Here is a 72,089-nt window from a genome sequence, read left to right as displayed (position 1 = left end):
GATACAGGTCTGATCATCTCACTCTTCTCAAAAATCTACCAGGATGATAGAATTATAGCTAGTGGGGGATTTACCCAAAGCTATCCAACTCCTTTATTTTCCAAATAGGGAAAAAGAGGCAAAAACAAGAATTAAATGATTTGCCCAGGATCACAGCTAGTAGATATCTGAGGTAGGATTTGAACTTGGGTCTTTCTGACACCAACCCTAGCATTGTATCTATTATGCCACCCTAGCTGCCTTTACTGGCTCACTATTGCAACATGAATAAAATCTAAGCCTCTTAGCCTGATGTTTAAAATGCTTCACTTATGGCTCACCCCCCCCCCCAACCCCTATCATACTATCATACCTGTCCCCTTTCCAGATTTAACATTAGCACCTTTTAAACATGCTTTGTTCTAGGCAAATCTGTCAATTCACTCTTCCTCGAATATTCCATCTTTCTCCATCATACCTTCAATAGGCTGTTCCCAATGCCTGGAATGTTCTCTCTCTTTCCCTCTGCCTCATAGAATTCCTAGCTTCCTTCAAGGGTCATCTCAAAGACAACTTTCTGGACAGAGCCTTCCCTCGTCCTCTTAGTTATTAGTACTTGTTCCCTGCTCCTATTTGCTTGTGTTTACTTATCTGTATATCTATGTATTCTCTCTTGGTAGAATGGAAGTTCATTAATAAAAGCTTTTTGTTTTACTCTTTGCTTTCCTAGTCCCTAGTTTTGTCTTGTACAAAGTATACAAAGTAGGTGTTTAAATATTTATTCCATTGTATTGAATCTCCATTTTACAGATGAAGAAACTGAGGCTCATTCATAATGACTTGCTCATGGCCCCACAATTAGTAATGTTAGAGACAGGATTTTAATACAGATCCTTCCTGATTCCATGTTTAGCATTCTTTACAATTTACCATGCTTCCCCTCCTTTTACTGCATTAGTCTCATCTCTCCTGCTAAATCATAAGCTCCTTGAGGTCCTAGACTGGTGATGGTGAACTTTTTAGAGACAGAGTGCCAGGCCCTGCCCCAATCCCACTCCCTTCAGACAGAGTGCCATGCTCCTCCTCACCACCAAGTGCTGAGTACATCCTAGTTCCCCCCATTACCCCACACAGGGGAGGGAGAAAGTGCTCCCATTGGGCTGCTAGGTGGAGGGGCAGGTGAAATGAGGTATGTCCTCAGCAAGTGTAGCGAGGAGGAGGGGTGTGACTCAAGAGCTCTGCTCCCCTCCGGCTCTGCCACCTGTGAGTTGCCCACCTTCCCCCCTGTGCATTCCCTTTGGACTGCTGGGCAGAGGGATAAGGCATGTGAAAGAATGTGATCAGGCTTGGTGGAGGGGGGAAGGGAGCAGCTCTGCCTGCATCCCTCTGCCTGTCTAGTAACCAACTCTGGGTGGGGGAAGGGTAGCCACATGCTCACAGAGAGTACTCTGTGTGCCATCTTTGGCACTTGTGCCATAGGTTTGCCATCACTGTCCTAGACTGTGCCTTTCTCATCTTTGGAGTTCACAGTGTCTAATACAGTTCATTGCACATAGTAGATGCTTCATGTGGTAGGCACATACCAAAATGAGTCATCTAAGCCCTTTGAAACCATTTTGTTCTTATAGTGACATTGAGTCAAAGAGGACAAAGTCCTGAGTTGCAAGGACTATACATATGCATGTGGATAGTGTGAGAGATGATTTTGAACTTTCTGCTTAGGTATGAGGCTTTTCTTTGAGTAGTGGGAGAGTTTTCTTGACTCTGTATGGGTTTGAATAAAAGTAATTTCCATTTCTGTTCTGTAAGTAAAATGATTTCTGGGTTTAAATATCTTTTTTAACCTTAGTAATTACAGGGGAATGGAGAACCTTTTCTTGTTAAGAGAACAGACCAGTTTTTGAAGTTTCCAAGTTTTCTTTCTGTGTGTGTGTGTGTGTGTAGATCTTTTCCTGGAGAAATTTTGAGAGGCAGTCTCTAAATGTATAGCTAGATCTGTCAGTAGAAGTACTCCAATTCAAGGATTCTGTGGATATTCGTCACATGAGTGACTAGATTACTGAATTGCGTTTCCTGTGAGTCTGCATGAGCAGAATCAAGCATAACGGAGATCGTTGTTCAGTCATTTCAGTTATGTCTGACTCTTCGCGATCTCATTTGGGGTTTTCTTGGCAAAGATACTAGAGTGGTTTGCCAATTCCTTCTCCAGGTCATTTGACAGAGGAGGAAACTGATTTCTGAGGTAAACAGGGTTAAGCAACTTGCCTAGGGTCACATAGCTACTTAAGTGTCTGAGGCTGGATTTGAACTCAGGAAAATGAGTCTTCTTGACTCCAAGCCCAGCACTTTATATGGCAGCTTTTGACAAATCCTGGAAAGTTAGATCAAAAATTTCAGTGATATCTAGTGATCCTAATGTCTGTGTGGCCATTGTTTTCCTTTTTCTCCTGAATCGCCCTTCCTTTCTTTTCTTAAAAAATTCTTACCTTCTTTAAATTGATACCAAATATTGACTCTATGGCAAAAGAGAGATAAGGGCTAGGCAGCCGGCGTTAAATGACTTGCATAGGATCACATAGTCAAAAGTGTCTGAAACCAGATTTGAACCCAAGTTCTTTTCTATTTCCTTTTTGTTAGGTTTTCTCAATTTAAACATTTACCTAGCATCTACTATTGTTCAAAGCACTGTGAATTGGAAATGTAAAGATTTTGTTTTAAAGTCCCTGCCTGCAGATAGCTTTTTCTATTTCCTCATTTTCTTGATTCTCAGTTCTCATCACTCCAAAACTTGTCATTCAGGGTTTGCCACTCAACAAGCATTAATTCAGCTCTGACAATTTACTAGGCACTGTACTAAGTGCTGAGGATACAGAGAAAGGCAAAAGCCTAGTCTCTGTCCTCGGGGAACTTGCATTCTAAAGAAGGAGCTCACATTATCAGTGATAATGGCAGAGTCAATATTGGGAAGAGACATTGTGATTTATACCCACTCCTCAATGAGAGCCAACAGTTTTAACTTCCTCCCCACATGTGATAAGTCCTTTCTCTGGGAACATCAAAGGGGAAATAAAACTGACTTTTGCCCCACTTCCCTTCTGTTCCCTTTTCTTGAAGTAGAGCTAAAGTATCCCCAAAAGGTTAGCAACAGAGAGGCAAATAAACTTGGACTACTGGAAAGCCTGCTGGACCATCTGAAAGCTCTTTGTTCCAACCCTAAAAAAAGATGCCAACCCTACCAGACACTATGGTAAAGGGATCTTGGGTATTTCACCTCAAAACCTGGTCTTACTTACCTACAGTGCTCATGTTGTCTTTCTCTCTCAGCAACCACCAGAACCTTTGTGAAACAACAGTGGCAACTGCTTGAATAGAGTTCCAGATTCTAGCATGGCTGGTATTTTACCTGATCTCATGGGCACTTTAGGAGCAGTTAGCTCTGCTTCCTCAAAGTCATCCTTTAATCAGTCTTAGCTTCCACTGGCCCATAATCTGTTTCCTGAATCTTATTCAAGGGTTTCCTGTGTTTATGATTTGGTTTTTGTCTCCTCGACTAAAGCTCCTGGCGAGTAAGAATTCATTCTTCTTGTGTTCCCTTTCCCCAGCCTCATACAGTGAAGGGCTCCAATATGGTAGGTGACCAAAAAATGTTTCTGAGTCTGACTTTTAGATAAGCAGGAGGTGTCTTTACGTTTCCTTCAGTTCTTTATGCTGATAGGTTGTAGACCTTAAGACTACAGATTTAGAGCTGGAAAAGACCTTCATAGCCCCTCATTTTACAGACAGGGAAGCTGAAGCCCAGAGAAGGTAATTTGCCCACGGTCACCCAGGAAGAAAGAAGTGAGGCAGGGATTTGAACAAAGAATGGTAGTTGGATTCATTTGACTGTAAATCCAATGTCCTTTCCATGAATACTACAGTCCCAGGATTTGGATTATTTTCTTACAGACCAAATGTCTCTTTCCCCCCAAGGTTCACATATTTTTTCCAAAATGGCTCATTTTTAGATAATACTTTGCCATTTAAAAGAAAGTATAGTCCTATCCATTATCTCAATTTGATTCTTACTATCCAGTAAGGTAGACAATGAAAAGCTTGATTGTACTTTTCATAAATGAGGAAAAGAGGCTCAGAAAAGTGAGTGTGATGCATCCAAACATGGCAGAGCCAGCTGACGCCCGAATAATTATGATAACATTATTTTAGGAGTCTTTGGCAGATTCCCTGACTGATGCCTACATCCCAAAGAGCTTAATCATGGTAATAAATGCTGACATTTATTTACTGCTTTAAGCTATGGGAAGTCTCTTTTCTTCATAGTGGCTCTGTACAATATTGTCAAAGGAAAGATTTTTTGCAGAGGAAGGAAACTCAAGAATCAGAATGATTGTGATTTTCTGCAACTACCAAGACAATAAATATCAGAAGTGGGTACAAATCCAGTTTTTAATCAGCAATGATTTTTTAAGTACCTACTATGTGTCAGTCACTATGTTAGACTCTGGAGATAGAAATCTAGAAGTCAAAGGGTTAAAAGTCCAGCATTCTTCTAATCATGCAAAATTGCCTTTTGGGAGCTGCTTAGCTGCTTGCCACAAGGGAGTGATGTAGATCTAAAGTTATAGAATCAAAGAGCTCTCTTGGGAGGACAGGGGCCTTCTAGGTCACTGAGTCCAATTTTCTCAATCTAGATGAATTGAGGCCCAGAAAGATTTATCTAGGGTCACACAGCTAGAAGTGTCCCAAAGAAAGATTTAAACTCAGGACTTCCTTATTGCAAGGCAAATACTTTCTCCACTACACCACACTGTCTATATTGGTGTTACCATTTGTAATGCATTTTTCACCAAAAAAATTTTTTAAAGCTAAAAATTCCTTAGTTTTTTTATTCCTGGTACCACTACCACAATTTAAAGGGCAATATAGGGGGCAGCTCGGTGGCCCAGTAGATTGAGAGCCAGGCCTAGAGACAGGAGGTCCTAGACTAAAATCTGGTCTCAGACACTTCCTAGCTGTGTGACCCTGGGCAAGTCACTTAACCCCCTTTGCCTAACCCTTACTGCTCTTCTGCCTTGGAACCAATACCACTACACAGTATTAGTTCTAAGACAGAAGGTAAGGGTTTTAAAAATAAATAAAGGGCAATATGCCTAATGTAAAGAAAAAGAAAAGACAAAGTATAACAGATAAAAGACCTCAGGAATGTATATCTAATTGACACTACATTGCATTAATCAATAGTTGCACTTTTTTGCAAGCTGTGGCTATGACAAAGATAATTGCCACATCAAAAGAGACGGTTAAATGGGAAGTATGGTATGTAATTTTCTTTTTAACCCTTTCCTTCTGTTTTAGAATACTGTGTATTGGTTCCAAGGTAGAAGAATGATGAAAGCTAGGCAGTTGGTGTCAAGTGACTTGCTCAGTATTTACACTAGCTAGAAAGTGTCTGAGGTCAATTTTGAACACAGGATCTCCTGTCTGCAGGCCTGGCTCTCCTTCTAACTGAACCACCTAAGTGCCTTTGGACTAATTCTTTGCCATCAACCCTTTTTGTTTCCCTCATCTTTGATTCTCTTTTCCTCAATCTCACCAAACACTACTTTGAGCTATTAGAGATAATGGGGATAGGAAATGAAATGATAGAGAAGGTTAACAAGAGCAATTGGGAGTAGGCTATGCTAGTTTAAAAGGGAAAGAAAGTAGAGTGAAAGATGCTGAAGTTATTGGCCCCCATCCCTTCTGGTACTAGTCCTTACTCTTCCATCTGAGGCATCAGAGGTTCCATATTATTCACTATTTTGCTAGGGAAAAAAATTCAATCAAGGCAATGTTCCCGTGGGTAGGAGAAGAAAAACTGGTTTTAATCTAGCCTGTAGAGAAATTACCATTATAATTATGACAAAGAGGAAAATTCTCAACTCTCAGGAAGGTAGCTAGGAACATGGGATTTGGCAGGATTGGAATCCAATTTGAATTCTGGATCCTAGAATTACTATGGTGGTTTAGTGCTTTCAGTAGAGTCCAATTCTTCTTGACTCCATTTGGGATTTTCTGGTAAAGATAGTGGAGTGTTTTGCCATTTCCGTCTCCAGCGAAGAATCAAAATGAGTTAACATTGTAAAGAATATCACCAATATCCATATATCCCCTAGGAGTGGAAGTATCCCCTTATTTCTTTAAAACAACATATGTAAAAGGCTTTGCAAACCTAAAAACTCTATATAAATATTAGCTATTACAGTTGTAGTTGTTTCATTCATGTCCAACTTTTTGTGACCCCATGTAGGGTTTTCTTAGTAAAAGTACTAGAGTGGTTTGCCATTTCCTTCTTCTGTTCATTTTTATAGATGAGGAAACTGGGGGAAATAGGGTTAAATGACTTGTCCAGGGTCTCACAGCTAGTAAATGTATCTGAGTTCATATTTGAACTTGAATCTTCCTGATTCCAGGTCTGGAGTGCCACCCAGCTGTAGCTATTAGTATTAAATGCCTCATAGTAACAATCACTGGGACATGATAGGTGCTTAATGTTTATTCACTGATTGCTACGGATAGGAATTAGTTGGATGGTGGAACTCAACAAGTAGTTGCTAATCATTTGTTCAGTGTCAACCTTGGCAGGAGGAGGTAACCAGAGAAGTGCCCCAAGGATCCGTGCATGGCCCTCTGCTTTAACATTTTGTAAATGGCTTGGATCATACAGACCAGTGGTTCCCAAACTTTTTTGACCTACCATCCCCTTTCCAGAAAAAAATATTACTTAGCCCCCTGGAAATTAATTTTTTTTAATTTTAATAGCAATTAATAGGAAAGATAAATGCACCTGTGGCCATCACTGCTTTCCTGGATCGCTGCAGCACCCACCAGGGGGCAGTGGCACCCACTTTGGGAATCACTGATATAGATGGTGTGTTCATTGCATGTGTAGATGACACAAAGCTGGGAGGGACACCCATCACACTGATGAACAGAATCGTGAACCAAAAGGATCTTGATAGATGGTATAGCATTGGGTTATATCTAATAATAAAATGACAATCAATAGGGATAAATACAAAATCTTGCCTTTGGGCACAACCAAACATTTTCACATGTGAGAATAAGATATAGACAAGAGTTTCAAAAAAGAGTTGGAGTTTTAGGGGGCTGCCAGCTCACTTTGAGTCAGCATTGTGTTGTGGCAGCCCCAAAAACGAATGAAATAGCTTCCAAGAGAAGCGACAGTCTTACTGTATTCTGCCTGCATCAATCCTCATCTGGAACGCTAATTCAAGTCTAGGTGGTATGGTTTAGGAAGGATAGTGATAACTGGAGAATGTTTAGAAGAGGGCTTGTGAATTCTGAAGGGACTTGAGTTCATGTTATATGATGATAGGTTGAAGGAACTGGGCAAGTTGAGCCTGGAGAAGAGAAAACTCAGGGGACACATGATAGCTGCTTTCAAGTATTTGAAGGATTGCCACGTGCAGGAGGATTTGGACTTGTTCAAACAGGGGACAGAAGAGCAGAAGTGGCAAAGAGACCAATTTAGGCATCAGGGTAAGGAAAACCTTCTTAACAAGGAGAGCTGTGCCAAAGTGGAAGAATATTGCTTCCAGAAGTGGCGGACTCCTCCACATTGGATACCTTCAAGCAGAAAGAAGTTGGAAACACCATTTGGTGTTGTATGTGGTAGTGGTGATTTCACTTTCGCACGAATTGATCTAGATGGCCTCTCCAATGTTCTGATTCTATGAATTCTAAGGGGAAAAAAAAAGAAAAGAAAACAGAGTCAATGAAAAATTAAAAATGAGAAGAGGGCAGAAGGAGATTTGGAAGGGACAATTTTGTTACTATCATATTTAATATACTACTTAACTATGTAAATCCAAAATTCACATATAATTCTATTTCTGTTTGTATATTGAAATGGTCATGATTATCAAGTTCAATAATGAAAAAGAAAATTCTAAAAGTTAAAATGAAGGGACCTCACTGATCCCTTTTAGCACTGAATCTATGATCATCCTATAACAGTGATGGGTAAACTACAGCCTGCAGGCCAGATGCAGCCCCCTGAAATGTCCTATCCAGCCCAGTGACATTATTCCTAATCTGATGAATACAATGAGTAAGTAGGATACAATATAATGAAACTTTGAAAGAGTTGTCTTAGAAACAGACTGACAGATGAACATTTCCTTTCCTTTGGCCCCTTTAAAAAGTTTGCCCCATCGCTGTCCTATAACAACCAGAAGATTATAAGAAACAAAATAGATAGACTTGGTTATATCCAGATAGAATTTTTTTCACAACCAAAAGATGGCTACCAAGCCCCCCACCCAAGTCTTTTCTGCCCCAGGCTAACCATCCTTAGATTCTTTAACCAATCTTTTTGACCTTTTACCATCCTGGTTGCCCTCTTTGGAATGCTCCCCAAAGTGGTACCCGGAACTGAACAAAATACTCTATCAAAATAGAGTATCACCTCCTTCTTAGACATTATTAAAATATAGAGTAGGGGCAGCTGGGTGGCTCAGTGGATAGAGCCAGGCCCAGAGATGGGAGGTCCTGGGTTCAAAACTGACCTCAGACACTTCCTAGGTGTGTGACCCTGGGCAAGTCACTTAATCCCCATTGCCTAGCCCTAACCACACTTCTGCCTTAGAACCAGTACACAGTATTGATTCTAAGATGGAAGGTAAAGGTTTTAATTTTAAAAATAGACTAATAGTAATATTAGTTCTATAAAAACCATGAAAAAAAGGCTAACAGAGAGGAAGAAGACAAGGCAGGGGCTATTTCTTATTATGTTTAATCCCTTAAATATGGTCAACTGAGTCACAAATTATAATTAGTTGATTATAAACTTCTGAATATTTGGGGCTATTTCTGATAGGTCACATTATTTCTCCTGTATCTAGTACAATGCTTGCTTAATATTAAATGATTTTTAAAAAACCAAACCTTAACTTCTGTCTTGGAATTGATAACTGAGTATCAGTCCCAAGACAGAAGAAAATATAGGACTAGGTTAAATGAATTTTAATTAGAAAATATATCTGTCACATATATGCTTGGAATAAACATTGTAGACCTCATGCCTCTTAAGAAGAATGCTCATGAATATTTTCAAGTGTTCCTTTATTGGATCTCTGATTTCCCCGTTATGATTTATCTCAACTAGTCATGGCTTTCCTTCCTGGATGTTTCTTGTTCCCCTCTTTTCACCTATCCTTCATGAGATGTCCAATGCATTGGATGGCTTCCTTTAGTTCTTTTAATATTTCCTGAATCTTGGGTCTAGTTACTTCTCTGGGCTTCGTTTACTTCCTTGTAAAATGAAGACGTTAGATCCACTCCAAGGTTCCTGACCCAATTCAGTTGGACTGGGAGTTGAGAGAGCAGTGAGGAGGTTCTTATAGAAGTTCATGAATGTGAGGGACTGTACTGGGACTGTGGTCATGGGATCTGACATTAAGAGCATGAATGTGAGAGATACAGTGAAGATAGAATCAACTCACTTGGCCAACTGATTAGATATAAAGGGTGAGGCAAAGGGAAGAGCCAAAGATGATTGCAAAGTTGTGAATGGGGTGACTATGATGAGAAGAAAATAGCAGAATTAGGAAGTCTGAGAAAAGGTTGTGCTAAAGGAGAAAGACCTAATGGTCCTATATACTGGGCACGATGACTTTAAAATATTGGTGGGATCTTCAGGATACATCCAACAGTTAATGGTGTGGGATTAGAGCTTAAGAGAGGACTTGGGAATTATGTAAATCGTGGAAGGTAGGAGAAAGAGAATAAGCATTTATATAACACGAATTGTGTGGCAGGCATTGTGCTAAGTAAGCAAGCACTTTACAAATATCCCATTTGATCTTCACAACACCCTTTGAGGTAGGTGCTATTATCTCCATTTTAGAGCTGAAATTGAGGCAAATTGAGGTTAAGAGATTTTCTCAGGGTCACGTTTTTGTTTAAGGCAGACTTTGAACTCAAGTCTTCCTGGCTTCAGACCCAACACTATCCACTGTGCTACCCAGAGCAGAGATGATATTTGAATCAATAGGAAAAGATGAAATTAATAAGGGTAGTGAGAGGAAGGAGCCCAAGAAGCTCTTATAGGATGGAGAATCCATCCTTAATCCTATTATTCTATGAGCTTATGAAAATCAGAGCAGCATCTTCATGATCACTACATTACATCTTTTTCACTGCCACATATCCTTAATTATGTTTCTTTAAACCATTTTTCATAGGCATTAAATCATCTTTTATGTACTATATCACAAGGTTTCTCCTGAAGTGGAGAAACTGGGTATAGTTTGGGGGTCCCTCTCCTTTCTCTGGCTCATTGCCTTCACCCAAAAGATGGAGAAACTTCAATATGTCTGTTTCATCAAAGGATAGTCACCAACTTCACTTACATGCAAACAGCCTTATAAAACATTCAAGATATGAAATGTTTTACTTCTAAATTAAGGGACGTAGCATTTATATCTGAATTCCTAGGGGAAAAAATAACAAAACTATATACCCAGATAAATAATCCTTCATCAGAGAACTGTATAGCCTCTGTGATTTACATTCTTCCCTAGATGGAAGTCCAGCCACTTCCAATTGGAGTTTGTCTCCCATGCCAATGCTCTCCTCCTTCAAGGCTTCTCTGTGTTACGTTTCCAGTTTCCTGTCAATTCTCCCTTTAGTCCAGTTCCCCATTCACTGCTTTCCATTGTTCCCCAGTTTAGCTTTCCCCCTAGAAGATTATTTCCCTCCCCTTTTCTCAGGATAACAACTCTCTAATTTGGCCCCCATAAGGACCAAGAAAAATCTCTCAGATTGAAAACATTTCCATTCTTCTCAAGTCTTCTTTTGTATTTTACAGCTCCTAACCTCAAGACTTTAGCAGTTTCTTGTACCATATCGAGGAAGCTTTGTCTCTAATCTCATTCAGTCCCAAGGTGAAGCTCTGCTATGTGCCTCCTCCAACATCCCAGGGTCATACATATTCCCCTTCTCCTATCAAAACCTTGCTGCTGAGTCACAGACAATGAATAGTAGCTTCATTTCTTCCCCAATTGCCCTTCCATCCTTGGTGGTCTCCTGGGACAGCTGAATCAGATTAGATTATTCAAGTCACACAGGGCTGCTAGAAAAATGGCACCAGCTTAAAGAGGAAGGGCTTTATCATATGTCTTTAGGGTCTCTAGGGTACCAGCGCCTGAGAAGATTATATGCAACTACCTTACTATATAATTATAATGATCATAGTGCCAAAGAGTCCTATTTAATAGAAGAAACTTTAGCAGAAGGCAGCATACATGGGATGTGTCTAACCAACTCTACTCTACTCATAATGCCCCAGTCATCAGAGAGGATTTATATCTGGATTCCAAAGAAATGAAAATAGAGGAAAAGGTATCTCTTCCAAAATGTCATCATACAATGTTCTTTTTCCAAGTAGATAGTGATAGAAAAACCTCTAAAGGTATGGATGCAGTGCTAGAGCTAGCTTATACTAACTCAAGAGCTGGTTGTTATCATTTCGAAATGAGGATTTGATTTGTCATTTTGTTAATTGTGTAGATTTAAGATGGATAAAATGTTAATAACGTAGATTAAACTTAAAATCATGTCAAATGTACTTCTTTCTTCACAGAGCTGGTTGTTAAACATTTACTAGTAACACCCAAAAGTAGCTGGATTAGTTTCCTATCTGATTCAATATGAATATAAACTTCCTTGGGATGTCCAAAACAGATAAAATCCTTCCATAATCTGCCCTGGTCAGATCAAGTCTAGGTGATTTATGGTGTAGACACCACATTTCAGGAAAAAAAAAAAAAGACGTGGTGTCCAGAGAAAGGCATAAAAATGTGTAAATAGACTGGAGATACATGCCTTCTGTGGACAAGTTGAAGGAAAGGATTGGATGAAAACACTCATAAATCAAATATGATGCCTCTTCTATAGTAGTCCATCATTAAGGTAATATGTACTGATGACATGATTAAGCAGCTAGGTGGCACATTAGATGGAGTGCTGGACCTGGAATTAGGAAGCCTTGAGTTCAAATCTAGCTTCAGACACTTATTAGCTATATAATCCTGGGAAAGTTACAGCCTCAGTTTCCTCATCTGTAAACTGGGGATAATAATTAGCACCTACCTCTTAGGGTTGTTAAGATGACCAAATGAGACAATATTTATGAAGCGCTTTGCAATTGGAGCACATATAAGGTATGTATAGACATACTAGCTATTATAAATATACATATTAGCTATATAAAAAGTATGTAAATGCATATATTTACACAAATATATATGCTATTATTATTCATGAGATCTGAGGCCAGGGGGCCCTGGCCCATATGGAAACAATATAAATCTAGGATTTCTGGGATTTGTGATTCCATTGGAGTATGGATTCCCAATGAAGATATTCTATCATTGCCAACAGTCAATCATAACACAACTTAATGCAATTCCAAGTTGTAAGGGACACTGGAAAGTTAAGTGACCTACCCAGAGTCATACAGCTAGTAAATGTCAGTGATAGAATTTGAATCCAGGCTTTCCTGACTCCAGAGTTGACTCTATATCCACCATCCCAGGCATAAAAGAGATTTGTACTGTGAAACCTGCAACCAACATGACCTGGAAGAAAGGACAGGAAATGTTTTAAATCTGGTTACAAGTCGGTAACAAGAAACCAAACAAAACCAATATTCATTTTATTTTATTTTTTAAAAATCCTTACCTTCTGTCTTAGAATTGATATTAAGAATTGGTTCCAAGGCAGAAGAACTACTAGTAGGAACTAGGCAATTGGGGTTAAGTACATTTACTTTATAAAAACAACAAAAAATGTTATTGTCTTCTGTATTAGAATCAATACTAAATATCAATTCTAAGGGGAAAGTGGCTTGCCCAGAGTCACACAGCTAGAAAGCGTCTGAGGCCAGATTTAAATCCAAGGCCTCCCATCTCCAGGCCTGACTCTCCACTGGAACCAAATAATTGCCCCAACATTCATTTTAAATGAATGTACGTTATTTTTTTAATGTTACAATGGCCAGTTCTTCTGAGTTTTGAGATTATCCAATCCAACCTTTTTACTTTACAGATGAATAATCCAAGACCCAGAATGGTAAAATAACTTGGATTGCCATACATTTAGCAAGTTGAAAGAACTAAGACTCAAAACTAGATCTTCTGGATAAAATGTCATTGTTGGTTTCACAGTACTGTCCTGCTGGCCATCATTATAGTTTCTATTCTCTTGAGGATTAAAGACAAAAATCCCAGAGATGTTATAGTCTGACTGGGCTTCTCTTTTGATATCTTATAGTTATATTGCATTTCAGTGACAAATACTTATGCATTTCCTGTCCCCTCCTCCTACCTGCAATTGCCCTCCCTTCTGAGACAACATTCATCTCCCCTTTTTTATGTGTACATTTTCTTTAAAGACTATTTTAGGGAGAACTCATATGAGACAAGCCCTCACTCAGGGGTCAAAGGGATAATGAACACTCTCGAGATCTCTCTGAAGAACATGGGTATCTATTGTGAGGCAGGGGAGACATTGGCATAGGACCATCCGGCATGGTGTGCCCACCTCAAAGAAGGCGCTGTGCTCTACCAGCAAAGCAGAATTGCCATAGCCCCAAAGAACAAGAGGTGTGCAAATTTACAGACATCTCCATCCTAAACGTTCCCAGAGATTATTTGTGTCTGACCTGTGGCAGAAACTTCTGAGATCATATTGGTCTGGTCAGTCACAATCGACACATACACTCACCCCAACATAGTCGTGTCTTTTGGTCCTTGACAAATATGAGGAACAACTACCAATCAACCCATCTTATTACATGTACATAGTTACCTCATTAGAATTTAGGTCCTTGAGGGCAAATGCCTTGTGTTTCCTTTTCTTTGGATCCTTAGGGCTTATCTTAGTGTCTTGACACATAATCCTTAATAAATTCGTATTGACTGATTATGGGATGTTTACTTCTATGGGGAGTACTGTAGGTGCTGGGAGCTGTGGATGGAATAACAAAGCCATATGTAGTCATAATTTGTGGGTTCTTTTTAAAGCAACTGTCTAAAGAGCTCTGTCTCCTAAAGATTTCATCCTCTAAATCAGTGGTTCCCAAAATTTTTTGGCCTACTGCCCCCTTTCCTAAGTAAGTAATATTACTTAGCACCCCCTGGAAATTATGAAACTATTTATTGAACTCAGAATAGAATGTAATACAAAAAAAGTGTGACCATCACCGCTCCCCTGGATCGCTGAAGCACCCACCGGGGGTGGTAGCGCCCACTTTGGGAATCACTGCTCTAAATAATGCTTTTGAGTAGAACGATTTGCAAGTTCTCCATGGCTCTCTTCTGAGTCTTCTCCATACTTAATCTTGGCGATGTCATCTCTTCTCATGAGTTCAATTTGTATGTCTGTTTGGATGATTCCCCAAACTGGCCCAACTCTCCTGAATGCTAGTACCTATCATCAGTTACCTACTGGACATCTCTGCTTACCTTTTAAAAAAAAATTTATAAGCTTTATTTAATCACAGCTTTCATCCTTACTTTTCTTTCAATAACACCAAAAAAACCCCTTGCAACCAAAACCAAAACTCCACTTAATCGTTTAGTGCTCCAAACATTGTCAAATATGTAACAGTTTAAAGCATTTGCTTTGTAACATCTCCCATTGATGGGTTAGTTGGTCTACATTTAACAGTTTGCAACAAATGGTATTCTCAATGGTTGGTGTATCTCAAACCTAACATGGTCAAAAATGGAACAAATCCTTCTTCCTAAACCTATCCTTCTCCTTCAGACTTCCTAATTCTGTTGAGATCACCACCATCCTCTTTGTTACCCTAAGTTCATGCTAGGAACCATCCTTTGTCTTCTCTCTCACTACAGTTACCAAGTATTATTTATTCTTCCTCCTCCCACAGGTCCATTCCCTTTTTCTCCACTCCCATAACCACCATTCAAGTCCACATCCTCCTCACATTTCACCTTGACCACTTAATAACCTCCTTTGCTTCTAGTCCTTTCTCTATTCCTTTTTACCATTTACTATTTTACTTTCTCTATTCCTATTACTGATAAAATTTCTGAAGGCATTTTGGGATCTGTAAGTTTTCTCTATATTTAAGATGTAGGAATCCTAAGCCATTTTATAGTCACACCTCACAAATCATGTGATCTTCAACATATAAAGCCCAAGTCTGACCATGTTAACCTTCATTCACTCTCCATTCCCTTTAGAATAAAAAAATAGCTTCTCAGTCTGGTATTTAAATCACTTAATAGTCTGTTTCCAGGCACAACTAGGTGGTTCAGGGGATAGAGAGCCAGGCCTGGGGATGGGAGGTCCTGGGTTCAAATCTAGCTTCAGACAACACTTCTTAGTTGTGTAAACCCTGGGCACATCACTTAATCCCCCATTGCCTAGTTCTTACTATTCTTCTGTCTTGGAACCCATACTTAGTATTGATTTTATGACTGAGAATAAGGGTCTAAAAAATGTTTCCAAACTACCTTTTCCATAATTCTTTCAGATTTCCCTTCATGAGCTTTGTAGTCCACCCAAATTAGATCTATTTCCTGAACTTAATTTGTATGGGTTACCTCCCTCCCCCACCCCACCATGCCCAGAATGCTCTCCATCAGCTCCAACTCTCAGAATTCTTGTATTTCCACAAGGCTTGGACTTGGCTCAGAGAGCACTGTCCTTCTGAAGCCTTCCCTGATGTACTTAACTTACTCTTAGTACTCTTTCCAACTTTCATTTGTCATGTATCATACCTATTTATAACAAATTTAAATTTATGTAGAAATATAAATTTATAATAATTTGAATTTATATACCTAAAGTTTTTAAAGGGTTAAAAGTTTTTAAAATACTCATTTGATATTTATCTACATGTACTGTTATCTCCTAAAATGTAAACTCCTTAAGGGTAGGATTGATTTTGATTTTGTATTTGTTTTTGTATACCTGGCTCCTCACACAATGTTTTGCACATAGATGTTTTATAGTATCTGTCTGATTGAATAGCCAAATCTTAAGTTCTTTGGGGATGTTGAGTTCTCTTATCTTTGTTTCTTTCTATCTTTCTTTCTTTCTATCTTTCTTTTCTTTCTTTCTTTCTTTGAGAGCAGCTCATTTTCTGTTTGTTTGTTTTTTAATTTTCAAACTTGTAAAATGTAGGAACAGTTTCCTGGTGACCCTAAACTTAGATTTTAAGTATTTTAAAGAGAAATAAAGGGAGTTATCACATCTACCTGGCCTCTGAATTCCCCCCAGCTTGAAGATCATGAGGCTTTTGGAATTTCTTTTGAGGATTGTTTTCAGCCCCTGAATTTCTCCTGTCCTCACTGCAATGCAAAGCTTTACTCTTTGACATTTGATTTTTGGACAAAAGATATTTGGAGTCAAGTCTAATGAAGAGTAAGTCACTATAGGCAAGATAATTTGGGATCAAAATGAAATGAAATTCTAAGGAGACAAGATGCATTGTTTTATGTAAACTCACAAAGCATTTCTGAAGGTACTTTGGGGCATGTGCATTTTTTCTTTATTTAAAATGCAACAATCCTTAAAAATTTGTAGTCAAACATCACAAATTGTATAGGTGAATCCCAATATATAAAATCATCTCAATTCCCAAAGCAATTTTATAACTTGGGTTGGTTAGAACTAGGAACACATTCCTCCCCTCCCCCAATGAAACGATTTTTCTAAAGCACAGTTAGTTCAAACCACAAACAGTCTGGTTGAAGGTAGAGCTTAAGGGGACTCTGGGTATGGAATGTTGCATGTGAGCTGTCAGTTGGTCCTGCTTATAACTGTCTTTGTTAGAAGGGAGGCTTCAGGAGAAGAGTTATTCTGGGAAATGAGTGTGGCAGAAAAATATGAGACAGAAAAATAAGAATTTCTTCAAGGTTGATTTGATCCATGATTTAGCTAAATTTTATAGCATTACCTACCCTGAGTTCTAGATCCTGGGGAACAGAGGTGTTAGTAATAAGAGTGGGGTGAGTGGGAAGAAAGGAGGAGAAAAGGAGAAAAAATAGAGGAAAGATGGGGAAGAGGAGGAAAGAGGCCTTTTGGAGGCACCTCTCCAGGAATGCCTCTAGACTACTCTTTGAAATAGGTGATTTTGACACTGTTACCTCATCCCCTTTTCATCTCATACTACTTATCTCCTCAGGTACTCAAGTCTCTCTACTTCCTTGAGCCCTGTCCCCAACTGCTGCCCCATTTGTCAACCTGAAGGGATTTGGGCCTAACACAATAAGGAATCTGAGGGTCCTTTGTTGGGGAGGAGGCAGGGAATGAGGGAATGGGACCTTTGGGTATGGGAATAGTGGAAAGAGAGAAATATCTTAAGAGACAGATTGTCAGCCAGCAATAATTAGACTAGAGCCTTGGCTGAGGCACAAGTAGTGCCTGAGATGGGCTTAATCTAAAAATTTGCAGGTAGAAAACCATGAAACACTGCAAGCTAGGATCCACAAGTAGGGGGTACTGAACACATATCCTTGATCACCTTGTTTTCTATACCATCCTTGAGCGCACCTTGCTTTCTGCAGCTCTTTATCCCAATGGAGGTCTTTTTGACTTGCCTCAGTTGGTGCTTTTTATCCCCAGCAGCCTGATAAATTGTCATTGTTACAATAGGGCACAGCAATGTGACAACTCTAAAATCACTACATCCAAGATCTTCCTGCTCCTCCTCAAAGAGCTTCATAATCTCCATTTTACCTATGCTCTCCCTTCACAATCAAAACTCCCATCCCTAAAGATACAGATGATGTCAGCTGGAGTTTTAGGAAATCAATATCATTGGGCTGCTTCATATTAAGATGTGGATGTTTGTCTTGTAAAACTCCCACTATCTTTAAAAGAGATTGCTTATTGATCTATACAGGCAAACATTGGGAAAAACAGTATAATGGTTTATTTGATGGCAGCTAGGTAGCTCAGTGGACCAAGAGCCAGACCTGAAGATGGGGGAAGGGTCTTGGGTTCAAATCTGGTCTCAGACACTTCCCTAGTTATATGACCCTTGGCAAGTCACTTAATTAACCCTTGTTGCCTATCCTGACCACTCTTCTGCCTTGGAACTCATACACAGTATTGATTCTAAGACAGAAGGTAAGGGTTTTTTATTTTTTTTAATTAAAAGAGTGGTTTAAATGAACTTAAAAAGGGAAGAGATGCCAATATTCAGTCATAGTTCCCTGGGTCTCAGTTTCCTCATCTATAATATGAGCAGAGCGGACTTGATGAATTGTAACGTTCTTCCCTCTTGGAAATGCTGATTCTCTAATAACATATTACTGAAACCTAGTATTATCTCAATGAAAATGATACTCTGGAATACTCTGAAGTAAAATGATTAAAATGACACCTTCCTCTACCTCTGCTGTCTAGCACATTTGGGGAGGGGGGAGGGGTTGTGTTCCCTTCTAGAAACCTCATTTTAAGAAGGAAAATGCCAGTTCAGAGAGCATCTGGACTAGAGGACAGTGAGCCCAAGGGGCCGAGGAGCTCCCCACCTCAGAGACCTGTACAGTCTCTGTGACTTACAGCACTGCCCTGGGTAGGCTTCCAATATGTGAGGCAGGACTGTGTTCTCCGTGGTTCCCCTGTCTGGACTTATGTTGCTTTCCTCTGCAGCTCTTTTCCACACCCAGAAGTCACTGGTTGATACTCCCACTCAATACCCTCCTTCAACTGCTCTTCTGCAGCTTTCCACTGTTCCAGGGAGGTGGGGAAACCCTTCCCTGAGCTGTTTACTTCTTCAGTGATTTTTTCCTTCTTCCTTACTGTACCAAGTCCATTTGGATCTGAGGCGGGGAAAGAGGAAGCTCCTGCTTACAATGGGAGAATTTAGCCTTTGAGCCATGATTTATTCATGTCAAAAGAGGATACAGCGAGGACATAGTGGCAGCCCCGTGACATAGACAGCCTGATCTGTGCAGCCGTGCAAAGGACACGGCAGGCTAAGTAGGAGCCCAGCGGTGCCTCCGGGACTGGGGTTTGACCAACTGAGACTGGGGCTTGCTCTGCTTTTTTTATACCCCACGGAAGGCGAAGGGAGCTGAAGCCCTTCTCCCAGGGTACCACTATGGGCTTCGTTGATCCCAGGAACCTTTGGCTCGACTAAGCGAGACGCAGATGAACACAGGGTTTGGTGAAAGAATTTTGGTCCGCGGAGACTGCGTTGGGGAATGCGTCAGCCATCCTCATCTTCCCTTGGGGTCGGGGAGGAGAAGCTCAGGGGGTCTAGCTACTACTTCAGCTCTCCTCCAGCACATTACGCCCATGATCCCAGAGGTTTTTTTCTTCCCTTCACCGCTGCAGTTCAGCTTTTCTCCAGTAGATGGCACTCGTTCCCTTTCTTAGATGACCCGCTCACTCATTCCCGGATAATGCTCTCGTAGTTCCTAGAGATGGAAAGTCATCTAATCCAACGCCCTCATTTTACAGATGAGGAAACTGAGGCCAAGCGAAATTAAGCGACTTGTCCAAGGCCATACAGTTGGGGGTTTGAACCCAGGTCCTCCAACTCCAGAGCCAGTGCTCTTTCTGCTATGCTCTTATTGCCTTGACTGGGACTGATCTGTTGGGGTAGTATTAATCCTAAGGCTTCTTTTGTACATGGTCTCCACAGTCCCAGGCTTCATACAGCAGGGTTATGGAGGGTAGGGATGGGTAGAATGGGGCTAGGAGAACCACTCTCACTTCTCAGACAAGTCTCTGACTGACCCCAGCCTCTGGGTCAGTACCAGTTGTCTCCTCTTCCCCTCCCCTAAAATGGTGCATCTGCTGTCACATTAAAGCCCACACAGCCTGCTAGGTACCAGGGTTCAGGGGATCAGAGCCTTGCTCTCTCTTTCTAGTTCTCCCTCTGTTCCCTGACTGCCCCTGGAGCAGCTGGGAAAGATTTTTTTTTTCCAAATTACTTTGTTGTTATAGGAGAATACCTCCAAAATTACTGGATGGCATTCAGGAAGCAGGTCTGAGCTGGCTGCAGGTGCTGCTGCTGGGAAAAGGGAGAGTTGTATAGGCCATATTATGCAAGGAAGAATTGCTAACAATTATATTTAAAATGGAATGGGCTGCCTTTGGGGGGCTGTTAGCTTCTCATCATTGGGTATCTTCAAGCAAAGGATGGGTAACCACTTGTCAGGTATTCTTGCTTAAGATAGGGGTTTGGGTATGACTGCCGAGGTCTATTCCAATGCTAAGATTCTTCAGTTTTATGATCCTGACGTAAATCAATCTACAACTGGTAGAATTATAGACAGTAACAAAGCAAAGTGAAAAATTTCAGGCCACTCCCTGAGAATCAAGTGATCTAGGCTCTATTTCCAGGTATGCCACTGACCACCGATGTACCTGTCCTCTGTGGCACACAGTTTCCTCACCTGTAAAATGAGATTGAATAAGATGATTTTCTAAGATTCCTTTCACACCACTTCTTGCCTCCTCCATAAACATCTAGAAGCCCAGAGGGCCACAAGAGGGCCCTTTATCAGTGCCACTATCAGTGCTGGCAAGTATGATATAAATTCTGCCATAGTTATGGTTAGATATTTATAAGTATCATAAATGGTCAGTATTTTCATGAAATATTCAGGTATAATATGAAACCATAGTTTGATTACTCCTCCTTGGGTGAATGAGTACAAAAACATTGATATATGGTACCTAGTATAAATGTCATTCTAACCAGTCCCATTTCTTTTTGCTCTTCTATTCTCTTTCCCCCTTTTTGTTAGGTCCTATAGTCTGGCTCAGCCAAAAACTGTTATAAAATTCCCATTAATTGGTCTAGGACACAAGAGCCTCCTGGCTTAAAACACATCACTTCCTAAGAGCTCGTACCTGCTAGGAGTCGTGTCTAGACATCTTCTAGAGGTCAAGGCAAAATGGCAAATGGATTGGTTGAGGGCCATGTAAAACTTAGAGGGTTTTATAAAAGGTTTTATAAAACCTTTAAACTTCCTAATCATCTACCCTTCATAGTATTTTATCTCACTGATGGTACTCTGCCTAGTTTCAATCCTCAGTGGTTTGCATTCTCCCATTCCCTCCTGCTTTCCCTGTCCCAGAGATACTGAATCTTCAACTGTCAAAGAATAATATCCTGTGTCCCCAACTCTAGCTACCCATTTCTTGGTTCTCTTCCACTTCAACCCTACCCTTGCAATGTACTCCCTTTTCAAATCTTCCCATCTCTCCGAAGGTACCTCCTAGAAGTCCTTCTCCATAATGAACAGAAACTACTACTATCCCTCTCCTATCTCCTCTGGTATTCTCTGAGACCTAGTTCTCTCAGGATGGCACTGCATCCTTGGCTACCCTTTTTGGTATTGGATGCACTTTGACTTAAATTCTCAGTCAATGGTTGTGGCGGGAGAATCGGAATATCCTTGATCTAACTAATGTCACCCCAACCTCTCCCTCTATCTTCTTCCATCACTCAGAATTCTCTCCTTCTCTAGGATTCACACAATTCAAATTCATCACTCAACTGGGGTTCTGGTTACCTAATGAACTTCATGGAGGGGTGAGATGTTGGGGGGGGGGGAGGCTGGGAAGAAGAGTTTTGGTCTAATTGTCTCAAAGTTCACAGAACCATAGTGTAATGATCTTCCTGGCCAGACTTGAACTGGTTGCCTTTGACGGGAGTCTTAAGTTATTAAAGACTATGGAACATTTTATTTCTTCCCTTCTGGGGAAGAAAGAAAGCTAACAGAAGATTGGGATAGAAGGTGGAGTTTTCAGATAACACTGGGAGTATTTAAGAATCTCAAAGGTAGGAGTGGGGAGGGGGTGGAAACCCTCCTATCATCTCCTTTGGTTGGTGTGTCTCTCCTTGTCAGAACACTTAAACCGCCCCCCCCCCTTGGTAATATGCCATGGCCCACCCAGTCTATTTATGCCCACCATGCATCTCTCCATTGACCTTTGGGTCACCTGAAATGTAAATTCTTTTAAGATGATGGTGTTCCTTGACTTGTGGCCATGTTGTATTAGTGAAGGGAATACTGGTGGGATAAAGATGGGTTTTTGTGAGAGAGCAACTCAGTACCATACCAGGGTACTGTGTACAACTTTCCCAAATGAGATATAGTCCCTCCTCTTTCTCTAGTTCTGGGCCCCAGATCATTATCTAGTTGCAGTGGCTGTCCAATATATAGGGACTTAATAATGGGTTATCCATCCACTTGTATGGCAGCTTATGTTTTTCATACTTTTGGCTAGGTGTGGGGTTAAAGTGACAGATGGGTGGGGGGAATCATGGAAGACTTGAGTTCAAATCCTACCTCTGACACTTCCTGACTGTGTGATACTGAACAAGTTGCTTAACTCATCCCTGTTTCAATTACCTCATTTGAAAAACGGGGACAGTATTAGCACCTACCTCTTAGGATTGCTGTGAGGATCAAATGACCTTTAATCTAGAATCAAGCTCTTTGCTAGCCTTAGAGGGCTCTACTTTTGCTAGCTATAATCTATTATTTATCTTTGTGGATTATTGGGTTGATCTCTTTCCAATAGCTAAGGAATTAATTGAGAAAGCCATGGCTTAGTGTAGTCAGCACAATGTCATCTATAAACTTGAGTGTCTGGAGGATCTCACCCTCGATACAGAGTCTCTCAGCCCATTTGGACTCTCTGCAGGACACCTCTCTGCTACATGGCAAAAATACCTTTGCTTGGCATATATATTCCCTTAATTTTTTTCTTCCCCTTTTGAAACGGCATAATTTAAAAAAATTGGACAGAGTTTCTAACTAGACCTTCTTTGTATCAGAGGAAACTTATTTCTGAACAGTGGAGACAAAATGAAAATCGGCATGATTGGATGACTGCTTTGTTCTGAACACTTAGCTTGAATGCCATTTTTAAAAATACAAATTTATTAACTTTAAATGGACAAATATTAGTAGTCAAATATGGAAGTAACAGTCTTAAGAGAAAATAAGAAAAATGAAGATGTGCAATGAAGCAAAAAGGCCAGGGAAGGACAGATGTGATGATTATAGTCTTTGACGCAGGCTCAAATGTTGTCCCCTCTGTGGCTATGTGGAAGTTGCTTGACTTTTCTGAGCCAGTTTCCATGTATATTAAAATGGGAGACCATCAATCAGCAAGCATTTAGGAAGCACTTACTACGTACTAGATACTATACTAAGCACAAAGGGATACAAAGAGAAAAGTGAAAGGGTCTCTGCCCTCAAGCAGCTTGATATTCAAGTAGGGGAGGCAATGAGTACCCATGTACAGAATATATACAAGGTGTTCCCCAAAACCTTAGTGCAGATTTAAACTTTAATTGTTGCCCAAACTGCAAGTCTTCTGAGACACCATGGATATAGGAAATGAAATCAAGAGTTTTCAAAGGGTGTGGAGTGTGACGTAGCATTTAGAGAATTCTCAGCCCTGTAATATGCCCATTACTGTCTCCAATAGGATAAAAGTTTAAATTATATATTTTATGTGATAGAATAGATATAATATAGTAAATCAAATAGAGTATTATTATAACCTTCCTTAAGAGATTACTATAGATTCAAAAATAGGATAATGCTTTTGGGGACATACTTTGCAAATTATAAAAGGCTGTGCCAGTGACAGTATTATTATTTGGTATTTGTCTGAAAAATTCCCTTTTTTACTGGCATTAACTCCATCCCAAAGAACCTGTATGGACTGACTTGAACAGAGGAGCACACATGTTGTCTTTGTTTTTGTCATTTCTTTTACCTTTTCTGTATAGAAAGCCAGGATGAATTGCTACCATAGCTATCTTGAATGTCTCTGCCAAAGAATAGAATGGTCTCTGGAATTCTGCTTTCTGCACTACACCTCCGTCTGTTTCTTAATATTACTTTTTCATTCAATGTTCCTTGTGATGCAACAATAGTCCATTACGTGTGTGTGTGTGTGTGTGTATCATAATTTGTTTAGCTCTTGCCCACAATTGATGGGCATATCTTGTGGATTTCCAGTTTCTAACCAATATAAGAAGTGCTGCTAGAAATTTTTTGAGCAAATCCTTTCATGTAAATAATTTTCTTGGGGGTCAGTGTAGTCTGAGCAAAAAGATCACTGGGTCCAAGGGGTACGCACATGTTGTCACTATTGTATAATTCCCTTCTACTTTCCCACCCAATGAACAACTTAATCGGCAGTATAATAGTGTGCCTTCTGTACTAAGATCCTGTCTGCACTAAAATTTTGTCTTTATTATTATCATTGTCAATTTTATGAGCTTTAAGGTAAAATATTAGAGTTCTCTTAATTTGCATTTCCATGATTTATGGGGATTTACATTTTTTTCAAGTTCTTTTCATTTTTCTAGATGAATTACTTTTTGTTTTGCAAAAAAAGTGTTTTAATATGATGAATCCATTTATTTTGCCTCATAATTTCCTCTAACTTATAGATGAAAATGTATCTTCTTTTAATAGAATATTTTATATTTTGTGCTTGATTCTCAGCAACTAATCCATTTCCTTGCATGTAGAAGGAACTTAATAAGTATTTCTTTGATTGGATTTTGAAAGCTTTGGCCCCTGGTTTAAAAATTTTTTTTTTTCTAAGAGACATTTAGGTGGCAGATCCATTTGGAGTTTATTGTGGCATATGATCAAAGATGCTGGTGTCTCCTTATTTTTTACCAAATTGCATTATCCACTAAAACTTGTCTTCCTATGTCCAATTCCACACCTAAAAGTAAGAGGTTTCTTTTAGGCAAGAACAGGATAGAAGGGTCCAGCCTAGGGGGAATGGGGGGGGGGGGCATGGTACTCTAAGAAAGAAGTCTTGATCCTAGTCATGTCACCTACCTTCTGCCTCTTCTGAGGGCCCTGTGCCAGACCTCTTCCATCTGTGAGGGCAAAGCTGCACAGGGGTGAGATTGCTTTCTTATTCCAGGCTTCCACCCAGACCTCAACAGGCTCAATAAGAAGCTGATGACAGAGGTATACTGCAAAATGGCACAGCATAGTACCCACTTACCTCACTATGCCATCAATAGGTTCCATGGCAACTGGAAAGAAGTCCCACAAATGTCAAGCCATCTTTGTGGATTGAGCTCCCCTCTGGCTATTATTACTGACCCTGGTCACTAGAGCTGCCACTCTAGTCTCCCTCTCTTTGCTTTGTAATGAGAGATCATTTTTTTAGTTGTAACAAGCTCTGTCTAGCAGTACTGCCAATCTAAGAGATTTTAAGTTGGACCACGTGAGACTTATGTACCCATCATCTAAGGACCCATCTCCCTGAGCTCAGAGATGTGCATAGGCAAAACCAGATATTCTACCACTAGGTGACAAGTTTCCTTGGACACAACTACTTGTAAAGACCATCGATAGAGATGTAGTGGGGTTTGCAATCTGTTAGCACAAAGTGTTCATGTTGCCAAATCACAGGTCTTCAAAGGAAGAAATAGTAGCTAACTTCCTCCAAAAATCATCTGTCATGGTCCATTACCAGACTGAGTGTTGTCTCCCACCCACAAAACCCTTCTCTTGGACAAATTTTTTTTCTCTTTTGATCCAAGATTTTGTTTTTCCTTCAGGTTGCAGTTGATCATATAAGACTTTCCTTATGGTACTTTGCCCCAATTTTTTTATTTTTGTAACCTCCAAACCAAGGACATTTTTAATGAAAATTTTTTTTGTATCATGGACCTCTTTGATAGTCTAGTCCAACCTAGACCCCTTTAACAGAATCAGATTTTTAAAAATACATTAAAAAACATAGGATTATAGAAGAAACCAATTATATTGTAATCTGATTGTCAACATATTGACAAAAGAAGTTCACGGATCTTTAAGAATCCTTGCTCAGAAGTTCATTTCAAAAATCTTTATCCTTAAATCACAGAATATAAAAAAGCACCCTAAAGTCACTTAGTCCAACTGACATACCCGAACAGAAATCTCTCCTTCAATATCCTGGAAGGCAGTTGTCTCCCCTTGGCCTGATGACTTCTGATGAGAATGAAACATTCCTTCTTGAGATGTCCCATTCCTCTTTTGGACAGTTCTCATTGTTAGGAAGCTTTTCCTTACATTGAGCTGGAATCTATACCTTTTGTAATTTATAAAGTACAGAGCCTTTTGGTATTTATTTGTAGAATATCTTCCTGTTCTTTCTTGACTTCTTGCCTTGATTCTCACTCTGACTTTTCTCTTCATCAGATCACCCCTTCCCTACCAGTCTTTTGGTATGGGCAGAATTGGAAGTTTAATCCCTCTCCCCCCCCCACCTCACTCTACCTTGCACCCCAGGTATTGGCACCTACCTTCTTAAAGTTGAAGTAGAAGAAAAAAAAATTTGACACTATAAAATGATTTCACATTAATTAGACCGAATCCTTCACCATCAAGTAGCAGATACCAAAACTGCTTTGTTTGCCTCCAGCATCTTTTTGTTATTGTTGTCAGAGTAGGACAGCATGTTCTGTTGGTGGATGTCAAAAATATATGGGTTCCAGAAACTGCTTTGTTATCAGAACATCAATTCTCGAGCTGGGAGGGCACTCTGGAGGCAATTTAGCCTCCCATCCTTCCCATCCTGGTACATACCTCCCCGCCCATAATTACAGATTAAGAAACTGAGGACCAGACAGGGGAAGTGATTTACCTATGGCCACAAAGCAAAAATCAGGATATGAACCCAGGTTTTCTTAAACGAAGTCCGACCTACTCTCTAGGATACCATGCTGCAACCTAGTCCAATTCTGAATGATGGTTTTAAAATTTCTTTGTTTGCTACTCCGATCTTTCTAATTTCTTGATTTATTTTTGCCCCTCCTCCCTTTTAAGGCATATAAGAATTCTCATTGGCCCAAGCTTAAGTGTTTCTGATTTCCTTTTGTCTCGTGATGAGTCTGTATACAATTTGGTGGTCTCCCTTTTCACCTTTTCCAGTGGGCTCTTTCTTTAAAATCATAGATCTAGAATGGGAAAAAGGACAGGGACTTACAAGGCTCTTATGTCCAACTTCTCATTTTACACATGAAGAGACAATCTGAGGGCAGTTAAAAAACTCACTTGTGGCCCCTTTTCTATTACTCAGTGTTGTCAACCTGCATCAGGTGGCAGGGCAGGAGGATCAACCTACACATCACCTGAACTCTAGGTGGGAAAAGCGGTTGACTTGGCCCTCTCGAACACCCATGATTTGGTCCTGGCTGGGCCACTTACTATGTGACTTTGGGCAATTCACTTAACCTCTCTAAGACTCCTCATCTATAAAGAGTGTATCCCTGTCCTGCTTACCTCATGAGGCCTTTTGTGAGGAGGCAATAATATACGTGTAAGGGTCTGCCTCTTTCATCAGGCTTTGACAGGAGAAAGGGAATGTGAGACATAAGAGAAATACTAAGAAAGAAGTCCAAAAAAAGACAATGTGCTGACCTTGGACAAGGTCTGCCTCCCTGTCTTGTTTGCCAGATGCTCACTTGCATATGGCCAACAAAAGAATTTTGTAATAACTGGGAAACCCTGAACCCAGAACTGTTTTGTGATTATTGGCCAAATGTACATTGCCTAGTTATGGCTCAGCTGTTAGAGATACAGTTTGGTAATGCCATAAGCTAGAGTGAGGCTTTTTACTGAGAGCCTAGTCCTGAACCAGGAAGGACTGATGCAAGAAAAAGACTTCACAGCTCTGGGAAAGAGAGGCGATAGAATCCCTCTCTGCATACCTGCTGCATGGAAGAGTTGGTTGGCAAAAGAGAGGCAATTCTTCTCTGTTCTATCACCTGCTATTTGGGAAACAAACCCTGTAGAGCCCAGACAAGGGAGCAGAACTGGAGAAGCTTCTGCACATCCCAGGATAAGGAAGAGTCTCTGCCCTTTCCGCCCTTACAGAGAAGAGGCCCAGCAGAGGAGCAGCTTAGGCCAGCAGCAGAGCACTTTGGGCGAGCAATGGAGCCACCTTGCTCAGGAGTGGAGTAGCCACAGGTCAGCTCAGGGCAGATACAGGTCCAACCCAGACACCACACCCACCAGTGAGCTTTGTAAGGACCGTCTCTAGGACAGACAGAGGAGATACCGAGGCCCATAGTCCCAGAGTTGTGAGTTGCTCTGGCCACATGCATATTCCACATGTATGGGTACCTCATTATCCTGGTACTTTGGGTCCTCTCTCTTCCCCATGGGCACGACATGGATTGGCACAAGAGTATTCCCTAGGTTTATGGGCGATGTGTTGTAAAAGGAGTATTCTTGCTCTGTTTTTTGAGTAAATGCTTTTTGTTAAGAGTTAATTGAGTCAGCTGGCTGACTTGTTAATGGAAAGCATACTGGTGGAGGCTCAGAAACTATTGTGTTAGGAGAGTAAGCCATCCATTATAATGGGTCATCCCTAGAACTCTGAGAGTAGTTGTAGCAGCAGTCCCCTCAGGGGAACCACAATCTGCCAGTGTGTGTGGAGGGGGGATGTTAGGAGAAGCCTAAAAAGAGAGACAGATGGAGAGGTGTAAAGGTTGGGGAAAAGGAGAGAGAGGGAAGGATGAGGGTGGCAGCCTACTAAATTTACTTTTCAAGCCTTAAGGAACAAGATAGTTTTTTTTTCATTTTTAACTCAATTTACTCCTATTTTGTCATATATTTTTATAAGTCTAAAGACCATACTCGTGGCAAGGGGGGGGGTCACATGAATAGATTTGTGTTTCTTCTTCCCTTCTGATTTTTACTTCTATAATAACCCATGGACTGATACTGAATTACATCAATGATTTGTCAATGTAGGTCCTCCATCCTTGGTAAGATGCAACCAAGCTACACTTTCTGATCCCGTGCATCCTTGTCTGTGTCTGTCTCCCATGGAGGATCTACCCAGTATGCTTTACCTTACATACCCATATGGCTTTTCTATGGTTCTTTTAATATTTCTAGTGTTTTGCATGTAGTAGATTCTTAATAAATGCTTGTTGGATTAAATTGGATTCTTGGATCCCAGTATAACACATGGTCTTTATAATTGTGTCTTGCTTCATGATCAACCCAATTCTTTTTTCCAGTCTACCCAACCTTGAGTGTCTTTCTCTACCACTTTGTGTCCAAGTCATCATTGGTAACATGCTGTGGTCTACTTAAAACCAAAGGGACAAGTCTCAACTATGCTTTTGATCACTTACGATTCTGATTCTTTTGCTATGGAGATATATTCCATGATTTGCTGTCATAAAGTATCACAGGACACCGGTTATATCTTCACTTTAAATAGCTCATGTATTTCAACAGCTTTTCTAGGGCACACTTAAAAGTTATTTTTATTGGCATAGTTTTTTTTTGCAATAACTTTGCCCCCTCCCTCAAACAGTGGATAATCTCTTGTAATGATCGATGCAAAAGAAAAAAAAAGCAGTTCAGCAAAAATCCCCTGTTCACCAAGTTGGAACATAGGTGTACTATTCTATCTCTAGTTCCCCCCACCCCAACTTTCAAATAAGGGAGGTGGGTAGCAACTCCATTAAAAAGATCAATTGTCAATATATCAAGGAACTGGGATATTTCATGGGCACGGAAGCTCCCTCCATCAAGCCTGGTACAACTTAGTCAATAGAACTTGGGAGAGTTGTCTGCAGCCCAGAGAGATTAGATGTCTTGCCAATGGTCACACAGCTAGTAAGCCTCAGAGGGAGGATTTGACCCCAGATCTTACTGACTTCAAATTCCAGCACTCTGTTCATGGTATCACCTGCTGCTTTTCTACCCATCTTCTCATTGTCCTAAAATGAAGATCCTAGTCTATGTGCTCAATAGCTCTGTGTCTCGACGTCATTAATATCTTTCCACTTCCCTCCTGTACTTGACACGTCTTGTGATTTGTTTAAATTTACCAACCGTTCATTTCCCAAACCTTTATGGCCAGCTGCTACACCGAGTGATGACCAGATCTTCTGTTCTTCTTGCCAGTCTCTGCTATAAGATTCCTGGAAAATGGGTCTAATGAGTATCGAGAGATATTACTGGCCTCCGGTTAACTAGCATCCTCCCATTCTCCTTAAATGTTCTTTGTTTCATGATTGCTAGGATCCCTGTGGGTAGCTTGAAAAACAAAGTTTTATCTGAATATTATTCAAAAAGCCTCATGAGTAACAAGACCATGAAAACAATGTACACAAGGACTATAATATAAATGGAAAGAAAATAACACAAAAAAAATATGGAATGCAAAGAAATTACCAAGCTGGACCTTGAAGGAAAGAGATATGAAAAAGCACCTTACTTTAGCTTCTTTGCAGAAGTGGGGAACGGTATACATATATATGTCAGACATTTTTGATATCTTGGATTGCTGCTCCTCCCCCTTTTAATTTTCTATTATTGTCATAAGTGATGCCCCTTGGAATGGAGGGGAGAGGATGGGACATATATTAAGAAATATAGATTAATGTCAAATCAAAAAATTTAATAAAAATTCATTTTTCTTTATTTTTTAAAATTTATTTCTAAAAAGTTTGATGAGTTCTGCCATGAAATCGTCAAATCAAGGAGTTCCTCCTGCCTTTAGCAATCAGATTGTACCACTTGCCTCAAGTTCTGGTACTCACTGTTAAATCATTAGCTAATTCATCCTTGAATTGGACCAGAGCACCAGCCTGTATACCCACCCTTGTCTTTTCTCTCAATCTCAATGGGTCCTGGAAATGAATCTATAATGAACACTTGAATTATTCACAGGTTGTCTCCCATTTCAAACTTTTTTGGTCCATTCCTATCTCTCAAGCCCTCTGTTATATTCTCCTCTTCTTCTGTTACACTTTAAAATATATGAGTGCTTGGCCCATTCCAGTGTTTTGCACATGGTAGATACAATAAATGACTACTGAATTATCCTTTGCCAACAATCAACAGTGCGATTATTCTTGATGGGTCTTACTTTTTCTTCCCTCATCACCTTGACTCCTAATTCATTAATTTATTCTGTAACAAAGTTCTCTGGAGAAACTACATTAAAAAAAATTAAACAATTTATTAAAAGGCTGCTCAAGAAAATCTAGCTAGTGCACTCCCTACATGGTTTGAAAATATGTAAAGTGTGGCCCAAGAGGGAGAGGCATAAATTCAAGGAAACTAAGCATAAGCAGCTAGGCTACTAGACAAGCAAAGAGAGAATGCAACTTCCTGTCCTGCAAGCCAATATTTATCCCTTCTGACATCATCCAGTCCCTCCCCAGGGATATCTCTGATTGGAAAATAGGTACAAAGGAAGTGGCCTCAGAGACCTCATCTCCTCCCTCACCATTTCATCATAGGAAGAGGAGGATGCCAACATATCCTTTTCTCCTCTCCAAATGGCTGGACCACTATGGCAGCTAGAACACTCTTGTTTATAGAAAAATAAGGAGCAGGTCTCTATCTTTCTTATAAAAGATCTAAACAAAAGACAGGAGAACCCAACCCCATTTCATAGGTTAGGGGAGAAGAGACTATTTGAGCTTTAAAATCAAACCATTTTGGGGGGGAGGGGAGCAAAGAAAAAATGATTTCCCAATTCAGTATCAATTTTCCACCATTCTTTGAATTTCATTATTTCTGTTTGAATTTCCTCATTTACAAGAAGGCTATTGTTCTGGGTTAAATCCCTTGACAACTATGAATGTGTACTTTGCTCTTGGAAAACCTCTAGTTTACTCCCTCTCTCAAATGTTCTTTGACACGTCCTGTCATTCTCTGACATCTTAAATGGGTGACTGGACTTCTCTTCCTTTGACCATTCCTCTTATATTTTGAATCTGTCCCTGTCCTAACAAGAATTTGCTCGTTTTCCCTATTCTGTTGCCAACTTTCCCAGCTTTGGAAAAATTGCTTTCATCTACTGCCATAGCATGATCAGAAAAAAAAGGAATGTTCTTTTCACATTTCCAAGACTTTTTCCTAGTTGATAAATCTCAACTGTCCTAGTGTCTTGCTTCTTTTTTTTTTTTTAAACAAGTTTGTTTCAATCTGGTACTATGGCCATCTAAACAGACATCATGTGATTTCATATTTAAACAATCTCATTTTGGTTAGGTTTTATAAGTCATTTTTGTTACTTCCACAGTATATCTTTTTATTAGACATAACAGAGACAAATGAAGTCTTTCCCAGCCCCGTTGAGCCTTCTTATGGCAAAAGGTATTAAAGGCACCACATCCTTATCTTCCCTCTGCTTCCTATATTGCCTTTGACAAGTTGTCTCTTCCACAGTAGGGTGCTCTAGCTCTACTCTTTTCTTCAAACTCTCTTCTCCCCAATTTATCTGATGGGTATTGGCTTTTTTTACTTACTGCATCCCTGGGTACTTTTTATTCTTCTCTTCTTCTTGAATCACAACCTGAACTCCCTCTTATTACCTTCTTTAACTGGCTATAAAATTTCTCACTGTTTCTCTCCTCCTACAGATCCAGGTAACTTCTCTGAATTTATTTGGTCAAGTGTTAACACCTGCACTTTGCTTTTCTAACCCTTTCATTTGTATCTTTGGAAAGGATCCAGGCAATTCCTGCCTTTTTTTAAAGCTTTTCAAGAGGTTGCATAAATATATCCCCCTTTCCCCCCTGAAGTTAAATATAATTCTCCTTTTAGAGGAGGCACTGCTGGAAACTTGTTCTCTTAAAACAACTTTCCTGGCTTAATTTTGTACTCAAATATCCTTTAGTGAAAGAGAAGGAGGTCTTGCACTCCATGGAACACATGGAGGGATGAGTCTAGATAGAGAAACTTCACCAAGAAACCATTCATGAAGGTATTGCTTGACCATTTCAGGTTAAGGGTTAAATGTAGGAGTTTGACAAAGTGAGGAGAGCAGTTCTAACAAAAATTTTGTTTAATTTAGAAAGAAGTACAGATGGAAAGATAGAAAAGAGAAAGAGTTATTATTAGTCTTATCCCCTATAAATCTACCTAAACTAAGTCTCACTAATAAATAATTCCTAATAACTACCTAAAATTTCCTAATACTACCTCTGTCTTCTGAGGACAGGTTCTTCTGCCTGGCACACCAGGTCTAATCTACTCTACTCTCTCTGTAAAATATTCTTTAACTCCCTAAAACAATAGACAGCAACTGTCACCAGACAACTGCCAGCAGCCCCTTGCCTGAGAGCCAGATCTCCTGCTCTCTAGAGATCCTAGAGGCAAAGAAAAAAACTCCCTCAGTGGCTGTTTCCTTTATCTGCACACTTGCCAAGCCCTGTTTTACCACTTTCCTGCCAGAAAGCAGTTCCTCCTTCCTTTCCTCAGTGTCCTGGTCCTTTGGTAACGCAATCTTCAGCTCTGGCTCACTGCTCACTGAACCTGTCTGAAACCCTGCTCTTTCCCCTCTGAAATTAGGGAGGGAGAGATTAAGAAAATCCCTTTAAAAGGGGAAATATGCTCAAATATTAAGGACTTGCTTGGGATGAAATAGCCAACCTTCCGTGATTCCTTGGTCCCTCAGCCCAGTAATCTGCATCAGATAAGATTGGCCACCAAGTCAGGAGGAGTGATTAACTCAGTTAATCTTTAAAATGGGATGATCTCTTTCTGTTTCTTTTTCTTCAAATCCTTCTGCATGGCAAGTAACTCTCCTATGAGATGTGGGGGACAGGTCTCCTTCCTGTTTCTTCAGCCCTATGGCAACCGTGAGCATTTAGCAATTAAAGCACATGTCCTGCCTGGGTGAGCCCAAGACTCTATTTCAGAACAATAGCTATTGCTTTTGCTTTGAGTTTCTTTGTTTAGTTGTGGGTGACCAAATAGTAACCCCTCAAAGGAAATCTCCAGCCTTATCTGCCCTCTCATAGATTCTAGTTGTCCAGAGAATCTGAGTCCTCAGTAGATTCAGGTTGTACCTGAATTTAACTACCACCATGTTTCTTTGGAGGAGACAATAACCAATAAAGAGTATGAGCTCAAGTTCTTGCCAGAAACACGGGCATGGTGGGGATTGCTGGGGCAATGCGGGACCAAGGTGAAATGTTAAATACCTATTCAACAGTCTCGCAAACTACACCATATATTGATATTTGAAGTAATCAGCTCTTGGGAGAGTTGTCATTATTTTTGTTTATCATGCTTTCCATTGGTGCATGCGTGTGTAGGTTTTGTGTTTGTTAATTATTTCTTTTGGGGAGTAGGAATAGCTGTCTTCTTCCTGATTTACATTATCCATTGGGTAGCTTTGTATTCTCCCCATCTTGAGGAAGGAGACCTATTGGCTAAAACCTAATTTTAAGTAATTTTCCCTGAGGTTCCAGGGTTAGGGTGCAAAGAGCCAAAAGCCCTGTTCCTTTGTTTGGAGGCTCTTCAAGTTTTGAACTTGGTCTAGATGCACATTTGGGACCAGAGCTTAGAAGGGTCATTTAATGGAGAAGGAGAGGGTGCTGTGCCCAGAAATGACATCTGTTGATATTTTCAGTTATATTGTTCAATATACTTTTTATTCACTAGAACCCTTCTCTAAGTGAAAAGCACCTAAAAGGTCATCAATTCCATTCTCCTCTTGCCATCTCCCTATTTCATACTGTATCCCACAGCCCTAAATTAAAATATATCTGCTGCTTTTAATAAAGCACCTAATTTATTGAAATATACATGCTTTCATTCAGTTATCAAACATCAAGAACCAGTTAGTTGTGTGGAATGGAATCTTCTGTGTTCTGGATATAAAGAAAAAGAAAATATGGTCCCCAGCTTAAAGGGCTAACAGTCTAGGAAGGGAAGGTGATACATATCCAACAAATTAAGTCCTAATTAGAGTAAATGGTGAGTCTGTGAAATGGTTGCATTATTTGAATTTGCATTATTTGAAGTTAAATCTATGTAAAACAAAGCAGCTGGTTTTTAGTCCAATGTGTGTGCAATATATTTTTTAAAATTTTATTTGTTACAGGATAGCAAAAATGAATTTCCAAATTAACTATTACAAAATAATAGAGTAATTATAGAAAGCATAATTTTAAAATTTTAAAAAGTTTTAGTGATAGAATAAACTGTTATTGTTAATTGAAATATTTTGGCAATACAGACTGAATTGTCTTATTTGTCCTTCAAATCTTTATACATGTAATACTAGCAGGTACAGAGCGCCTTCTCCACATACCAACAAATTTGAATGCTCCCATTCTCACACAAGGAATCAAGACCTTCTGTGTCCTTGCAATATTTCTTGAAGGAGGCTGCTAGGGGAACAGCCAGGCCGTGCTCTTTTTCTCTGGTGTGCTTTTTATTATTTGATAATTTATAAATTAAAATACAATCTCCAGAGAATTTTAATCCTAACAAATAGCTGAGCTAAAATAACTTGAAAATTGCTCTTCCAAAGTAGCTTTAATCATCCATGCTTTCTTATTTGATCACCAGAGAAATGAAAGTGATCACTGATGATAGCGCCCCCCCCCCGAGTATGAGAATTTCAAAACTAATAACAATCATTGGTTTTACCTTTCTACATTACCTTCCAATAAAGGGATTAGGCAAATCCTAGACACTTTAAATCCAGGTTGAGTGTTTTTTTCTTTTTTCGAAATGCAAGTTCTATAAGGCATTTCCCACCCAGGCCTCACCTGAAAAATATAAGGGAGGGGTTTGTGAATGAATATAAATGAGGTATAAATTAAGTATCAACTGGGTATCTATAATAGGGTATCAAACTGGGTTCTTAACTGCTGGTAATGGGCCAAATCAACAGATCTGGGAAAGGAGTTCAGGGAGAGGCTGTTAGGCAACATAACATGGTTTATTTAACAAACAGGGACAGGTAAGGAAGAGAGTAGGATTAACTAACTTAAACGAAACTTGGATTCCCTTTTCCCCAAGGTCCAATAGGGTTTCTCTACACTGACCACACTAAAATCACCCAGCTGCCTAACTCAAGCCTAACCAGAGTTCCTATGAAGATATTTAAATAAAGGAAAACTGGAAGGTGAACTGGTCCGGCTGAACAGATTGGGGTCTCATGTCTGTTGTCCTCAAACAGGGTCCTCCATGAATCCAGTTGGTAACAGCCAGTGTTATATTGAAACTCTGGGAGCAGAGAGTCTCACCCTTGATTGACGGGTGAGGACCGTTGGATCTTAGAATGTTCCCAGAGGCCATGAGGACAGCGGAGAAAGCAGGGCATCAGTCATTTTCACTTTGGGAGTCTGTTTGTCCTTAGGTTTATACATGCCCTTGATGATCTCTAGCTGTAGTATAGTATGTTTGTCTAGCTCTTGCCCCAATCTTATTTTGTTGTTAGTCTCAATCATTAATTTCATCTGTTCCTTCATCATGCTTATTATATCACCTTTATCAGTTTTGCCTTTCCCAAACATCATAGAGATCAATTTCCTCATTCCCATCAACCCTTGTATTACAGTAACTAAAGCCACTATTAATGCTGGCAAATGTGATAGAAACTCTGCCAAGGTTATAGTCAAATACTTGTAGGTGTCATAGATGGTTACTAACTTTATAAGATACTCTGGTATGATACAAAACCATAATTTTATCATTCCTTGTGTAAAAGAATATAGGAACATCGCTATGGTCCCCAATATGAATGACATCCTCATTATTCCCATTTCTCTTTGCTTTTTCCCCACTCTTTAGATAGGTTCAATAGCCTGGCTTCACCAAAAACTGTTATATATAAAATGGGCAGACAGAGATAGAGAGGGTGAACTGGATACTACCACTTCTAATTGTGTGACAGCAGTGATGGTTCAGACTGTGGCTAGTGCAAGATCAACTGAGGCTTGCCACCTAGCTAGATGTTGTACCACCTCCCTCCTTTATAACAGTGCCCAGGCAGGATCCTTCAGGTCAATGGATGGTATTCCTTCAGGTCCCACCTGGGGTTGATTGATGATAGATATCGGGCTCTATTAGCCTTGGTAACGATTTATCTGACTGTGTAACTCCCCTCCCAGACAAGTTATTAAACAACCACTCCAGGAAGGTACTTGAATAGTTTTATCTATATTTAGCAAAGATGGAGTATTGGGAAATGGGTAGAGGAATTGGGAAACCCTAACTAATTGATAATAATAATAAATAATAAACCCTCAGAGCTGTAGGCAGTTAATTGAGTCTGGTTAGTTGGCTCCTCTGGCTCAGCCTGGCCACAGCCAAACCAGAGTAAGCAAGCTGCTGGTCAATGTCTTTCAGCTTCTTCTTCCTGCTAGATGTTATGCCTATACAGCCTTCAGGATCCACCCCTTTCCACCCTCTTCTTCTTCTCCTGCCCACTTCCTGGATCCCTCCCAGGCCCTAGGATACCTTGATAACTACAGATGATTTAAATTCCTAAATATCTAGGGGACAGTAGAATAAGAAGATTGATGGTCTGGGTACAGGTTGTCAATGTTATTCAGGTACAAGACAGGAGGTTCTTGAAAGGTTGAGCCAAGCAAGTCACCAATCCCCAAAAGACCAGGATCCACAGACCTCAGGTCCAAGGGAAGTGAAAGGAACCAAAAGTCAGGGCTGCCAGGGTATTTATACCCCCTGGGCCAACTACTTTCTCCCCTGTCCTCATGGCCTCTGGGAACATTCTAAGATCCAACAGTCCTCACCCATCAATCAAGGGTGATACTCTCTGCTCCCAGAGTTTCAATATAACACCAGTAAATCTAATTTGGAGAGGGTTAGTAAGGATTTTGACACACCTGTCCACCAGAGTGGGTCTCGCCTATAACTCAACCTAACTCCATCCAATGACCTCTTGATGGTTGTTGATTTCACCAAGCCAGGGTACACAGAGAAAAACCAGATAGCTCCATCCAAGGGAAAGTGACACTTAGCCAGCCACTCACCCAAAGTTCTGGGCTGGTTTTACCCTGCTTTCTGCCTGTCAGTCACCTTCACTCGCTAATTTCTTAACTTCCCTACAACACACCACAGGATAAGCCTTTTTTACCTACATCAAAACATTTGTTGATCATTTTACCTCCCTCTAGCCAATTTTACTTTTTTGGCTTATTCCATTATATTTAACTTGACCTTAAGGTTTCTGTCTATATATGTTCTTTCAAACCACTTAAGGAATGATATCATTCTTAAGGATTACAGATAACACTTTCCTTTATGAGAATTAAACAGTTTGACTTCATTGAATCCTTTTTAATTGGTCTTTCATGTTTATCTTATGTTCTGATTTTTGTAGATCAAATTTTCTATCCAGTGTATTTACCTTCTCTGATTATTTTCTTCAAAACATCAGGACGTTTAGCTACCACCTCCTCATCTGCACTGGCTGCATCTCCATCTGCACTGGCCACCTCCTTGATAATTTTGACATTATGCAATTGAACTCTAGTTTTGAAGTATTCCAGCCAACCGACATTGGCAGGAAAAGTTTTCTTTCACTGCCTTACATAAACCTGAAGCTTTTGTCTGAATGGTTACTCTGCTAAAAGGAATGCTTTTTTGATTGCAGTCTTCAATTCATGTGTCTAAAAGGCGCTCCATTTCTCTCATTGTAACACTTCTCTTCCTTGTAGTTGTTTGCAAACCACACACACACAAAAAACCTCAAGCAACTTTGCATTTTTTCTTTTATTTTGCCTTCATCTTATATAATATTCCACAATAGATTCAGGTATTCTGACATCTCATCCTATTTTAGAGTGACTATGATTATGTTCATGTCACTCAGTTACATACAATTTTTGTTCTAATGTAGTAATAAGCATCTTCTTTTTTTCTTTTGTGCTGGCAGTGTTCCCATCTGAAGTAGTCTTCCTTTTGTCCATTTTGTTAATGGGTCTTTAAAAAAAAACAACACAACTGTTGGTGATACGGTACACAGCTGCAATACATCACATCCACACACAATGATAGGCAAATGCAGACTGAGGATGCATTGGCATGTCAAAACCCTCAACTAGCTCACACATGCCATATTAATTGAATTTTGGCTTACGTTAAAGGTGATGTGGCATCCTTTCATAATTTACACTTAATTGAATTTCACATTATTCAAACTTGTGTTAATCACAAGCTAGCTATAATCCAAATTAGAATATGGCTAGAGCATAAACTGCCACTAAAATGCTCCTTCCATGCTCCAACATGATATATTGGGGATTTTTGCTCTTCCAAACCATATGGGTATAAGCATTGGCGGGTTGTTGCAAGCTAGAAAGGTTTTGCAACTTGCCTCAGTGACAGATGGGGTATCTGTTGTCCAAGTACTCTAATGGGGAAACACTTGTGGGTAAATAATAAACCTCGGGTTTAGAGAAAGGGGAGGAGGATTGACTGGCAGGGACACTAGACTGGGAATAAACTACATACACCTTTATACACAACAAGAATAGGTATGGCAGTTGGAGAGAGGGACAAATGGGATCCAACTGCCACACAGTTAGATCAGCCAGTGAAACCATTAACTACTCAGGGATTGAGTGGCAGCAAGAAGCTTAAGCAAACCAGGTTTAATTAGATAAAATTAATTTTGGAGGAAGGAGAAAAGGGTTTCTGTTCTAACAAACTATGGGCAGGTTTCTGGGTCAGGGAAGGAACTTCATCTACACTAAACTAAGCTATCAGGGCACAACTGGGCTAGCAGGGAGGGAAGTGTGATCCTCATTGCTAAGTCCTGTCCAAATCCAGCAGTGACACGGCTCTCCCAGGTCCTCAGCTAGTAATCCAGAGATGAGTAAGGTTAGGGAGTTAAACCAGTCTGGGATGACCAGCAGCCCAGGTCAGGTCTTGATATTCTCAACCTAACTTCCCACAGGTAGGTAAGTCTTCCTCCAGGATACAATCTTCACTTTCCCTGAGGTCTCCCACTGAGTCAGTTGATCAGTTTTAACCTGCACTCAGCCAACATGGAGTCCATCTCAGGAAAGAGAGCCACTTTCTGCTTCCCCATTCCATTTGGAATTCTCCAGCCTTGCCAGACAAGCCTCCTAATAATGAATCTTAAATATCTACCCCTTACTTATTAATTTTATCTACAACAGTCACCACCTACATAAGTAAGTGTGTGTGTATGTGTGTGTATGTGTATGTGTGTGGTCATCACCAAAAGGTTAACCACCAAATGGTGAACTTTTTGGTCTACAGTAATTCATGAAGACTACCTACTAAGGCATGGGGGGTGGGAGATAGTGAAATAAGTGACTTGGGGGATAAGGGAATAGGTAGGGAATTAGAAGGGAAAACACCATTTAACAGCTGGGTTAAAAGTAGTCCACAGCTGTCTTGGGAGAGGTAACAAGCTATCACACTAAGCTGGGGAAAAAAGTAACTGAAACCAAACACAGCCAGGGAAACAGTTTAAATTAACAGTGGGTTCTTAAAGACTGGGAAGGAGAAGTCAAGGAAGTTTATAAAAAGGGTTTTTTTTAATAGTTTCCAAGGGCAGGAAAAGGTGGTAAGATCAACTGTCATCTTAAGTCTATGGGCCAACTATTAGAATGTTGGGTAGGGGAAACAGCTTCACTAACACTAACTATAAAGCAGCCAGCTTAGGCAGGGCTGTTAAGGCAGGGGAAAATGGGAATCTCATGGAGCACTTCTCAGGATGGTATCAAGATGAATCAGGTCTCGGGGAAACTCCAGGTAATCAGCAAATTAATCCAATAAAGGATAGGGAGAATAGGGTTTGCTATGGTGGTCCACCAGCCCAGTAAAATACCTAACTCAACTTAGAATCTTGATTGAAGGGTCTCTCAGTGAATTCAAGGTTAGCTCCACTTTTCCAAGATCCCAGTATAAGTCCACAGGCTAGCTGATCAGTTGCCAAAAAACTCCAGCTCCACTACTCACTCTCCAAGGCAAAACTGTCAGCTTTTTTACCAGTCTCTGTGAACTAGCACCTGCCAACAATTCCAGGTTTGGAAAGTTCAGCTTCTGCCAGGTTTTGCTGGGTCTGCTTTTATACTAGCTATAATAAGTCCTATTCTACAAATTTCCTATAACAATGGTCTTCATTAAGGGAGAGATTATGCATGCTAAGTGCATCAAAACAATATAAAGAACTAGGAAATGGGATGTGAGAGTACTTTTAGGTAGTTAACTTTGTGGAAAAGGTGACAGTTGTATCTTGAGAGGGCCCTTCTGATCTGAAATAGGTAAATAAACACTGGGGTTAGTAGAAGGAGAAAGGGGGTTGATAGAGGAATGTATTAGTAAGTACATACAATTATACAGGGAAATCAAACCCACTCCCACAAACCCAGGACACAGCCAGGAGTGAGTGGTGACAGGGTCGGGAATGGCAGTTAACCCCTGCCCCAACTGCCTCCTTTGACAAGCCAGGGATTACAATGAACACAAGTGGGTCCCTTGTTGGTTTTAGAGAAGGAAGTAAACAGGAAGCTACAAAATACAATTTAATGAAACAGGGGAAGGTGGATGGGAAAGGTTTGACTAACTACTAAATAAGACCAGCCAACCTCCAGTTAGATTGGGCTGGCTGGTTTCTCTTATCTCCAGGAACAGACAGTAGTCTGGCTGAATCAGGGTGGCTGCTGGGGACTTTTTAGAGATAAGGGACTCTTCTCACTCCACAGGAGATACTGGTCCCAGCTGAATCCTTTATGGCACAGGTAACAGGAACAGGAACACTTCTTGATCAGCTGGTAAATTCAAACTGAGGAGACAGACACAATATAACTGGTCCACCCAGGTGCAATGTCTTGTTCTCCCTCAGTCAAGGCACTTAGTTGATATTCCTCAAGATCTTCAAAGTATCAGGTATCAGATAGATGACAGGATCACAGCTCTCAAGAGCCTTCTTCCAGCCTTGGCAGTTCCAACCAACTCCTCTTCAAAACCCTGGTGTAGCATTCTACTAGGAATGCCTATGTCAGCCAGCCAGCTCCCTGCCTTCTCCTGTCTCTATATTTATATATTTGCCTTATCTACATGCCCTACCTCATATTTGCCTACATCAGATCTTCCAAAACTTCCTACCAGCTCCCTGTTCTTATCTAAAACCCAAATCCATCTGACAAACTACCTAGACTAATTATCCCAGATTGTTAATCAATTAACCTTAAATTGTCTCTAAAAGGCTATTGAGAATAGACTCACAGATGGACTGAGTCCTTCCCTGAGTCTGGGGTTGGCTTCTATGGTAAAAACCCCAAAGTCCTAGATGTTAAAATCTTTGGATTACCTCAGCCAAATTGATACAACTCTGCAGGGAAAACCAGATCATATCCTAGATATCTTCCAAGGCACAAGAAACCTCCAAGTTTCTCCACAAACTGGTCAAGGCACAGTAGCTGATGGAGCTGCTGTTCTCCTTTCTAGCTTAGGGACAGGAAAAACCAATGAAGAGACAGTTCCCTCTCACACCTCTCCTCTGCAGTCCTTCTCATTCCAGAATCTTTTCCCAAGGTTCATGACTAAATTTTCCTCTCTCCCTTTTAGAGACAGTTTTGCATTTTCCCTTATCCCTTATATCTCTATTCCTACAGTCTGGTCTCTGAGGATGGTTAAGGTGACATTCCAGGTCAAAGACTAAATAAGAACAAAAGCTGAAAAAGTGGAAAGACATAACTAGAAAAGTATTTTCCAAACTACTATTTTCCTAAAGAGAATGAACCTAGTGAATGAAATCTCTACAAAATTCTTTCCCAAACCTCAGCCAGCCCTTTCCTCTCTAGTAGAGGCTCCAAAATCCAATTTTTCTGTATCATTGCTGAAGGGTTAGCCTTGAAGTCAAGAGGACCTGGGTTCAAATCTTGCCTCTGGTACGTACAAGTTGTGCGGTGTAAAAGATGGGGCACCAGGGATGTTAAAATGTGACCTAAATGGTTTGTGGGTCCACACTGGGTTGAAGGAGAGACAGGACCAACCAGGATAGGGAGACCAGGGTTCACTGCTAAGCTGGTAACTGTCAAGAATGGCTCTTGGCCCCAACGGTCACCCAGCTCACCCTAGGCCAGGGTCTATGGAACCAGCAGGCAAAGGTAAAGGTTTTTAACAGTTTAATTGAGGGTAACTAAATAAAAGATGGGATAAGGGATTCTACACTTGAAAACCTAAAGGCCAAACCACAGGGGCAAGGGGAGGACTTGACTACTGTAATCTAATTGACCTAAGCCAGGCAGGGCCCAAAGGAGCAGTACTGGAGTCATTGGGAAGGCTGCTTCAAACCTGGTTTGGCCAGCACAGTTAAAGGGCCTGAGGGTGGCTTTGGGGCTCATGTTTATCCAAGGATGATCACAGGATGCCAACAGCCAAGGTGGTCCAAGGTACCCAGGTAGAGAGAGTGTGCTTGAGATGCTGTCCACCAGATCCCAAACCCCTTCTCCACTTGGTGCAGCTCTGCAGGTCTTGTCCACTTGCTGAAAGCCTTCACCTCTCAGGATCCCAGGGAATCGGGATGCAGGGTTTCCTTAACTCTGAGATCTCCCAGGGCTAACAACAGTTTGTGCCAACCACTAATGGAGTCCCTCTCAGAGCACAAGCCCACTTCCTGTTCCTTCATTCCATCTTGGAATCCTCCAGCCCTTCCTGCTAGGTCCAACACTATTGCTAAATAAATTACTAAATAAACCCTCACAACAGCAGTCATAGGCAAATTATTTTCCCTCTCAATGTTCCCAGGCAACTCTCTAAGGATATAAATTACAAATGTGTTGATGCATAGGTGGAAAGGATTTTATCCATCGGGAGTTCCTCAGATAAAATCACAAGCCTGAACAATAACAAAATAATCCTCAGATTATTTCTAATTGAATTAGTAATCAGGGAGGGAACACATAATCCCCTTCATTCTCATATTAGTATAGATGTTTAAGACAAATCTACCTTTGAAGAGAGATTCCTAAGATTGAACCAAGATAAAGGAATAGAAAGAAGCAGTGCAATCCAGCTTCCCCTACTCCAATAAAAAACAATGAACTGAGTAGTGATTGGGAAATCAAAGGAGAAACCACAGTGGGTCATATGTCTAGCACAAGATTACAAATTTGGCCTAAAAGTAAATGGTCAAGACAGAAAATGTGCAACATGGGTAGGCAAGCATTTTTTGACTCAGTGTCCAGAGCTCTGAACTAAGCCTCAGCCTGTCAGACTGAGCTCCAGGAACAAGGAGTCTTTGTGCTGGGAACTTTGGGTGGGAAGGTCCAGAGTAGACCTGAATGTGGAGTGGGGATCAGGGGCAATTCCTCCACAGGGAATTAAAGACTTACAAAGCCGAATATTCTGAGCTATGCCAGAATCATAGACCCACACAGAGTTAATAATCATGGATTCAGTTTTGTGCTCAGATCAGAAGTGCAAGACAGGATCATAAAATTAGCCCTTGGCTATACCAGCAACTCTTAGCTGTTTAGACAGAACAGATCACTGGAAAAAAATGAGTAAATAAATAGACAGGTAAATTGATAAATGAGTAAATAAATAGAATAAAGAGGTATCATGAAGTCAGGGATGCTCAAGACACAAATCCAGAGGAGGAGAATAACTCCAAAACATCTATAAGCAAACCTTAAAATGCCTATCATCTATCTACTTTATTATCTACTCTATTTTCCCCACAAGATCAATTAGAATTTCCAGAGGAAATAATGAGCTTTTCTTAAGAGTTAAAAATATTATAAATGAAATGAAAATGATAGAAGCTTGAAAAATAAATGTATATTATAGAGAAGAGACCTGGAAGGAGAATTGAGTAGCTAAGCACAAGCAGTGAAAAACTTCACCCAAATTTTCTTGAAAATCAGAATGAGCCGAACAGAACTTAGTGATACCATGAGACAAGAAGAAATATTAAAAACAAAGCCAAGAGATCAAGAAATAGAAAATATAAGTTATTACACAAAAAACCAACTGATTTGGAAACTACCTAAAGGATAGATAATTTAGAGGCCTTAAAATGGATTACCTGAAAAGCTATTACTATAATAAACTATTCTTATAATAAGGCTGAATATCACATTTCAATGATATAAAACTGTATAGATTTCTTGGAACCAGAGAGTAAAGTAAAAACTGAAAAAATCCACTGGTCATCTCCTGAAAGAAATGCCCAAATGAAATCCCCAAGAAATATTAGTCAATATCCAGAACTACTGGCTGAAGAAAAAAGTGTAAGCAACCAAAAAGAAAGAATTCCAGTTCTGAGGAAGCACAAGATCATGCAAAATTTACCAACTATCAGTGTAAAGGAATGAAGTCTTGGAATACAATAACCCAAAGAAAAATGATATAGGATTACAGCCAAGACCAATTTCCCCAGAAAAACAGCACAATTCTGGGAAGAAAAAAATTTCCTGTAATGAAATAGGGTACTGTCAAGCATTCTGATGAAAATGTTAAATCTGAATAGAAAATTTCAAATACAAAGAGAAACCTACAGAGTGAAATACAAACTTATCATTTGGAAAAGACTTTATAAGGATGAAAGATTTGCATTCAAATGGGAAGAGGGAGAGATGAGACAGTTATCCCCCAAGTCCATGATAGTGAACCTATGGTACATGTATGCCAGTTAGTTACTAGAAAGGGAGAAGGACTTGGTGCCCTCTCCACCATACCTCATACCTCCCACTCCCTCTGCCCAGCAGCCCAATGGAAAAGCTTGCTCCCTTCTCCTGAGCAAAGAGCTCGAGCTACTCCTCTCTCTGTCTTCCTCCCCTGTCTGGGGTAAGATGATGGAGGAGTGGCACTCCATCTCTGGAGGGGGCAGGGCATGGCACTTGGTCTAGAGGGTGGGGCATAGTTCAAGGTCTCTAAATGGTTTGCCATCACCACCCTAAGTACTGTAATGCCAGATGAGATGGAAGGCATGAGAATGATTTTATGTTGTGATGATAGTAAAAAGAAGGGAAAGGGAGAAAGAGCATATACTAGGGAAGAAAAGAGGAAGAAAGATGAAGGGAACTTCATGTGCCACTTGAACTTCACTTTCAATATGAACTGGCCAAAGGGGAGTAGAATCCATGCTCAAATACACGCTCATATATGCAAAGAGTTTGGAAAATGGGAGGAAAAAGAAGGGAAAGGCAAGAAGAGAAAGAGATCTAGGGATGGATTAGGAATTAGGATAAGGAAAACAAAGTCTAAATTCAGAGGGAAGATCATTACTTTTAAAAGTAAATAAAAACAGCATAGGGACTTGTGTTTAGGGTCTAAGTGAGGAAGAAGAGAAAGGATGTTTGAATTAAACATAGAGCATTGATACAGAGTTCACTCCTTTTCTGTGCTACTCATCTTCTATGCAAAGAGGTGGTGAAAAGCAAAGAGAAATTTTAAGATAATATGGTGGAGGGAAATACATAAAAATCTTAAAGTTTTTTCCACTAACTAATTAAGATTAGGGGAGAAAGAATTAACTGAGGAAAAAAATCTTTGTAGCCACTTTTGCTCATAAAAATCTCATTTATGTTGATAAGGAACCAATGAAAATTTATAATAATAAAAGCCATTCCCCAATAGATGAATTTTCAAAGTATGAGAAATATATGTTAATTATAACCATATGAAAAAATTTCCTTCTAATTATTGTAAATTAGGGAAATTAACTTGGAGGTGCTACCTCACATCTACTAGATTAGCTAATATGACAGAAAAGTAAAATGACAAATGTTGGCAGTGATGAGGGAAAGTTGGGACATTAATACATGATTTACAGGACTGTGATCTGATCTAGTTGTTCTTGAGGTCAGTTTGGAACTATACCAAAAGGACTCTTAAACTGTGCCTATCCTTTAATTCATCAATACCACTACTAGATATGTATCCCAAAGAGATGAAAAACAAAAAGAGACAGACTTATTTATATAAAAATATTTGTTGTGGAATATGATTGTGATGGAAAACTATTGTGCTATAAGAAATGATTTTGGAAAAAGTTTGTCACGCAAAATGAAGTGCGCAGAACCAGAAGAATGTTGTACACTGTGACCTTGTTATTCTCTGTAATGCAGTAATCCAGGACAATCCCAGAGACTCACAATGAAAATGCCATCTGCCCTCAGCAAAAGAACTAATGGAGACCAAAAAATATATTTCACTTTCTTTTTTCTTCTTGTTTCAGATCTCTTCCTCAAAATGACTAATGTGGAAAAATGTTTTACATGACTGTACATGTAAAATCTATATTTCATTGTTTACCATTTTGGGGAGAGGGGAAGGGTGGGCAGGAATGAAGTAGGGGGGAGGGGGGAAAGAGGAAGCGAATTTGGAACTCAAAATTTTTAAGAGTGAAAATTTAAAATTGTTTTTACATGTAATTGGGAAAAAATAAAATATTTTTTAAAATAAATACAAATTAAAGCAACTCTGAGGTTACCTTATACTCATCAGTTTGGCAAAGAGGACAAAAAAGGGAAATTACAGATATTGGAGAGACAACAGGAAAATAAGCCTATCAAGGCAGCATGATGGAACTATAAACTGGTCTCATTCTGAAATACAATTTGAAACCGTTCTCTAAAAATGACTAAATTGTGTATACCCTCAGGCTCAGCAATACTACTACTAGGGCCTATGACCCAGAGAGCTCAAAGCAATAATGAAACGTCTCATATATTTTTTCCTTTTTTTTAGTTGCTCTCATAGGCATGGCTGAACAAATGATAGCATTTGAATGTAATAGGATGTTATTATACTGTAAGTCAAGACAATAAACATTTATTAAGCATCTTCTATGTGCCTGGAACTGTGCTCACCTGGGATTACATACATATACACAAAAGGCAAAAAAACAATCCCTACTCTCAAGGAACTCACAATCTAATGTGTTATGAGAGAACATGCAGACAACAATCCTAAGGGGAAATCAGGAGAATCACCTTCTTATGGAAGGAGAAATTTTAACTGAAATATGAAGGAAACCACAGAAGTCAGATGCAGAGTTGAGAGAGACAATTGAAAGGGGGACAAGAAGTGAAAATGCTTAGAGATTGGAGATTTATAGTAATCAGGGAATGACCACACCTCTCCCAAATAGATATTGTGAGCCAGCAATGAATGGTCTGGAACACTAAGAAGCTAAAGTAAAAACTCCATGAACTAACACTTAACTCATACTTACTCAGTACCCCTCACTCAATGCAGCAGCAAGTCTGCAATTGCATCCCTTTCCCTCTTTCCAGTACCTGATGATTCAAATTCCAAACTGAAGATATATACTGAGACTAAGACAGTGCATTGGCAGCATTCTTTGCTGTGATAGAGCTCTGTAGAAGAGTGGTAGAACAGAGGTAATGAGGCAGGGCACATGCTGGGGCTCTTAATAAAATTAAACCATATGCTTCATCTCAAGACCAGGGAGATCCAAACTCCAAATGGCAGAATTTTTCCCAGACTAAGATAGCACTAAGGGTGGCAGTGCTCAGAGGAAAAGAAGGGATGGGATAGGACACTAGTTATATAGGCTGTGTGGTACTTTAAATCTAAAATAGATTCCAGCATTTAGCTGGGTTCAGTTCTTTCCCTCTGAAGAATTACTTAGGCTAATTATTATTTAATTATTTAGGCTAATGAACTATGAATTACCTGGCATAAAGAGGAAGCTGAGATGCTTTTGGATCCAGCCCCCAGAGAAACCACCATCAGAAGGGAAAGAGTCAGAAACTGAACAATAGGAGAAAATAAAAGAGAATGAAATTAACAAAAACTTCAGGACAAAGAAAGTTCAAGGACCTTTAGTATAAACAGATTAACCAACAACAAAGATAGTAATAGCAGAAGAAAATATGGCCTCTGGATCTAGTAAATGAGTTTAGGCATCTATGAATAAATACTGTAAAATAAAAGAATGTTTCAAAAACTGGCGATGCAGAGATCCCTGCAATGGCTCCTGAGAAGGGCATGGAAACATAACATGCACAGTAGATATGAGCATAATAGAAAAAGTTCAATTCATATGGCAAGTCTCACCTCCCTCCTAAACAAAACAAAGCTACAATAGCTAAAAAAAAGAGAACAAATGATTGGGAGTGTAAGTATACAGAAGTGAAGGATAATTTCAAAGAAAAAAGCAAAAAAGTAAAAAAAATCTCTAAAATATCTTTTAAAAGAAAACATCTCTGTACAAGCAAAAAATATTGATCCTGAAAACAGGTTGCATAGATAGACCTCCCAGAAGAACATGAAAAGTAAAAAAAAAATCTAAATACCATAATGCAAGATATGACAATTGTCCAGAAATTCTGGATTTAGAAAAAAAAAGTGCCAAAAGAAAGAATCCATTGATGGCACCCCAGAATGGGGGGTGGGGGTGGAGGGAGGGGTGGGATGAGAAAGACTACAAGACACAAAGTGGTTAAATTTTAGAATCCTATTGAGAAAACATTCTATAAGCAACTAGGAAAAAAGACCTTCAAATAAAAAGAACAGAAAATTCAGGAACATAAAATTATTCTGCACCAGCCAGAAAACATGGGTGGGAATGAAATAATGTGCTCTGAAGAACAGTGAAGATAAAGATGCAACCAATGCTTACTCTAATCTGAAAATCCAGGTTTAAAGATAAATGGGAAAGATGGATAGTCAATAATAAAGAGGCATATAAAACAATCTTGGAAAGAAAACTAGACTAAAAGAGAATATTTGCTTCTCAAATCCCTCAGACAACAGAAATATAGGATGAATGACTATAGTATCCAAGGACAGCAACAATAACAGTGATAGCAGAGGAGTCATTAAGAGACTTCTTTCATGTATAAAGAAGACATGTACACAAAGAGAAAAGATGAAAATAAAAATCAGAGGGAAGTGATGGAAGAGAGGTAGGCTTAGAGCATGTCTGAATAATAAGTCTGAATCTTATGGTACCTCATCTACAAGTGAATCAAATCTTTTTGTGGGGTTAAATTACAAAATGGGAGAGTACATGGAAGAGGAAGGGAGAGAGATGTATGACACTGGTGGGAGAGATACCACTGATGAATACTCCTATGGGGGAAGAGGGAGGTTCTTTGAGGGAAAATGGGGGGTAAAAGAGAATGGAGGGCTTGTGCTGGAAGTTGCAAGGATTAGAAGTTTAGAGATATCTCTTGTTCTGCCTTGGAAGAGAAGAAATTGAAACTCCTTGGTTCAATTGACACCTAGAAGAGTGGGAGGATGTGGATTCAGAGATATCTTTTGAAATGGGAAATGGAGAGGGCATATGTCGTCAGTGGACTACATAATCAGGCATATGGGGGAGGCATTCTGCCATGAGACAATGTCCTATCTTCAGGAAATGGCATTTCTCTGGGATTGAGGCACAATGGAAAAAAAGGGAAAAGTCTATAAAAGAGATAGAAACTGCTTATAAGTATTCAGAACAGGTATCTTGGAAGTTTTGATTCCCTAAGAAATGAAAAGAATAAAGGGAGACTAGTAAGCAGTGAGTACCTAGACTAGGCAGAAAGGGAAGGTAGATAAAGTAGATAAATTCTCTCTGGTAAGGGGTTCAGAAAACAAAAATTTTAAAAATTAATGAACAGTACTAGTTGAAGGAGAGGAGAAAGGAAGAGGGATTGGATTCTATTTGAGTGGGGGGAAAAAGATGAAGAATTAAATAGCCAGATAAGAGCAGGAATGAAAATAAGCAAACTTCCAAAGTTAAAGTGAAAATAAATGGGAGTGTAGGAATTTAGGAAAGAGTGAAAGTGAGTTAGTGGAAATGGAATCACCTTAAAAAAATCATATATAAGAGAGAAAACAATTATAATTTGAAAAAATTCAATTTTAGAGAGAAATAAAGGAAAATATAATCCAACTCTGATAACTTTAAATGTGGATTAACCTAAAGAAAAAGAGTAATGTAATGAATAAGAAAGCAAAAACCTTACAATCTGTTCTGCATAAGAAAAAACAAAAGTTAAAATTTATCTAATTAAAAAACAAGGAAGGCAATTATATCTTGATGAAAGTACCATAGACAATGCAGTAAGATAATACTAAACATATATGCATCAAACGGCATAACATTCAGTCCTAAAGGAGAAAAGTTACATGAGTTATAAAAGGAAATACAGTAAAAAACTATACTAGTGAGAGACCTCAATATTTGCCTCTCAGAACTAAACAAATTAAATTTTAAAAAGTCAAAGTAAATAGAATTTTAGAAAAGCCAAATATGATGTCTACAGAAAACTGATTGGAATAGAAAGAAATACATCTTTTTTTCTCAGCAGGGGTGAAGCAAGGATACCCATTATCACCACTATTATTTAATATTACATTAGAGATGCTCTATATAGCAATAAGAGAAGAAATAGAATAGGAAATGAAGAAATGAAATTATCACTCTTTGCAGATGATATGGTGGTATACTTAGAGAATAAAAAAAAGTAATTGGAACAACTTTAGCAAAGCTTCAGAATATAAAATAAAATAAACCCACATAAGTCATCAGCATTTCTCTATATTACCAACAAAAGTCCATCAGCAAGAGAGAGACATCCCATTATAAATAACTGCAATCTTAAACTGTACTATAAAGCAGTAATCATCAAAAAAGTAAAATAAGTAAATTATAGGTGAATATAAAATAGTACACCTTTCAGTATATGGAGAAAGGAAGAATTTAAGACCAAACAAGAGAACATTACAAGAAGTAAAATGATTGTTTGATTATATTAAGCTAAAAAGAGTTTGAACAAACAAAACCAATGCCACCAAGATTAGAAGGGAAGCAACAAACTGGAAAAAAAAGTTTTATAGCAAATTTCTCTGATAAAGGTCTAATTTCTCAAATATATAAAAAACGAAGTCAAATTCCCCAATTTACAAATGGTCAAGGGATACGAATAGGCAGTTTTCAGATGAAGAAATCAAAACTATCAATAATCATATGAAAAAATGTTCTAAATCCCTCCTGATTGGAGAAATTCAAATCCAAAAAACTCTTGAGATACCACCTCATATTAGCCAATATGACAGTAAAAGAAAATGCTAAATGTTGGAGATGTGGCAAAATTGGGACACTAAAGCATTGCTGGTGGAGTTGTGAATTGATCCAACCATTCTGGAAGGCAATTTGGAATTGTGCACCCAAATGCCTTTGATCCAGCAATACCACTACTAGGTTTGTACCCTAAAGAGATTTTAAAAAATTGGAATGGACCAGTTTGTACAAAAATATTTATCACTGTCCTTTTTGTGGTGGCAAAAAATTGGAAAACGAGGGGATGTCCCTTGATTAGGGAATGGCTGAACAAATTATGGTGTATGATAGTGATGGAATATTATTGTGCTATAAGGAATGATGAACTGCTTGATTTCTTTAAGAACTAGAAAGACCTATATGAACTAATGCAGAGTGAAATAAGCAGAACCAGGAGAACATTGTACACAGAACATGAAACATTGTGGAACTATCAAATGTAATAGACTTTGCTACTAAAAGTAATGCAATGATACAGGACAATTCTGAGAGTCTTATGAGAAAGAATACTATCCACAGCTAGAAAAAGAACTGTTAGAGTAGAAATGCAGAAGAAAACATATGATTTATCAATGTTTATATGGATATATGATTTGGGGTTTTGTTTTAAAAGATTACTTATCAAAAAATGAATAGTATTAAAAAGATTTTGAGTGATAATACATGTAAAACCCAGTGGAACTGCTTGTGAACTCTGTAAGGGGGGAGGAAAGAGGGAAGAGAGACACCATGAATCATGTAACCCTGGAAAAAAAATATTTAAAAAATAAATAACTGTAGACAATATAAAATACCTGAGAGTCTACTTGCTAAGACAAACTTGGAAATTATATGAACACAATTACAAAATACTCGTCACACAAAGTCAGATCTAATCAATTGGAATAACATTAACTGCTCAGAAGTAGGTTGAGCCAATATAATATAAAGGACAATTCTACCTAAATGAATTTGCCTTTTCAGGGCCATACCAATCAAACTACCAAAAGATTACTTCACGAGATAGAAAGAATTATAACAAAATTCATCTGGAAGAACAAAAGTCAAAAATTTCAAAGAAATCATTGAAAAAAATATTAAGAAAGGGGGCCTAGCCATATCCAATTTCAAATTGTATTATAAAACAGTAGTCATCAAAACGATCTGATAAGCCTCCAGTGCTCTTAAATATTCACATCTATGCTTCCTCCAGCTTAGAGTGTGGGAGCCTAGCAGCCTCATTCAGCTTCTCTCCAGTGGCTGTCGGCATGGTTGCCAAGATGGGGTACCCCAGCCCCCAGGTTCAGAGATTTAGTGGCTTTGCCAGATCAGTAATGCCTAGACATCAGCCTTTCAGACAAGAGAGGGAAATAACATTGTGCTGTTCTTCTACCCTGAGACTTGGCCTTCATGGGTTCCAGGGAGATTATTGAAATCAGTGACTTGAGATGAAGAATTTAAGAAACTCAACTGCCAAGTGATTGGTGCTTCAATAGACTCCCACTTCTGTCACCTTGCCTGAGTCAACACACTTAAGAAGACCCCACTGGCGTCTGACCCCCAAAGCACCGATGATGGGGGCTTCAGGGCAGGTGATGGAATTTCATTCAACAGTCTCTTCATCCCTGATGAGGAGATCATTGGCCAGATGACCATCAATGATCTTCCTGTGGCTTCTCTGCAGACAATTCAGGCCTTCCATTTCACAGAAAACTTGCCAGTGTGTGCCCTGCTGTCTGAAAACCTGGAAGTGGCATAATCAAGTCGGATGTTAAGGGGGGATAAGGAATACTTCTCCAAGCAGTAATGGGCTGCTCTCTGCTGAGGTGGGGAGATATCTCACCTCAGGAGGCCCAAGAGTCCACTAAGCTACTGTCTGCAGGTCAAGAAAAAATGTGCTTGATCCCTTCCCCAAGCTTTCAACTGAAAGGCCCTTCCTAGAAGGAGACAAGATATTGTGGGGTTAGCTGGGCATGTCCTCTCCTCATGGGCCTGGAATCAGAGCATTCCTGACTTCTTTCTTCCCGCAGGGCAGCAGCTTGGCCCCTGCCTTAGCCCTTCAGCATCTTTTTTTCTCTCACCGATGACCTTGTACTATGTTAACAATGTTTGTTTTGTACCATAGTCGGTGCTAAGGGCGCCAGCCCAACTGATATTTTCATGGTTGTATTAAACTTGGTTCAAGTGGGAAAGACTCCAATCTGGTACTGGCTAAGAAAAAGAGTAGTGGATCAACGGAATGGGTTGTAGTAAATGAGCATAGTATTAGATAAACCCAAAGATCTAAGCTTTTGAGAGAAAAGCTCACTATTTGAGAAAAACTATTGGGAAAAATGGAAAATAATGGCAGAAACTAAAGAGAGCCCAACATCTCACACCTTATACCATAAAAAAAAGTCAAAGGGGATGCATAATTTAGAGATGAATGCCACGGACAAATTGGAGGAACATAGAATAGTTGTATCTGTCAGACCTGGATAAGGGAAGAATTGATTGCCAAACAAGTCATAGGGAACACTATAAGATATAAAATAGTTTTAATGGCATTAAACTAAAAAGGTTTTGCACAAACAAAACCAATGAACCAAGATTAGAAAAGAAACGAAACACTACAGAAAAATTTTATAACAAGTTTCTCTGACAAAGGCCTCATTTCTCAAACAGAACTGAGTCAAATTTATAAAAATACAAAGTAGCATTATTCAATTGGCAAGTGGTTAAAGGATATGAACAAGCAGTCAGTCCTCAGATAAAGAAATTAAGACAATAGTTACATGAAACAATATTCCAACTCCACTATAAATACAAAATGAAAAAAAAAACACTCCAATCCCCACTATTGATTAGAGAAATGCAAAATAAAACAAGCATATACAAGACTGAGACACCACCTCATACCTATAAGACTAGCTGATATGACAAAAAAAGAAAATGATAAATGTTGGTGATGTGGGAATATTAGGACACTAATACACTGTTGGTGGAGCTTGCACTGATCCAATCATTCTGGAAAGCAACTTGAAACTATGCCTAACGAGTTATAAAACTGTGTGTACCTTTGCTCACACAATACTACTGCTAGATCTATATCCCAAAGAAATCAAAGAGGAAAAGGAACTACTTGTAAAAAAAATATTTCTAGCAGCTCATTTTGTGGTAGAAAAGAATTGGAAACTGAGCAGGTATTTATCAATTGAAGAATGGCTGAACAAGTTATGGTATATGATTACATAATGGAAAGTGATGCAAACTAATAAAGTGAGCAAACTAGGAGAATACTGTTCACAATAACAGCAAGATTGTGTGATGATCAGCAATGCAAAGATCCACGAAAAGTCTAAGGAACTCATGATAAGAAATGCTATCTACTGCCATAGAAGGAACTGATAGTCTGAATGTAGATTGAAGCATACCATTTTTCAATTTTTTCCTTCAGGAATTTTTTCTTGTATGTGTGATATGTATTTTATAATAAGGTGAACATGGAAATATATATTGCATGATAGCATATGTATAACCTATATCAGATTGCTTACTTTCTTGGGGAGAGGGGAAGGAGAAGGAAGGAGGGAGAGAATTTGGATTACAAAATGTCAGAAAACAAATGTTAAAAATTGTCTCTAAGTGAAATGGGGAAAAAATACAATAAAATATTACTTGGAAAAAATAATTTATCCATAGATAGTAAAATGATAGGAACAAGAACTTTTAAAGTCTCAGAGAAAGTTAAAATCTAACAGAGAAAGATAAGCAAAAGGAAAAATGCACAAATGAGCAAATTGCTGGAGAGACTAGAGCTAAAAAATGTATCTTCTAAATGGGATTGCAGAAGAGTTTACATATTCTTTATTCCATGTGGAACATTAATAAAAATTAACCATGTAGTAGGGCATTGAATTATTATAAAAAATGGAGAAAGATGCAAAATAAATAAATTTACAGACTATACTGCAATAAAAATAGTGATTGGTTTAGGGATCACAAACAAAAGATGCCAACCCAAATGGAGACAAAGATGAAATCCCAAGTAATTAATGGATCAAAGAACATATCATAGAAACAATCGCATGAGAGAAAATAATTATGAAACAACATATGGAAATATTTAATTCAGCTAAATTGATCCTTGTGGGGGGGAGTGATATCTCTTTAAACATACATCAATAAACAGAAAAGAAAGGATTACTGGACTGAATATGAGTTAAAAAATAGAAATCCAACAAATCTAAAATAAGCATAAAAGAGGAGCCATTAAAAACAGAGGGAAAATAAACTGGAAATCCAAAAAAAACCCCACATAGAAATAAAAAAAACAAAAACTAGATTCTTTGAAAAGACTAATGAGATGGAAAAAATGGAAGAATAAGATAGGAAATTACCTAGCTTTCCCAAATTCCCCTCCAAATAGCTTAAAATAACATATTAACTGAATTAAATTGAATTTATTTATTAAAACCCTTACCTTCCATCTTAGAATCAATACTGTGTATTGATTCCAAGGCAGAACAGGAAGGGCTAGGCAACAGGGGTTAAGTGACTTGCCCAGGGTCACATAGCTAGGAAGTGTCTGAGACCAGATTCAAACCTAGAATCCCCTGTCTCTAGGCCTGGCTCTCTCATCCAGCTGCCCCCTTAAATTGAATTTTAGAGTAGCCGAAATAAATCACAGTAAAAGCAGTCATCTAACCTAAGACAACTTGGGGAGGACACAAGAAAAGATCTGATCTACTAGGATGGTGGGTTGGCCCACAGCAAGGTGCAGATACAATAGCATCAACAAACAGAAAGCTTGGGGTTAACTATGTCAGTGGCAATGCCAGGAAATACTTTTGCTCCACAGTGTGTGTGTGTGTGTGTGTGTGTGTACATGTGTGGAGAGGGGAGTGGGATGGGGGTTGGGGGGAGTCATTGAGCTGATTTGAGAAAATAATTAGGGGCCTCTGCTGGCATTTTACTCACAGCCAAAGGATATTGACTTCACTTGGTCCCAGGATGTGGCCTAAGGCAAGGCAGCATCCTTTGTTGAGTGCAGTCACAGAGATCTTGCTCATGGTTCTTGGATGGAGAGGACTGATTATGGCTACTTACAGAAGAGCAGAGTCCCTGATTTTGGTTTTAGGACAGAAGGGAGAACTGATGTTTGTGGCTGTGGGAGAATGAAGGCCAGTTTGCAGTGGTGGGCAGATGGGGAACCCTGGTCATGGCTTAATGGTGGAGAAGTATACCCGAGGCTACTCATAAACCAAGAAATAAGCCAAAAGAACAGTGATCATATCTGGCCTTGGATATCTGGCCTCTGGCACTTTGGAAGAACCAAAAAGTTAAAGACCCACAGATAGAGCTCTGAAAATAATAATACAAAAAACCTGAATTCTGAGACATTATCCTCCATTCCCTGAGAGCAGAATGTGATCTGAACATAAAGTTAATAGCCAATAAATAGCCTATTAAACAGAGATAGAACATAAACAACAGAAAAAGAACATGACCATAGTTAATCACTTTGGTGATAAAGAATATCAGAGTTCAAACTCAGAATAATGCAAGTGAAAATAGCTACTTGTAAAGCTTCAAAAAAAAAAGTGTAAAATGGCCTTGAGCCCAAAAAGAGTTCTTGGAAGAATTAAAAAAAGACTTCAAAAATTAAATAAGGGAGGAGCAACTACATGGCTCAGTGGTTTGAGAGCCAAGTCTAGAGACTGGAGGTTCTTGGCTCAAATCTGGCCTTGCCTAGTCTTTTACTGCTTTTCTGCCTTGGATCCAATACACAGTATTGATTCTAAGATGATAGATAAGGATTTTTAAAAAAATCAAATGAGAGTTGGTGGAAAATTTAGGAAAAATAAGGCAAGAATATTATGTAAACAACTAATTGAGGAAAAAAAAGAGATCCCAAAACTTAGCAAAAAAAATAACTCTTTAAAAATTAAATTGAGTAAGAGGAAGCTAATAACTTAATAAGACATCAACAAATAACAAAACAAAACCAAAAAGAAGGGTAAGAAATGGAAGAAAACGTAAAATACTGCATTAGAAAAACAACTGACCTGGGTAAATAGATTGAGGAGATAAGAATTGTTGGGCTACCTGAAAGTCATGATTAAAAGAGTCTAAGCATTATACTTCAAGAAATTAAGGAAAATTGTCTTACAGTTTTAGAACTAGAGGTTAAATAGAAATTGAAAAAAATTCCCCACTTACTCTCTGAAAGAGTTCCTAAAATGAAAACTCAATGGAACATAATAACTACGTTTCAATGTTCTCAGTTCAAGGAAAAAATATTACAAATAACTAGAAAGAAATAATTCACATAGTGTAGAGCTATAGTCATGATAACAAAAGGTTGAACAGCTTCTATAGTAAAAGGCTAAATAGTATGGACTATAATATTCTGAAGAACAAATAAGCCGAGTTTGCAATCAAGAATAACCTATCCAGTAGGGCTAAGTGTAATCCTGCAAGGAAAAGAAATGTAAAGAAACTAAATGATTTTCAGACATTCTTGAAGGAAAATTCAGAATTGAATGATTTGGATTAAATGTCCCACAACCCCCACCATATAGCTGTATATAATCAAAAGAACATAGAAACAAGAAGTTGATTAGAATGGGGCTACCTTTCGTATAAGACATATGAGTTGCTTAGATTCACAATTGTGAGAAAACTCACATTAATCTTTAGATATAAAATACTAAGTCCTTGGTTGGAAGTCTCTGAATAGCAAGTACAGATGGTTCGGTTTCACACAGGACAAGGTTCAAACAATGCTCAATTTCTACACTCACCACCTTTCTTAGAATCTGTACAGAAAAGAACAAAACTTCACCTAAAGTTGCCCCAGGGTATTTAACATATCGATAGCATACCATTTACCCTGCAGTTTGCTCCACCCAAGTGGGTAGAGTAAACCACACAGATCAAAGTGAACCATGGGAAAAGTGACAACAGTCCCCTGGAGACACAGGGCAACAACTGCCCAAAGAGTAATCTAGAAAAAAAGCATTCCTGAAGACTCCTACCTACTCTTTTACTCTTTCTCTATCTTTATTTACCACACCTCCATGCCTGACATTAATTACTTATATTAGTTACTCTGTTACTATATTCTCTTAAAGCTTATTTCCTCAGAATTGGGTCTGCTTAAGTCATCAATCCTTTGGGTGAGACTCATTTAGAATGAAATCCATCACAACAGAAAAACTGACTTTCAAATATAAGAATAAGGATTTAATGAAGTTAAAAAAAATTGTTTATCATCTTATATGGGAAAATATTTGTAATGCAAGAATATTATTATTAAGATAGTATACAAAGATAAAGCACTTTTGTTTGAGATGATTATAATGGGATGATACTTAAAAATAAAATTGGTTAGTGTAAATATGAAAAATAATAAAGGCTGCTATAAATATATATATTAGTATTTTAATTAAAGCCATGCTGATAAAGTTATTAGACCACGCGCTTGTAAGCATTCAAATTTGCCGCCTCCATTTTGTCTCCTGTCTCCTCCTCCGAGTCTGCTAGCCAAGAGAGAGCCTCCCTCCTAACCCCAGAGATTATAAACTCCTCTCTGCATTGACGTAGGCCTCCCCACACCCAAAGAACTGGAAACAGAAACCCCTTGGACCATGGGAAATGTAGTTTGATACATTTCCCAAATTTCACTTTTACAATTCCCCGTGAGGTCCAGCAAAAAAAAAGGTTAGTCCTTTTTCTTCGCTGGATCTGTAAAAATAAACAACTTCTAAAATTTTCAGGAATTTGGGGATAAAAGAAATAGATGAACAAATGGTTAAAATTAGCCGCATTGACAAAAACCAATTTGGGGGCAGTCCCCTATTGGTATAACAGTGTACAATTAAAACAATATACACAATTCAATTTCAACTCCCCATAGTTCAATCAACTGCACCCCAAAGTTCAAAATTTGGTCTTCATGGTACAGTGAAGGCTTTTCAGACATCTTCATGGTGTCTTCACCAAAACAGTTCGTCATCTGGATTCTGGGGAGATGGCAAGATCCTTATCCTGAAATTATTCTCAAAAGAATTTAAACTTTACATTATAGATTACAAAACATACATTTTCTTCTAAGATTTATACAATTCCCCTTGAAATTACTCCTAAAAGAGTTAAATATACATATATTTTTACATTATCGAATTTTAAAAAACTTAACAAATATCCCCATGAGGTAAAACTTAAACACACCTTTTTTCTAAAAAAAAGGTACCTCAGGTCAGCTAAGGGTGGCAAAATACAAAGAATAAAATTCAAGAAAAAAGAAGAAAAAATTAACTTGTAAATGAAATGTAAAATGTGCAAAAAATGTAGGGAAAATAAACTTAGACCTTTGAATGAAGGTCTAATTAAAGTGAATTCAGCAGTGTGCAATTACCCATTCAGGGCCAGGACTTAAGGAAAATGTCTCTCTCTGATCTGACTTTCTATCAGCTTTTCAGGGAACTGAGCCAAAATAAATAACCAATCTTAAGTGCTTTCTAGGAATCTAAGTAGAGGGGACCCACGTCCTCTAAAGTTTTAGAAAAGACTGGGACTCCAGGACTCAAACCCCAATTTCCAAGCCCTAAAATATTGGCATAGAACTGCTGCAATCCAAGCAGATTTTAGTCAGTCAAGTCTCTGATCATGTGCTTTCTTTTGCACTATTAACGGCTTTCATATTCCCTTCTGGAATCAGAGAGGCATTTAAATCACAGTCCTATAGGCTCAGGTATTTGCTGTAGAATCAGAAAAAGGATAAATAATGATTATATATGTACTTCCAGTACAAGATGAGAAAAGGGGAAAAATCAATTGCTCTCATTAAAAAAGTTTTTAAAAATCAAAAAAATATATATAGCTTAGAACTAGAAGGGTTATGTTACCCAAAAATGAGATTTTCTGTGAGAGAAAGTAGGTTTTACAAAATAGCAGATTCACAATGCACATTCAAATAGAGTACCATTATTTCCAATAGCATATTTTAAAACAATAAACAGTGATGTTTAAAATTATATACTTGTTACAACTTTAATCTTGGCTAAGAGTTTCTCAACAAACCCTGTTATTGCTTCCATAGCAAAATGTGATATTTAAAAAAGAAACCTTCTGGTCTAAATTATCCTCAGATAAGAATATACAGGAGCTCCTTGGCTTCCTGTTTTAAAAAATCCTGGGTAGGAATGCTTCTACCCATTTAAGGCAAAAATATCTCTTATAATAAAATATATAAAAGCTTTATCCTTTAAGACAACAATTCTTAAGGATTTAAAGTAAAAGTTAAAAAGATCTCTTGTAAAATTACAAGGTAATATTCAAAGCATGAAACTTTCAAGGTTCTTTACAATTACCAAGAGAGAGTAAATTTTTAAAAGACATGCGCTCTATAAGATGTTCATAGGTGGTACATATAACCGCATTGCTTCTGATACAGTAAGCTTTAAGTAAATTAGGAAATATAATAACATCATAAGCAGAAACTTCATTAGCGTAAAATGATTCAGTGCAACAGGAAAATCAACGAAATAAGCAAGATTAATTTACAAAACTAATTAGCAAAATACAGTAAGATACAGTCTTTTTAAAAGTCATTCAGTTCTGAAAGGGTTTTTTTTTTTTATATCAGTCTTTGCTCAAAGTTCTGAGCAGGTATGGGGTGAAATTTCTTCCCCTGAGTTCAGTTTTTAATCACAAGCAAGTCTGAATAGGCCATTCGGCCAATTAAAGGTAAACGCTAGGTCCACGTGGGGTCAGGTCGTTGGGCTCGGGGCTAGAGAAAAAGTTTTGTAGAAAATCCCATGTGTAGAGCTAAATTAGGTCTTTAGAGAAACACGTGGAAGGCTAGAAATAGGGAGAAAGAGGAATACTACCCAAATTGTTTGCGGCAGAGCTGAAGCAGTCTCTGGAGGTCGAGATCTCGGCAAAGGCAGCAGCCGGGGGTCATCCATGTTGGAGCTCGGGGTTCTGGAGTGGAACTAGCAGGATTAGCAGTCAGGATCGGAGATCACAGGGACTGGAACGCTGGCAGACTTGTAGTCAGGAGATCAGCGGCAGGAATGGAGATCAAGTCAGGAGTCAGGAGATCGGCTGCGAGACGAGACTGGCTGGGCACCGGCAGTCCATCAGTGCCAGCAAGGGCCACCAGGCCCCGGGCATTGAGCAAAATAATTCGCAGCCCAGCGGCAATTAAAACCATTGTCTCTCTTCCCCGTAAAACAGCCTCTAGGCTGGGGAAAATCGGGAGAGGACTGGGCGAGGAAAAACATTGCTTCTGAGACTCGGGGTCCCAGAGCCGCATGGCTTCTTCTTAGGCTATCCAGAAAATTGAAAGTTTGAATTACTCCCGTGTGGTTTGCCAAATTGTAAATATGAAAAATAATAAAGGCTGCTATAAATATATATACTAGTATTTTAATTAAAGCCATGCTGATAGATAAAGTTATTAGACCACGCGCTTGTAAGCATTCAAACTTGTCCATTTTGTCTCCTGTCTCCTCCTCTGAGTCTGCTAGCCAAGAGAGAGCCTCCCTCCTAACCCCGGAGATTATAAACTCCTCTCTGCGTCAACGTAGGCCTCCCCACGCCCAAAGAACCGGAAACGGAAACCCGTTGGACCACGGGAAATGTAGTTTGATACATTTCCCAAATTTCACTTTTACAGTAGAGAGGTAAAATGGTGTAGATCAGTGATGGGCAAACTATGGCCCTGTGGGCCAGATGCGGCCCCCTGAAATGTTCTATCAGGCTGCTTGACATTATTCCTAATCTGACGAATACTGTGAGTGGGATACAATGCAATGAAACTTCAAAAGAGTTGCTTAGAAACAGACTGACAGATGAGCATTTCCTTTCCTTTGGCCCCCTCTTTAAAAAATTTGCCCATCACAGGTGTAGATTATCTCATACAGAGGGGATGTGAATTGAACACCTTTTACAGTTGAGGGGATTTGGAGGAGAAGGAATGGCAGCACAGAAACTTATTCTCACTGGAACTGGATTAAAGAGGGAATAGTGTATAAATCTAGTTGGGTAGAAAAATCTTAACTCTAAGAGAATTAAACTCTTAGAATGGTAGGAGGATTGGCAAGGCAGTGCTTAGGGGGCATATTAGACTTCTAAGGAGGAATAAGGTAAAAAGAGAAGGATAAACATTGGAGGGAATTAAACAACTAGTAATTATAACTTTGAATGTGAATGGGATAAATTTAAAATGGAAATGGAGAGCAGAATGGATCAAAATCCAGAACCAAACTATTTTGGTTATAAGAAACATTTAAAAATGAGAGATATGCACAGAGTAAAAATAAAGGGCTGGAGTAGAATTTATCATGTAAATAACTGATGTAAAAAAAGTGGGAGTAGCAATCATAATCTCAAGGAAAGTTAAAACTAAAAATTAAAAGAGATAAGCAGGAAAATTACATTGTTAAAAGGTACCACAGATAATGAACTAACAACATTAAACATATAATCATCAAATACTATAGCATCAAAATATATAAAAGAAAAGGTAAATGAATTATAGTTGGAAATAGAAAAACTATAATAATGGAGGACTTCAACTTTCTACTCTTGGAACCAGATAAATCCAACCGAAAAATAAATAATTGAAGAAATTTGAATGGAATTGAGAGGAATTTTCTCAGCAATACCATGGCATCTTTACAAAAACTGGCCATATATTTGAGCATAAACACTTTATATTTGTAGTCAGATGCAGAAAAGCTGAAATACTATATCCGTTTCATATCATAATGCAATAAAAGTTAACATTTAATAAGGGAACATGGACATAAAGATGAAAAATTAATTGAAAACCAAGTAACCCAATCTTAAAAGAATGAGAGTGCATCAAAGGACAAATTATAGAAATAATAAATATATTTTATTTAAGAAATGATGAGACAACATACCAAAATTTATGGGATGCAGCATAAGTGATAATCAAAGGAAAATATTTATCTTTACATTCTTACATCTATAAAATAAAGAGCATGGATTTGGGTATACATACAATTAAAAGCTAGAAAAAGGAACAAATTTTAAATCTATAATTAAATACCAAGTTGGAAATCCTGAAAATTAAAGGTGGTATTAATAAAATCATATATAAGAAAACCATTGAATTAATAAATAAAAATAGCTGGGTTCATGGGAAAAAAACAATAAAATGAACCATTGGTTAATATGATTTTTAAAAAAGAGATAAGAAAACCAAATTGCTAATATCAAAAAGGAAAAGGCCAAATATATCACTAATAAAGATGAAATTAAATTACTGGGAATTATTTTTCCTAATTACATGCCAATAAACTTAACAATTTAAATGAAATGGAAGAATACTTTTAAAACTATAAACAGCATAGTTTAACAGAAGAGAAAATAAAATATCTAAATAAAACTATTTTAGAAAAAAAAAAAAAGAAATTGAGAAACTTTCTAGTTCCATGATGGTAGAGGGGGAAACTTTACTGATCTCTCCCAAATTTCCCTCTAAACCACTTTAAAACAAGGTCTCAACAAATTTTGGAGCAGTGAAGCAGTTTTTCAACCCAGATAAGCCCAGGAAACTGGGAGAAGGTTCACCTCCCTGGATAGAAGGGGAGCTCAGTCCTAAGCAGGCAACCTGAGCAAAGGAAGACAATAACCCATGAGGAAATGTCAGGCCTTGCCCCAACAGCAGAGAAGCTTCAACCCAGAGCAAGCCAGCAGTGGGCCAGACAGAGTAGGGGTTAGCAGGAAGGCCTCAGCTGGACATTGGCTTACAGCGGGCCTGTCCCCAGTGAAGGCCACCAGCAAAACTCCCCATGAGGCAGGCCAGCAGTGAAGTCCCATCCCTAGGGCAAGTCAGCAGTGAGGTCCCTCATTGTACAAACCAGTAGCTGAGGCCCCCCACTGAATAAGCCACCAGTGAGGACACCGCATTGGTACAAGCCAGCAGCAAGGCTTCACTTCCAAGGCAAGCCAAAAGCAAGACCCTATCCCATAGCTACAGTAGGGCCCCAACAGTCCAAAGTGAGGCAATTATTACCTCTTCTAGGGCAAGCCAGCAGTAAGGTCTTACCTTTAGGACTGGCCAGCAGTGAGGCATTAACCCCAGGGCAAGCTAGCAGTGATGTCCCTCTCATTGTGCAACCCAATAGCTGGGGTCCCCCAAGGATCCCCAACTGAACAAGCAAGCAACAAGGTCCCCTATCATGTAAGCAAGCAATAAAGACCCCCTTCTGATGCATGACTACAGTGAATTTCCCCCCAGGGAAAATTTCCTGACCAGATCAGGTCAGTAGCTAGACTCTGAAGCTCATATAAACTAGAAGCAAAGCCCCAAATCCCACAAGAAGAAGACTGGGGAAATGACTTCTCCAACCAAGGAACAGAGTCCAATTTTAACATACAATGAAAAGTTATATAATAAACTGAAAAATAAATGAGCAAAACCAAAAACAAACAGAAGAGAGTCTAATAATAGAAAGTTATTATGGTTACAGGAAGAATCGGGACACAAACCTAAAAAAGAACAATGTCAAAATGGCTACGAGTAAAACCTTGTGAAAAAAAAAATGTGAACTGGAGACAGGACCAAAAAGAACTTCTGGAAGAAGTGAAAAAGGAACTTTAAAAATCCAATAAGAGAGAAGAAAAATTGGGGAAAAAATGAATAATGCAAAAAAAAATCGTGAAATAAGAGTTAACAGCTTGGTAAAGGAAGTATAAAAAATGTAAAGGAGATACATTTGCCAAAGACAACTTATTAGACCTTAAACAGTAGAATTGGACAAATAGAAAAGGAGGTACAAAAATTCACTGAAGAAAAAAATAAGTAGAACTGGTCAAATGGAAAAGGAGGTATAGAAACTTTGTGATAAATTTCTTAAAAACTAGGGGGAAAAAGCAGTCAAGTGGCTTGGTGGATTAAGAGCCAGACCTAGAGCCAGGAGGACTTGGGTTCAAATCTGATCATACATGTTTCCTAGCTAGGTGACCCTGGACAAGTCACTTGACCCCAATTGCATAGTCAAGAAACAATTAAAAAAAATCAAAAGAATGGAAAAATAGAAGAAAATGTGAAATTTCTCATTGGAAAAACAATTGACCTGGTAAAAAGATTATGAAGAGATAATTTAAGTATTATTGGATTACCTGAAAATAAAAAAAAAGACCCTGGACATTATATTTCAAGAAATTATCATGGAAAATTGCCCTGGTATCCTAGGATCAGAAAGAAAAATAGAAATAGAAAATTTTCTTTTATCTCAGGAATGTTACAGAAAAATTCCAGAACTCTCAGTTAAGGAGAAAATATAAGTAACCAGAAAGAATTCAAATTTCATGGAGCCATAGTCAGGATAATACAAGGCTTGGCTTCCTCTGCTTTAAAGGATTGGAGAGCTTGGAATATGATATTCCTGAGGGCAAAGGAGATATGATTATAACCAAGAATTACCTCCTCAGCAAAAATATGTATAATTCTTCATATGGAAAAAAAAATGGATATTTAATGAAATTAAGAACTTTCAGAAAGACCAGAACTGCATGGGAAATTTGACATTTAAACAGAAGACTTAAGAGAAGCACAAGAAGGTAAACGGGAAAGAGAAATCATAAGGCATTTGATAAGATTGAACTTTTTACATTCTTACATAGAAAGACAAAATTTGAAATTTAGGAATGTTATCAATTTAGGTTGGATCAAACTGCATGAGGCCTTCAACCACCATCTGTGTAACAGTTCAGTATATCAGCATTAGCTGTATCAATAGCAGTTTCAAGTTTGATCATAACAGTTGGCTTCCTGCTATCCATCCATCGCCTGCAGTAGGTTAATTCCTGACAACCTTAGTAATTTATAACAGTTTGACCCATACAAGATTAATTTACTTATTATACCACTTATTAGGAAGAACAAAGTGAAAAGAGAAAGAAAAGAATGAACAGCATAAATGTAAGAAGAAGGAAAATACATAGTTAATTATCATAACTATAAATATGAATGGGATGAAGTCACCCATAAAACAGAAACAAAGAATGGATCAAAAACCAGAATGCTACAATAGCACATGTCTACAAGAAGCACATTTGCAGCAGGAAGACATACACAAAGGGTTAGAGCAGAATGCATAATGTTTCAGCTAAAGTGTTAAAAAAAAAAAAAAAAAAAAAAAAAAAAAAAAAAAAAGCAGGAGTAGCAATCATTACCTTAGACAAAACTAAGGCAAAAAACAGATCTAAATAAAAGAGATGAGGAAGGAAATTATATTTTGCTAAAAGGTACCATAAACAATGAAGTAATATGGATACTAAACATATCCACCAAATGGTATAGTATCTACATTTTTGAAGAAAAATGGCTTAAAGTAGGAAATAATAAAACTATAAAAGTTGGAAATCTGAACTTTCCCCTCTCAGAACTAAATAAATCTAACAAAAAAAGAAACCAACAAGAAGTTAAGGAAGTGAATAGAATTTGAGAAAAATTAGATATTATAGACTTCTGGAGAAAACTGAATGAAAACAGAAAATGATATGGATTTTTCTCAGGAGTACATGGCACATACACAAAAATTGGCCATTAGAGCACAAAAATCTCAAAAACAAATACAGAAAAATATTTACTGCATAATTTTCAGATCATACTGCAATTGAAAGTATATTCCATAAAGATCTATGTAAAGAAATGAAAAGTGGAAACTAATAAATCTAATTCTAAAAGAATAAGTAGATCAAAAAATAAATCATAGAAACAATTTCTTTGAAGATAATGGCAATAATGAGAATACATCAAAATTTATGGGATACCACTAAAGCAATACTTGGAGGAAAATTTATATCTTTAAATACATCAATAAAATAGAGAACAGTAAAATGAATTTGGCATGCAACTAGAAAAACCAGAAAAAGAACAAATTAACTCCTCCTAATTAAAGATGAGATCAATAAAACTGAAATTAAGAAAACCGTTGAATTAACAAAGCTGAAAGCTAGTTTTATGAGAAAAAAAAAACCCTGACAAAATAAACTTTGGTTAATTTGATTAAAAAGGAGGAAAGAAGAAAATCAAATTACCAATATCAAAACTTTTTGAAAAAAGTGAATGAAGAAGAAATTAAGTCAATTATTAGGAGTTATTTTACCTAATTACATGCAAGAAAATTTGATAATCTAAGAGAAATGGATGAATATTAAATATATACATGTATATATTTTATACATATATATTGCCCAGATTAACAGAAGAGGAAATAGAATACTTAATTCCATTTTAGAAAAATAAATTGAACAAGCCATCAATGAACTTTCTAGGAAAAAAAAATCCCCAAGGCCAGAAGGATTCACAAGTAAATTCTACCAAACATATAAAGAACAATCCCTATACTATATAAATTATTTGGAAAAATAGGTAAAGAAGGAATCCTACCAAATTCCTTTTATGACACAAATATGGTGCTGATCCCTGTCAGGAAGATCAAAAATAAAAGGAAGAAAACTATAGACAAATCTTCCTAACATTGGTGCAAAAACTTTTTTTTCATTATTTTGTCATGCAAAACACAAATCCATACTGGTCATTGTAAGAGCAAACTCATAGATAACCAAAACGCTCAAATCCATAAATATACTGATGTGAAAGATGACTTCAACAGTTCTTTCTATGGAGGTGGGCAGCAACCCCCATCATAAGTCTTTCAGGATTGTCTCATATTATTGCATTGTTGAGAGTAGCCAAGTTTTCATAGATGATAATCATCCAATATTGCTATTACTGTGTGCAAGGTTCTCCCAGTTCTACTTATTTCACTTGATGCAAAAAAATTTAAATAAAATACTAGCAAGGAGATCATAGCAATATAGCAGAAGGACCATACATTATGGCCAGGTGGGTTTTATATCAGGAATGCAAAGATTAGGAAAACTCTCAGCCTAAATGATCATATAGATAACAAAATCAACAGAAACCATATAATTATCTCAATAGATGCAGAAAAAGCTTTTGACAAAGCACAATATCCATTCCTGTTAACATTAGAGAGCACAGGAATAAGTGGAGCTTTCCATAGATGATAAAATGGATCTATTTAAAACCATCAGCATATTCAGGACAAGTTAGAAGCGTCCCAGTAAGATCAGGAATGAAGCAAGGATGAGTATGAATTTAATATAAATTATATCCCCTTAGTCCCTTTGAAAACCTACTTTGGTCCATATCTGTCCCACCCTTTTACATGCATACTATGGGAAGATACCAGAGGTCTCAAGGTTCCCTAGCATCAAGAACTTGACTTTTGGTCCTGACAGATCAAGTCTGTCTCCAGAAAGATGCAGAGGGAACAACATCAATGGCTTTATAAGAAAGGTGTCAGAGGAAGTGATTGGTCTTTTTGGAGCTGGAGACTCTTGCTAGGGTTTTAGTTTTGGCTGACAGAGGAAGCATGGCAAACAGATTAATTAGACTTAGCCAAGTGATCATGTGATTTTCTCTATTTCTCCCTTTTACTAAAAAATAATTATAAATTAGTGGACAGTCTTTAGAGAATTTTAATCATAACAAATGTCCATTATCACTGCTATAATTCAATATTAGAAATGCCAGTTATAGTAATAAGAAGAAAAAATTTAAAAAATTAGAAAGGGTAATGAAAAAGCAAAATTATAACTTTGCAGATGATATGATGGTATATTTTAAAAATCAACTAAAAATTAGTTGAAATAATTTAAACAAAATTTCAGGATATAAAATAAATTCACATAAGTCATCAGCATATCTAGATATTACCAACAAAGCTCAGCATCAAAAATAAATTCCATTTAAACTAGTGATAATATAAAATACTTGGGAGTCTACCTTCCAAGACACATCCAGGAACTTTAATGAACTTAATTGTAAAACACAAAGTCAGATCTAAAAAAATGGAAAAATGGTCTTTGCTTTGAGTAGGTGAAGCCAATATAATAATTAAAATTACAACTTTACCTAAACTAATCTACTTATTCAGTACCATACCACTTAAACTGACAAATTATTTCATTGAACTAGAAAAAAATAAAATTTATCTGGTAAAACAAAAGGTCAAGAATATCAAGGGAATGAATGAAAAAAAAATATGAGGGAAGGTGGCCTAGTAGTATTACCAGATCTCAAACTATATTACAAAGCAGTAATCAAAAGAATCTGGTACTGGCTTAGAAATAGAAGGGTGGATCAGCAGATTAGATGAGGTATACAAAACTTGGTAATAAATGACCATAGTATTTTAATACCTTATAAATAAAAAGATCCAAGAGTTCACTATTTGACAAAAACTGTTAAGAAAAATAGAAAATGGTATACCAGACTCTGGGAATATACCAGTGTCTCAAGATAAGGTCATGGATACATGATCTAAACATAGTGAAACCTTAATTAGGAGAATATGGAATAGTTTATCAATCAGATATATACGGATAAGGAAAGAATTTAGAACCAGAGACAGCATTATAAAACATAAAATGCATAATTTTATTTTATTGAATTTAAAGGTTTTGTACAAACAACAAATGCAACCAAAATTAGAAAGAAAGCAGAAAACTGGGAAATTTTTACTGCAAGAATCTTTGATAAAACTCTAATCTCTGAAATATATAGAGAACTAAGTCAAATTTATAAAAATAAAAGTAATTTTCCAATTCATAAATGGTCAAAAGATATAAACAGGCAAATGAAGAAATCAAAGCCATTTATAGTGATATGAAAAAAAATGCTCCAACTCATTCTTGATTAGAGAAATACATGTGAGAATTTAACACTAGCCTGTACCCCCTTTTCTTTCTCTGAATTTTAAAGAGAAAGCTTCATGTTGAGTTTGAGAATATAACTATTCTCTAGACTCCCCCTTTGATTGAATTAAGAACAAAAGTTGATGCTTTATCTGTCAATAAAGTATTTAAGATAAGGGGGACACATACATGGGCATACTGGGAGGGGGGACACCAGAAGCCTCATGGCTCCCCTGGTATATATTAGGAAGATGCTTATCTCTTGTCCCACATGATTCCTGACACCCAGAAGACCAGCCTCTGATTTGAGACTGAGATTGGTCTGCCAAATCAGAAGGATTCGGAAAAGGAATGACACAAGGAACTTAAAATTGGATGGGGGAAGAAAGTAGTTCCCTTTTGCCTTGGAATCCTGCATAGAGGAGGAGGTGAGGAAAGCACTTGGCATGCCCATAGTGCATGAATCCTGCAGCTAGCTAGGGGACCCCCAGCGTGCACCTATCCAGTGGGGTTCAGGGTTGTCTAGGAGAGCTCTCCAGCATGCCTGAGGTCTGGCTGAGAAGCTAGAGCAGCTGGCTAAGGGAGGAGATTTGTGAAGGGAACAGGCATGTGTGACTTGTATCTTTTCTTTCTCTGACCAACTTTTAAAATTATTTAATATACATGTAAATTAAGATATAGTCTCTAGAGAATTTTAATCTTAATAAACTAAAATAATTCTGAGGTACTAGCCTTACAATTGTTTAGATTGGCTAATATGACAGAAAAGGAAAATGATAAATGTTGGGAGGGGATGTGGGAAAACTGGGACACTGAAGATCCTGTTAGTGGAGTTGAGATCTGATCCATCCATTCTGGAGAGCAATTTGAAATATGCTCAGAGGACTCCAAAATGGTGCATATTCTTTGATCCATTAACACTAGTATTAGGTCTGTAGCACAAAGGGATTTTAAATATGGGAAAAGGACCTATTTGTACAAAAATATTTGTTGTAGTTCTTTTTGTGGCAGCAAAAACTGAGGAGTTGTCATTCAATTGAGAATGGCTGAACAAGTTGTATTATATGATTATATGCTTTATTATTTTTATTTATTATACAATACTACTGCGCTTTAAGAAATGACAAGCAGGATGATTTTGGAAAAATAGGGAAAGATTTACATGAATTGATGATACAAAGTGAAGTGAGCAGAACCAGAAGAACATTGTACACGGTGACACTATTTCTTGACAAATGACTGTGAATGACTTATTCTCAGCATTATTCTCAGCAAGGCAGTGATTCAAGACAATCACAGAGGCTTAAGATGAAAAATGCCATCTGCCCTTAAGAGAAAGAACTGATGGGAGTCTGAATGCAGACTGAAACAGACCATATTTCACTTTCTACTTTTTTTTTGTTTGACATTGTTCCACAAAACAATATGGACAAGTGTTTTACATGATTGCACATGTAAAATCTATTACCAGAGAGGCAGCTAGGTTGCTTAGTGGCTAGAGAGCCAAGCTTAGAGATGGGAGG

The 72,089-nt window shown here is 38.4% G+C and overlaps 1 pseudogene; it reads left to right on the top strand.

Annotated features, from left to right (window-relative positions):
- Positions 1-13,571: 13,571 nt before the first annotated feature.
- On the top strand, positions 13,572-53,617 carry LOC123245916 (annotated as a pseudogene).
- Positions 53,618-72,089: the final 18,472 nt, after the last annotated feature.

This window comes from Gracilinanus agilis, chromosome 4 (genome assembly GCF_016433145.1).
Source record: "Gracilinanus agilis isolate LMUSP501 chromosome 4, AgileGrace, whole genome shotgun sequence".
Taxonomy (NCBI): domain Eukaryota; kingdom Metazoa; phylum Chordata; class Mammalia; order Didelphimorphia; family Didelphidae; genus Gracilinanus; species Gracilinanus agilis.
This window is presented reverse-complemented; position numbering and strand designations above follow the sequence as displayed.